This window comes from Alosa sapidissima, chromosome 4, assembly GCF_018492685.1.
Source record: "Alosa sapidissima isolate fAloSap1 chromosome 4, fAloSap1.pri, whole genome shotgun sequence".
Lineage (NCBI taxonomy): Eukaryota > Metazoa > Chordata > Actinopteri > Clupeiformes > Clupeidae > Alosa > Alosa sapidissima.
Genome location: NC_055960.1, coordinates 7661310 through 7733398, shown reverse-complemented (window position 1 = coordinate 7733398; position 72089 = coordinate 7661310). Strand labels below are relative to the sequence as shown.

Genomic DNA, 72089 nt, shown 5'->3' with positions numbered 1-72089 from the left:
ACACTTTTCTTTATTAATACCGTTACGAGTGAGCTCGCTCTACTGTGGCAACTAGGCCTATGTGGAATCGTTTGGGTGTTTTTTTCGCCTTCTAGCGATTCAGGGTGCCTTAAATACATTTTTGTTTATTGAAATGCTTTCGCGGTCTCGCGGGCTTCTTGAGTTAATGACGGATCTTGTGTTTTCCGCAACATCTTCCTAAGTGAGTTAGAATTCAAGCGAATTCCGCTTTTGTATTGGAAGTGCTAATTTCACGTTTATGAGATTGTTTGTTCGCGTTTTCAAACGCTCTCTTCTGTTTCTTATTTCTAAACTAAGGTGGCGAGGTGAGCGCGTGTTCGCTCCTTATTTGCGCATATTTGTTTAGCCTACTGCGTTTGATAGCCTCCCTGATTTGTTGCGTTTGATTAGCCTCCCTGATGAACTGGAGGATGGCCACGATAAGTGTCCAAGCTGTCTGGGCATGGAACACTTAAGGCAGGGTTTGACAGACCAGGCTTGCATGAATTGCAGTTGCCTGAGCGTAGCTGCAAGGACTGCTAGGCTAGCCCAACTAGAATGGGGGTTAAACTCCCAACCACCCCCTGCAAGGAGCCGCATGGGATCCCCAAAAGCAGAAACGCAGAGCAGACACACGGGAGGCCTCTGCTAAGAGGAGGCTTAAACTCCCTACGCCAGATCCTTTAAACCAGAAGGTAGAAGACATGGCTTCGGAGTTCACTCAGATTAAAGCGATGCTCCTTAATCTACAAGGGGAGCACAGCCTGCTGGCGATCACGCAGCAGCCGCTTCAAGGTCTTCATCAGAGCAGCCCCCTGTGCTGTCCCCAGCTGGGGGTGCCCGAGAGGAGGATGGGCTCTCCGAGGCTCTGATAGAGAGCACATCGACGGTTGATGAGTGGGCGGATGATCTGGGAGATGTAGAGTCTTATGGCTCGTACACCCAGGATGCTTCTGGACACAGCTCACAGAAGGGCTCAGTTGCTAGCCACACATCAGCGATCAAACCCGCTGTGAAGATAGCGCTGGCACGCCTGGGCTTAGATGCAGCACCAGCGCAGGTAGGCCCCTTCTACTGCATCTTTTAGCGTGCCTCCTTCAGCTCCTTTCATTGAGGAGTTACAGAGATGCTGGGCTGACCCCAGACGTTTCTCCCATCTCCCCAGCGACTGCAGAACCCTGGCTAGTATGCAGGATGCAGCCAGTCATGGGCTGGACCGCATGCCGTTTATAGGGCCGGCACTTGCCGCCCTTATCCTTTCACCTGATGAGGCATTAAGGCCAGATGCACGTTGTCCCCGGCCACAGTGTCGCCTGACTGACGAGCTTATTGGGAAGAGCTATGACTCACCGGCGCGGGTTGCGCGCATAGGCAACTCAATGTCGCACCTTATACTGTCCCTGTCACAGACCCTCCAGTCCTCTGGAGCAGACCAGTCGGCAGAAGTGCTGAGTGAGGCCTCACTGAAAGCATTTGGGTACATGACAAGGGAACTGGGGAGACTAATGTCGTCCCTGACCCTGACACGGCGACAGATATGGCTGGCTCAGTCACCATTGTCTGAGCCCTGCAGGAAAGCCCTTTGTTGTCTCACGGTGGTTCCTGGACAACTCTTTGGGCCTGCCGCACAGCAAACGCTCGAACGCAGCCTACAGGTAACGCAAACCAGGCAGCAGTTTGCTAGCCTGCGCCGTGTATCCGTTCGGGGACAGAGGCCCGCTACGGCGGGTGATACTCTTCAGCCAATAAGGCGGACCTTTGCACAGGGGTCAACAAGGCCAGAGCGGTTTCGCCGGCCTGCTGAGAACCAACCCTCACAGGGAACGGCGCACGCCTGAATATTGCCCCTTTCGGAATAGGAGGGGGCGAGGAGGTAGACAGTGACGTCTACAGGCCGGCGGTCGGACGTTTCACCAGAGAACAGCTCAATTACTGGGAAGTGAATACAGCAGACCCCTGGGGTAGTGTCAACCCTGTCAAAAGGGTACACCATCCAGTTCAAGCACCGACCGCCGAGGTTTCAAGGGGTCAAAATGACTGAAGGACCAGGGCAAGGCTCTGGCCCTACGCCAGGAGGTTCGGGCCCTCCTGGAAAAGGGGGCCCTCCAGCAACTAGGGTCACCATCACAAGACTGTGGGTTCTATACACATATTTTTTAATTCCAAAGAAGGGGGGTGGACTTCGCCCCATACTGGATCTAAGGCTGTTGAACAGCCATCTAAAGGTATTCAAATTCCATATGCTTCACACAGCAGAGGTATTACAAAGCGTCAAGCAAGACGTCTGGTTTACAACCATAGACCTGAAAGATGCATATTTTCATATTCCAATTGCACTTCACCACAGGCAATTCCTCCGCTTCGCTTTCGAGGGGAGGTCTTACCAGTTCCGGGTCCTGCCATCGGAATCTCTCTGGCCCCCCGGACCTTAACAAGATTTGCTGCGGCAGCCCTGGCTCCGCTTCAAGGCAGAGGTATGCGCATCCTTCTTTACCTAAATGATTGCCCTTGTCTGGGAACAGAGAAGCCAGAGGCATTAAGGGACTCAGCCCTGCTAGTCGCTCATGTCACCAGGCTAGGGCTAACTGTGAATTTCGGGAAGAGCTCCCTAATCCCCAGCCAGCAGACGGTGTTCATTGGAATCGAAACTGGACTCGCAGACAATGAGGGCAACCCCATCTCAGAGGAGGGTAGGCGAGATTCTCCTCTGCATAGTGTGATTCAGGAGAGGCTGAGCTCTGACGCTCAGGTCCTTCCAGGCGCTGTTGGGCATGCTTACAGCAGCTTCTTCCGTAGTCCCCCTGGGCCTTCTTTTCTTTGAGGCCTCTCCAAATATGGATGAACAGGCTAGGGTTTCATCCAAAGCACCACAGGCACAGACTGGTGACCGTTACCACCAGTTGCCTAAAAGGGTTACAGCCATGGAAGAAGCATTCGTTCCTGACTGCCGGGGTTCGTTTAGGGATCATACCTTCTCGCAGAGAAGTGGTAGAGACCGACGCATCCCTGGCCGGATGGGGGGCTGTTTGGCAGTGCAGAACTGCCCAAGGCACATGGGACCCTTGACAGAGGGAACAAAACATAAATTTGTTGGAGCTACAGGCAGTCGCTCTTGCTCTCGAGCATTTCCTGCCAGTCTTAGCAGGGAGACATGTCCTTATAAGGACAGACAACATGTCAGTGGTTTACCATATCAACCACCAGGGGAGCACAAGGTCTCTAGCATCCCTGAGGCTGATTCAGCAGCTACTCTCATGGGCCTACCCTCGGCTATTGAGCCTGAGGGCAATGCACATCCCAGGCACACGGAATGTCACAGTGGACTTCTTGTCCAGGCAACACCCCGATCCAGGGGAATGGAGGCTGAACCTAGAAGTGGTGCACGCCATCTGGCACCAATATGGCAGAGCGGAGGTGGATCTTTTCGCCTCTCAAGCCACAACACACTGCCCCCTCTGGTTCTCACTCAGGGAGTCAACAAGCCCCTTGGGCCAGGATGCGCTGCCGCATGGGTGGCCCCAGCAGCTCCTATATGCATTCCCCCCACTCCCGCTCATACTACCCACTCTAGAGAGGATTCTCTGGGAGGGCCACCAAGTGCTGCTTGTAGCCCCCAGGTGGCCAGGGAGAGTCTGGTTCCCGGTGCTATGCAGCCTACTGGACGGACAGCCTTGGCGTCTCCCTGTGCGCATAGACCTCCTCTCTCAGCTGGGTGGCCGGATCTGGCATCCGAACCCAGCACGATTGCAACTTTGGGTGTGGCCTCTGAAGGGCCTGAACCACTGCTAGGGGCATGTGACCCTGCAGTGGTACAGACTATCCACAACTCACGGGCACCTTCCACTAATGCGCTTTACGCTAATAGGTGGAAGCTTTTTATACAATGGTGCCAAGAACATGGACAGGAGCTATCCTCAGTTTTCTACAATCGCGGTTTGATGACGGACTGGCGGCATCCACTATCAAGGTGTATGTAGCTGCAATATCAGCTAGGCATAACAAGGTAGAGGGAGTTACAGTGGGATCCCATAGTCTGGTGACCCGTTTTCTCAAGGGTGCTCAGCGACTGAGGCCCCCTCAAAGAAGGATGATACCTTCCTGGGACTTGCCGCTGGTGCTGAATGCACTGTCGGCACCCTTTTGAACCTCTGGGGAGGTCGGGATTAAAATGGTTGTCTTTGAAGACTGCTTTTCTCCTAGCCATGTCATTGGCGAAGAGAGTGGGAGAGCTACACGCGCTGTCTGTCAGCCGGGAGTGCCTACAATGGACTTCCGATGGCACAGGGGTGACCCTGTGGCCGAACCCGGCATTTTTACCTAAAACCTTCTCTGCAACGTATGCTAACCAGCCGCTCAGTCTGGGAGCATTCGAGCCCCCAGCCCAGGGAGAGGAACCGGGGCAAGGTGACATTCTTCTATGCCCAGTCCGAGTATTGAAAGCCTATATCGAACAGACCGCTGCCCTCCAGCAGTCACATTCATTATTCATCTGCCACACTGGACATGCGCGGGGCCTGGCTTTGTCCAAGCAACGGCTATCCAAGTGGATCGTGGAGGCCATCAGCTATGCCTACTCTGATAGTGGCTTACCGGTTCCACCTCGCGTTCGTGGTCACTCAACTCTGAGTGTAGCTGGGTCATGGTCAGTACTACGCGGAGTCCCACTTTCCGACATATGCATGGCGGCCTCATGGGCATCGACTTGCACATTTGCAAGGTTTTATAGGGTCAATAGCCACAGCCACCCTCTCAAGCCATTAAAAGGGTATGTAGATCTTCTTCGTGACCCTGTTGGAATTTGTCATCCAGGTGCTGAAAGCACCGCCTCTGGCGGTCAGTAGAAATGAAATAGAATAATTGTTACGTATGTAACCGCGGTTCTATGAATTTCGGATGACCGCCAGTCACTCGGAAGGCGAACGAGAAGATTGCCAAGAGGTCACTTCCGGGGTGAGCGCACCTTAAGTACCGGGACGGGGGTCATGCGTCACCCCATGTCACGAGTGACTTTGTTGATAAACACTCGACCTGCACGTGCATGTGATGGAAATCCAAAATTCATAGAACCGCGGTTACATACGTAACCATCGTTTTCAGTGTTGATGAGTTTTTCATTGTTTTATAGGGGGGTGTAAGCGATGATGTAACAATAACAGCTTACATCGCTGCATCAATGCTTGAGCTGAATATGAGCACTGTTACGGTAGGTAAATCTGTCTCAAACCATCTCCTCTATCAAAGGTTTCATTGAGATGCTTTATCTTTTCCATAGCTGTCTGAACATGACTAGAAAGTCATACCCCTTTTGTACCGCTCATGAGAAATATAACCTTTGACCAGAATGTTTAAAAAATAATCTATTTTTATTACTTCAGCAAGAAACCATGAGGTTCCTGAAGTCCTCCGCCAGTGACCGCTCCAACACCTACACCACCGCTCTGCTGGCCTACACCTTCAGCCTCGCTGGGGAAGCAGACCTCCGAGCTGAGCTGCTGAAACACTTGGACAGCGTAGCGACCTCTGCTGGTAGGACACGTTGTGCAGTGTGCCAGAACCGACATAGATGAGCAAACACGTGCATCTGCTGCCTTTATCTCCTACGGCTCATGTCTTTATCTCATACGGCTCATGTTTATCTCATACGGCTCATGTCTTCAACGAGAAGATATGATCACATATCGCCAGTACTAAAATCACTACACTGGCTCCCAGTAAAACAAAGAATTGATTTTAAAATACTTCTTATTGTTTTTAAATCATTGAATGGCTTAGCCCCATCATATATCTCTGATATGATCACTGCATATACTCCAGCCAGATGCCTACGGTCCTCAAGCAAAGGTCTCCCCGAGAATCCCGAGAATAAATACTAGTTCCGCTCATGGTGCTTTTAGTCACTATGCCCCTACTCTCTGGAACTCCCTACCTTCTGAACTGAAATCTTCCCAATCAGTGAACTCTTTTAAAAACAGACTGAAAACATATTTATTTGCCTCAGCTTTTGGTTAAAATTGAAGGTCTTTCCAAGTTGGTGTGGCGACTTTCATTTTTATTACTTTTATCAGAAATTCTTATTTCTAGTACCATTTTTTTATTTTACTATTAATGTGTTTTAATGTCTATTTGATAATGTTTTCTAAAAGCACATTGGAGTCTGTGTATGCATATGAAATGTGCTATATAAATAAACTTGAATTGAATGTCTATCTCCTACGGCTCATGTCTTCTCAGGGAGTCTCCTGCACTGGTCTCAGTCCTCATCAGAGCAAGCTGATTCCCTGGCAGTGGAGACGAGTGCTTATGTGCTGTTAGCTGTTCTCACCAAACCCGCCCTGACGGCTGCAGACCTGGGCTATGCTTCCAGGATCGTCAACTGGCTGGTGAAGCAGCAGAATCCGTATGGAGGCTTCTCTTCCACACAGGTGCTCCACACACCTTTCCTTTCTAAGCTGTTTGTGTGTGTGTGTGTGTGTGTGTGTGTGTGTGCTGACGGCTGGGTGTGTGTGTGTGTGTGTGTGCTGACGGCTGGGTGTGTGTGTGTGTGTGTGCTGACTGCTGTGTGTGTGTGTGTGTGTGCTGACGGCTGTGTGTGTGTGTGTGTGTGTGCTGACTGCTGTGTGTGTGTGCTGACTGCTGGGTGTGTGTGTGTGTGTGTGTGTGCTGACGGCTGGGTGTGTGTTCTCTCAGGACACGGTGGTGGCACTGCAGGCTCTGGCTCTGTATGCCACCAAGGTCTTCAGCCCACATGGCTCCGGCACAGTGACCGTGCGGTCAGCAGGGGGCGACACACACCAGTTTGATGTGAACCAGCACAACACACTGCTGTACCAGGAGAGGGCGCTGCGCCACGTTCCTGGGAAGTACAGCGTGGACGTGAAGGGCTCTGCATGCGCTTCTGTGGGGGTCAGTGGAAAAGAACTTGTTTCTAAACTATTGATGATGGATACTCTGTCCGTGACATTTCTTCACATCTCTCGCCCTCTTCAACAGGTCGCTCTCTTCTACAACATCCCCACTCCCAGTAAACATTCAACCCTGAGCATTAAGACTCAAGCCAAGCCTCTGACTGAGGGACAGTGCAACAAGGCCGATGGGCAACAGGCCTTCAGCCTCCACATCACAGTCCAGTATGTGTGTGTGTGTGTGTGTGTGTGTGTGTGTGGGCAGCAGGCCTTCACAGTACAGTATGGAGCTCCATGCAGCGCCTGCTTCTGCTCTCTTTGACTGAACTAGTCTGACCGCATCCGTTCTAATAGTTATTCCTCCTTTCTTGTGCAGATACACATCCGTTCTAATAGTTATTCCTCCTTTCTTGTGCAGATATAACGGACCACTGCAGAGCACGAACATGGTGATAATAGATGTGAAAATCTTATCTGGCTTCACTGCTGACGCTGAAAAAGTAAGTTGTCCCTCCTACATCTGTTGCTCTGTGTGCACCATCCATAATGTTGCTGATGGAGGCTGTGTTGTGTGTGTGTGCACCATCCATAATGTTGCTGATGGAAGCTGTGTTGGTGGGCGTGTGTGTGTGTGTGCACCATCCATAATGTTGCTGATGGAAGCTGTGTGTGTGTGTGTGTGTGCGCGCACCATCCATAATGTTGCTGATGGAGGCTGTGTTGGTGTGTGTGTGTGCGCACCATCCATAATGTTGCTGATGGAAGCTGTGTTGGTGTGCGTGTGTGTGTGTGTGTGCACCATCCATAATGTTGCTGATGGAGGCTGTGTTGGTGTGTGTGCACCATCCATAATGTTGCTGATGGAAGCTGTGTGTGTGTGTGTGTGTGTGCACCATCCATAATGTTGCTGATGGAAGCTGTGTTGGTGTGTGTGCACCATCCATAATGTTGCTGATGGAGGCTGTGTGCACCATCCATAATGTTGCTGATGGACGCTGTGTTGGTGTGTGTGTGCACCATCCATAATGTTCTGTGTTTTAACAGCTTCAGGGCAGCATGTTTGTGGACCGAGTTGACAGGAAAGATGACCACATCCTTGTGTATCTGTCAGAGGTAAGGCCATCTGTAAGAATCCTGGTTTTCACTGAAACATGCTGCACCTACTTGCGCTCTGTCCATCTGATGTGATGTGTTTCTTTTGATTTCCAAACAGGTTCGAAAGGATATACCTGTTGACTACGAACTGACCATCCAACAGGATTTGCCAGTCACCAACCTGAAGCCAGCAGGGGTCAAGGTGTATGACTACTACCAGACCAGTAAGACTCCATAGACCAAGACCAGCATTACATATATGTATAATTACATTGCCATGGATACAGCAGTGCTAGTAAGCCCCTGACCAATGAAATCTCTCTCTCTCAATCAGGTGACCAAGCTGAGGCTGAGTACTCCTCCCCTTGTGCAGGTCAGTTAGTCTGCTGAGTCCTCTAAAGAACAACAACAGGTCCCAATATTCTATTTAACGTGTGTGTGTGTGTGTGTGTGTGTGTCCTCCCCTTGTGCAGGTCAGGGGACAGCAGAAGGAAGAGGTCATTAAGTGGAAATTATTTTGACATTTCAACTCTTTAACTTGCTGATGTGTTTGATTGTATATCTGTAATAAATACTGCAATCCTAGCATTTGTCTCATGTTCATACTGTTCAGAGGATTGTCAGTTGAAGACAATATGTTTATGAAAGAATATGAATGAAAACAGTATTACCGTACATCCCTGCTGAAAAAAACGGCAAGAAACCAGCTTCTGCTGGTCTTTGCTGGTTTTCTTCCAGCTATTGCTGGACTTTGCTGGTTGGGCCACCAGCTGGATATGCTGGCGTGACCATCTGAGGAAGTTGGTCATGCTGGTGTGACCAGCCTGTCTTGTGAGATACAGCTGGTGCAAGATGGTCATGCTTGTGACCAGTCTGTCAAGCTGGCCATGCTGGTTTGCTAGAATGACCAACATAAACTGGAATGGCCAGTTAAACCAGCACTATAGACCAGCAACACCAGCTAAAATGACCAGCTTGAGGTGGTACGACAAACAAAACCGGCTGAATTACCATCATAAGCTGGGAAAACCAGCCGAATTTATGTTTTCGCAAGAGTTTTGTTGGTCTAGCAGGTCAACCATCATAGGGTGGTCAAACAAGCTGGTTAACTGGTCTTGAATTTCCCCTTGAGGATCAATAAAGTATCTATCTAGCTATCTCTATCTACTGTATCTATCTAACAAGCTGGTCAACCAGCAAACCACCTTTAGCTGGTCAGGCTGGTTTTTTTCAACAGGGATGTAGAGCTCAGCATTGTCATTTTATGAAGGAATATGGTTGAAAACAATATTATGAAACAAGGAACATTGTTATATATGGCTTCACGGCATCCTGATCCATAATATCCACAAGCGGTGATCATCAGGGACTTGAGATGGTATCAAAACATATCAGTAGCAGCTCCTGCTACGGACAGGTGGTTTTTATTATGATTTTAAATTTGCCTTGCAACTTGAGCTTAATAGAAGTGGTTGAGAAGAGAAGTGGGCAAGTGGGCCACGCTGCTGAGAAGTGGGTTTGACGTCACTTGGCAATGTTTGCAGTGATTGGTATTTTCTTCTAGCTGTGGTACCTAGGTTTAAGAAGAAACACATTAACAGCAAATCTACTCCTTCCCATTGTACTTGGTACAACTCCTTTTAACCTGGATCTTTATGTTTAACCTTCTATACTAATGAGCCCATGAGTGCGTTCACATCTTTATTTGTAAGAGAATATCCTGGGGCCCTCACCCATGACTCGTCAGGGTTGACTCGGTTGGAAATCCAATAACTGCTTTGCTGCTGTACCCACAGCTGGACACAGCATTCTCATGTAGCAACATTAGTTACATTACTGAGGCCCTCCGCTGGACACAGCATTCTCATGTAGCAACATTAGTTACATTACTGAGGCCCTCTGCTGGACACAACATTCTTATTCAGTTCCATCTCTAGAAGTCCCCTGAACATTCTAAAGGGTATGAGAGGTGGGGCCTGTTGGTCACATGGCACTCAAACTAATCAGAGGGCTGAATGTGATTGATTGGTTTGGGGCCTTTATCCAGAGGGCTGAATGTGATTGGATAAAGGCCTCGGGTGCCACATTTGGACTGAAGAGTGTATAGAGCAGCAGAATGAGCAAGAACACGGAACCATTAAAGGGATTATCATCAAGAAATACAGCATACGCTCTATAGGGGGCGCTGAGTAGAAATACAGTATAAGCTCTATAGGGGGCGCTGAGTAGAAATACAGATACGCTCGATACGCTCAAATTATCGTCGTCGCAATTCAAATTCCACTGGAGCTCCAAGTGGATTTGTACGCAGCCTTACAACACTTTACAGCTCTTCGAGTCACGGTAAAATGTAATTTTTGGTACATAGCTAATTTAGATAAACTTATGGTGTAGGTGCTAGTGTTTTTTTAGGAATCCGCTGTCTTGGTTTGTATAGAAATGAATATTAAGTGACCTACACGTAAGAGGTTGGAGTCGACATACATGACGGTTGGTAATATGTGACGTTCCTGTATATTTTTTCTAAAAAAACGAGCTATGGAAAATCCATAGACAGCAAAAATCCCATTCATTTTGCCAAACTGTAGGAACGCAACCAGTAGGGGGCGATGAGATGACTTTTCCTCCCCATGTGCCCCTGTGTTTTGTGTCTGGCACCAGAGGCAAATTAACTCCTGCAAGCTCATTTCTCAGTCCAGCAGGGCCCGTATTCACAAAGAATTTTAAGGCTAAAACAGAGCCCATCTACGGAGAGCCTGGCCACTCCCTATTAAGTCCCATTGTACCGAATTTTGGTTTCTTGAATTTCCCCTTGGGGATCAATAAAGTATCTATCTATATATCTATCTATCTAGTTCCACCAGAGTTCCACTGGGGGCGATCGCCATGAGTGAAAAATGAATGGGAGTCTATGGAGCTAGACAGCAAATTTGTCTCCTTCACCTGATTGTCTTTGAGAAATCTCAGATTTGATTGTAGTTTTTACAACAACATGGGTTATAGGTCGAAAGTACTTGTCCTTTCTATTTCTTACAGGTTGGGTCGTTGTTGCCCATAACACGCTAGCATTGTGCTAATGAATGACATCATTAACACGTTTGAAAGGCTTTTTAGAACAATTAAGTGACTTTAAACAATATAATAGTCAACAGTGTGTAGGCCTATTTTATTTGCCTCCCCTGAAATATAACAAAAAAAATATTTCATATCCCGAGAAAAGTGGATTTTGAGGGGTACAGCTCCATAGACCTCCATTCATTCTGCACTTGTGGACGAGCGCCCTCACGTGGAACCAGAGAAGGAACTGCAACCAGTTCAGAAACCGGAAGTTTCGCCTTATTCACCCGGCCGGTGGTGACTACACTTGCCATAGACCTCTCCAGAATAAGTCCCGCCTCCGTAACTTCCGTATCCATCCAACTTCCGGTCGTCAAATGTCTATGGGAAATAACATGGCATTTCGAAAGATCGTACCCGTCAGACTCTGTAGGTGACAAAGTAGAAAAAGCTGGTGGGCCGATTGGCCTACACCAGGGGTGGCCAACCTGCGGCTCCTTGCCTCCTCTCGTGCGGCTCGCGGCTGCTCAACTGATGTCACTTCTCCTTGGATTTATAGTTTTTTTTTTTTTTGAAATAGCCTATATTTCTAGTAAATGAAAACAGATAGATAGATAGATACTTTATTGATCCCCAGGGGAAATTCAAGGTCTCAGCAGCATACATACAACACAAACACATTCTTTAACAGCAGAAGAGTAATTAAAGTATATAATATAAAAACACAACTAAGCAGTAAGGACAGTAGAAGATAAAGGATATGCTAAATATACTAAAATACAAATTATACTAACACTTAATACAATATATAAAAATATACTAAAATACAAATAACAAAATTACAAATTATACTAACACTTAATCTAAATAAATTCTAAAAACAGTATCCACATAGTGGTGATTAATAAATCAGAGGCGCTTGCAATGACTGAGGCAGGGACTGAGCCTGTGATTCTCTGTGCATAGTAAGGTATGGTAAGGTGCTCTAAGGTGCTCTGTGTGAATGAGTGTCATGGTGGTAGTGCAATGGTGATAGTGGTCATGGTGATAGTGCAAATGAGTAAGTCAACAGTGCAACAATGCAGAAATAAAGTAAAGTCTATATATCTATATATTTAACTATTTAAGAAAATGTATAAGTGTGGCCACAGTTCGGCTGTGGCATGGAGGGGGGGGGGGGGGGGGTATGCATATGTGCTAATGTGCTAATATAGCACGCAAACAGTGAGGCATAAAGACAGTGGTACCAAACATGGAGGGGATGAAGAGGCAGACAGACTATGCAGAGAAGTCTATCTCTCCTCTTCCCTTAAGTGAGGCATTGAACAGTTCAATGGCCCTGGGGACAAATGACTTTCTCAGTCTGTCAGTTGTGCAAGGCAGTGAGCGAAGTCTCCAGCTGATCAGGCTCTTCTGTTTAACAATAGTGCTGTGGAGTGGGTGACACTCATTGTCCAAGATGTTGATCAGTTTGTTCAGGGTCCTTTTGTCAGATAGTGAAGTGATCCACTCCAGTTCAGCTCCCACTACAGAGCCAGCTTTCCTTACCAGCCTGTCAATTCGCCCCACATCCTTCTTCCTTGTGCTTCCACCCCAGCATACTACTGCATAGAAGAGGACGCTGGCAACAACAGACTGGTAGAACATCCTGAGGAGCTTACTGCACACATTGAAGGACCGCAGCCTCCTCAGGAAGTACAGCCTGCTCTGCCCTTTCTTGTAGAGTACATCAGTGTTGGCTGACCAGTCCAGTTTATTGTCCAGGTGGAGACCCAGATACTTGTAGGTGCTAACCACCTCCACATTGACCCCATCAATGTGAACTGGTAGCAGAGTGGGCTTAGACCTGCGGAAATCCACCACCATCTCCTTGGTCTTTGAAGTGTTAAGTTGAAGATGATTGAGTTGGCACCATTGCACAAAGTCCTCCACCAGGCTCCTGTACTCCTCCTCCTGCCCGTTCCTGATACACCCCACAATTGCAGTATCATCAGAAAACACTTTTCATAAGTTGATAGTACTGGCAATAGTTAGGCTGCAATATTTAAATTAAAATAATTTTACTGTCATGTTATGGATAGAAGTCTAGCCCATAAAGAAGCAGAAACATTTGTTTCTTTAGCCAGGTGTAATGCTACTGTTGCAATCAGGAAAACCCTGATGCTAAGAGTAGCCTAAATAGAAAGAGGAACACGGACATTCAAAGGGAGGATTAATCTTTTTTGTAGGCTAGCATAACCCTTCTGGTTTAACATAAACACGTTATTTTGGTTAACACGTTAGTTTGGTACTTGGTATACCAGACTTAACTGATGCATAAAGCTTCAAACCTGAACATTTCCCAAAGGCACTGACCTTCGCAAGTACAAGGTAAAGGTAGGATACATAGACGTCAGTCAGAGAAGCAGACACGGTCACATTTGACAGTCACATTGGCATCTTATCAGTTGTTACATCGGAGCATTTCTCATGCTAATAAGTCATTCAGTGATGGGGAATTTGTGATGTGTCAGATATCTTTGCGGCTCTTTTGAGTTGTGTTGAATTTTTTTTTTGGCTCTTCATGCTGGACTGGTTGGCCACCCCTGGCCTACACACTTCTGCCATCTAGTTTCCACTGGATTTTTTGATTGTCGGTGCCGTTTAAGTAGTAAACGATTATTAATGCTAACCGGGAGCTAGTTCCGATGTACGCGGGCGGAGGAGGGCGTTAGATCTTGCTCTTAACCAACCAGTCACAACCTAACTGATGGTCATTTTCACATGTGATTCATGCGTGGTTTCAGTGGTCTATAAATGTAAATCGTTTGCAAGGTTCAGCCTCTTTTCAACATGACTTAACTTTGGTTTGACTGTGCGAGTTTGTTGGCTGTTATTGAGATATTTGAAAAAGAAAGAAACTGCCAACGAAGACACTAAAAACATGACGAGATGAGATTTTTTTTTCACGAATAACAGATAATGATAAGCAGACTAGGAATCGTATTGAGTCGATAGCTTTATTTTGCATGACCTTGATCAGAACAGTAATGTTTTCAGAATGTATTAACAACCTATCAAACATGATGATTTCACGCAGGGTTAGTGCCACCTCCGTAGACAGGCTCTGGCAAGGGCGTCAGTTTGTTTTTAGAAGTGGTGGGGACAATAACCATAAGCTTGAGTGTGGTTTGAAAAGTGCGGGGTACCCTTATGTAAGCTATTGATCCATTCAACGCTGCATTACAATATGCACAACAGTAGTGTTGCATCGGTTAAGGTTTTTTAACATCCGCACCCACCCGACCTGTCAGGAGAGTTAATCTGCACCCACTCGACCCTCAAAAATATGCACTGATTAACTACCCGAACCTGACCCGACCCGACAAAAAAAAAAAAAAATGTGCCTATAGCCTAGGCTATCCTTTGCAGTTCATATTGAGGTAGAGACAATGCTTTCTTATTAACTAAACACTAAAACAAGAAGAATTTGCACTGTATGATATGCTTCAACAAAAGGCCTTTTCACACAGAGATCACGCTAAATTTGCGGGAAGAGGAGACGTCTTTTTGCCGCAACATGTGTCTGAAAACGAGGTGAAAATTTGCAGGCCTGCTGATCTGTTCACATTATGCCGCATTTTGGGGAGCCAGAAGGCAGGATCAGCTAGTAATGTGACGTGCAACAGGGGCGTGTGGAGTGATAGGCGAAGGCCTTATTATGCGTGGGCCTTCAAGGTCACATTCACTGAGAAACCGTTTAATACTTGTTACTTTCGAAATACTATAGCTCACTCCAAGTTGCATATGCATGCTGCACGTGAAAATGATCTTCTACCCCCATTGCCCGCATTAGCCAATGAAAGAAAATACACGGAAAAACAAGCGAATCAGAAAGAGCCCTTCCCAATGACGCCGAAGGGAAACTGACTACTCATGGCCTCGCCCACCTTGGCTTGTGACCGCCTACAGGAAGACTGGAAGATTTTGCGGCTAGGGGATTGTCTCTCTGCAGCTAGTAGGAGCTAACAGCAAGTTGCCAACATGGCGGAAAAAAAATCGTGCCTGTTTTATTTCTGGCAATAACACATCAATGTTGCATGCCTTGCCTTAGAAACATGAGTTGAGGAAGAAATGGTTCGGATTTATCGTTGGAACACCACCACCGAAGTAGTGCAACATTAGTTCTGTGTTCCAATCATTTCGACCACACTCACTGCCTTAGAAAGTGGTTTTGCATTGATGTTCTGAAAACCTGGTTCTGTACCGTCATGACGATCGACCACCAGCTCACAGGCTGTAAGTACAAACAAACTTTTCCACCTAACGTCTGTTACAAAATAGCATGTTCATATTCTTCACGTTAGCATGCATGAAAAGGGTACGAGCTAGGCTTAGGCTAGCCTATATTACAGGAAGCTACACCAGGCACGTAACTGAAGTGTTCTGTTCGCGACGTGTAAAATCAGAGAATGCCTAATAGGAAGGGCTCTGGTAAAATCCATTAGAGGAATGGTCTATTTTCCCGAACGTAGCCTACAGGCCACTAACACGCCAGGTGTAGCTACTTCCATTGATTAGGCCTATTGGAAGCTAATTGTTGCAGTACATAACGCGAACGGAATGCTTCAGTTACGTGCCTGGTGTAGCTACACTCATAAGAAATTGACCACACTACCCAGAGATTTAGCTTGTTGAACCTATAATCTTCAAACCTAAGCGTTAAACCACAAATAATAATATTAGCAACAATATTTTATGCTCAACTAAGTACGGGTATTGTTCTAGTCTAAACAGGGAAAATCAAAAATACCCCTGCACTATTAGGCTAAGTTGCTATCACTAGAGCTCAGGTATTTACACTTCAGTCTAATTTGTCTTCTTGCCATTATTACATTGACATACAATGATGTTTTGTTTGATTACTTGCTGTTTACTTAGTGTTTTGTATGTCTTCCAGAGCACATCCTCATGTCAGGCTACACAGCTTTCTAGCCTACATTAGGTCATCACGTTAGAAGCAAAGGTTTGTGATCTAACTTTTATTGTTGTGCTAGTTAGTTTCTAGAAGTCTTTTTCTAGTAGGCTAATACAGGTTCTTATGTGCTCGTCAATGTTTTGGAAAGTCAATTCATGGGTTTCTTCAGGTCACTTTCCACAGGTGTATAAAATCAAGCACCTCGATTATGAATGCAGACTGCATGGTGCTTGATTAATACACCTGTGTAAATGGACCTGATGAAACCCATGAATTGCATAACAGATAGAATTGATATTACTGAATGTCTTCTTGTGGGTGTGCTACTTAGTACATCATACACCTTACCACAGTCACTAAAATATTTTTGTTTCCATTGTGCCAGTACAGTTTTGTGAGATAGTGAATGTCCTGTGTACTATAAGTATATTGTAACTTGACAGTAATACACATTTATTTACTTTAGGAACCCAAACAGAATACTTCATGAAAAGTATGAGTATTGATACAAGCACTTCGGATACACCATGGGCATGGGGGCCTGCTACCTCTACTGCCATCAAGCCTGTTCATCCAAGGCCAGCTAGAAGACCTCGGGTTGATCAAGAGGAGGAGGAGGATGAAAGCGACATCTCCACAATAACACCTGATGGCTCCACCTATGGCCCAGCGCAATCAAAGAGCAATGCAATAAAATCATCACAGCCAACGAATGTGTTTTGTGTGTTGTCCCTTCGGATCCCCAGGACAATACAAGCCGAAACAACAACTCAGGCCTTTTTCCCTAAATAATCCCAGCACTATCTTACAAAGGATCTGTAGGCCAGATGTCTGCATTGTCTGGCAAAAAAAGGACATTGTTAATTCTGTACATAGTTTGGATGTTCTTGTTTTGTGTTTGAATTATTTTAATAGACTGCAATATTACTATTTGTCAGTGTTTCATGGACCACCTAGCAAAAAAAAAAAAAACAGTAGACCTACTTCAACAGTATATTACACAATAGGCCTTCTTACTGAACCACCTTGCTTATTGTCTTTGCACCTTGCTTATGGTGTCGGAGGATTCATATGATTTAAACTGGCATAGGTTACATCAGTGTTGCAGAACTGTTTGGATTTACATACAAGTTGGTTCAATATTGCAAACAACTCATCTATTATATTTTACCACATCTACTTGTGGAACACTTGAGAGAGCTTGCGGACCACACTTTGAGTACCACTGCTGTATGTAAATATAATAAAAAGTTGTTTATAGAAAATTGACCTGTTTTGTATATTTGTTTTAGGAGTTTCATCAGTTTTTGTCCCTTTTAAGCTAAAGGTTTATCTTACCTTTCATATCTTCTGTCTCACAGAGGGCCATAGTCGTCATAGTCGAATGTTTAGTGCATTTTGAAGGGAGTACATTATTATGCTAAGGCAAACTGGTTCTAATCCTGGGTACAGGGTCATACAGACAACAGGGGTACTGGTGTTGCCCATTTTTCTAACCACATGAGCAATCTCCTTACGAAAAAGTAGTATAGGAATCTTATAGTATTTGGGACAAAATATTATAGTAATCTTATAGGAATAATTGGGACATACTGTAGAAGTACTACTAATAACTCTATAATATCCTGTAACCGCTATAGTTTTTCTATATAGTAGTCTTATAGTATGTCCAAATACTATAGTGTTCCTATAAGATTACTGTAATATTTAGTCCCAAAATACTATAAGATTCCTATAGTAGGCTACTTTTTCTGTCATACGTGACGGAAAACAACTAGAGTAGGCTAACCTGCCAATGTCAGGCTATCAAAGCCATAGTTCTCATTACCGGAGAAGTCTTGCAGCACACATTCTCTGCTTCTGTAGGCATTCTGGTACAATTCCAGCAAAATATAGCTAGGTAGGCGTGTTTGCATTTAGATCTATATATATATTGGGCTATGACCAAGTGGTCTTTCAATGATAGTATCATGGAATTCAAACCATAACTATCTAGCTATTCCGATAGCATTAGCAGGCTAGGTCAGTGGCTGAACTGCATTTAGGGTGCTTACCTGTGTTATGAAGTAAAATATCTACTAGGAAGATTGCAAAGACTTTTGACTGTGTAAAGAAATAGGTCTTTATTTTAAAACGTTTCCAACTGTTTATTACTTGAAAGCAAGATGACGATTGTCACAAACGTTTACCTCTTTTAGGAGAAATTTTAAGCTGACAGGCAATTGTTACCATTCTATTAAACCAACGTTCACCGACAAACGATCAGGAAGCGGTTCTTCTTCCTACTCGAATACTAGGATCAAACACATGAAGTTGTATCTCCGAAGACATTTTGTGCAACAGTTTTGACTCGAGTTTTAGCCAGGTTTTAGCACTGTAAAGTTGAATATGGAGCACAGGCAGAATCGGATGAGGACGCACTGGAGGAAGCGTCACAGTACTGTTAGCCAATCAGAGGTGAATTCATTAGCATGTCATTAATATTCATGACTAGAGGCGAAATCCAGTCGTTCCTCCCCGCCCACCTTCCCCACCAAACTAGAACAGCATGAAACAGACGCAGGAGCATTTTTTTCACCAGAACCGGCTCACAGGGCATTCATCAACACTACAGACCACTGCATCATTAATGAAGAAACCATGAGATGAGACCTTTCAGCAAGTGTGTGATTTCCAAAACCAGAACCGACTGCACTTTGGTTAGCTTGCATTTGCTTTGCTGTTGCTTAGAATGTTAGATTCTTGCGATAGATGTCTTCAGACAATAAAAAGTAATTTGGAAGGGAAATTGAAGAGAAGAGTTGCCCCCTGCATTGGCCGTGATTCCCCTTTGAAAATCAGAGGTTCACAGGCTACTGTGGCCTTGGTCAGTGGCGCCGCCAGCCGTAATCCTGTAGCCTATGCACCAGAGGTGGGACCAAGTCACTGTTTGGCAAGTCACAAGTAAGTCCCAAGTCTTAGCACTCAAGTCCAAGTCAAGTCCCAAGTGAATAGAGAGAAGGGCAAGTCGAGTCCAAGTCCAAGTCTCATCAAAGCCAAGTCGAGTCCAAGTCCAAGTCCCAATCTTTTTCAAGTCCTGAACAAGTCATCAGGTACTCTTCACTTAATAATGGCATTATTAGACTATCGATCATAATTTTAACACTTCCATCTAATCCACAGAATTTTTTTTTATAAATACAGATTAAACTACACATACACACTACACATACACACTACACACTACACACTAAAGGTGCACACTACACATACACACTACACAATACACACTACACACTACAGGTGCACACTACACACTACACACACACACTACACATACACACTACAGGTGCACACTACACATACACACTACACACTAAAGGTGCACACTACACATACACACTACACACTACAGGTGCACACTACACACTACACAATACACACTACAGGTGCACACTACACACTACACACACACACACTACACATACACACTACACACTACAGGTGCACACTACACATACACACTACAGTTGCACACTACACACTACAGGTGCACACTACACAATACAGGTGCACACTACACACTACAGGTACACACACACACTGTGCACTACAGGTGCACACTACACATACACACTACACACTACAGGTACACACTACAGGTGCACACTACACATACACACTACAGGTACACACTACAGGTGCACACTACACGTGCACACTACACATACACACTACAGGTGCACACTACACACTACAGGTACACACTACACATACACACTACACACTACACACTACAGGTACACACTACACACTACAGGTACACACCCTACACACTATAGATACACACTACAGGTGCACACTACACACTACAGGTGCACACTACACATACACACTACACATACACACTACAGGTGCACACTACACATACACACTACACATACACACTACAGGTGCACACTACACATACACACTACACACTAAAGGTGCACACTACACATACACACTACACACTACAGGTGCACACTACACACACACACTACACACTACAGGTGCACACTACACACTACACAATACACACTACACACTACAGGTGCACACTACACACTACACACACACACTACACATACACACTACACACTACAGGTGCACACTACACACACACACTACAGTTGCACACTACACAATACAGGTGCACACTACACACTACAGGTACACACACACACTGCGCACTACAGGTGCACACTACACACCACACATACACACTACACACTACAGGTACACACTGCAGGTGCACACTACACATACACACTACAGGTGCACACTACACACTACAGGTACACACTACACACTACACATACACACTACACACTACAGGTACACACTGAGATTAACGGGCTGTCGTTCAACGATACGGGCACCATGCTGGCTGCGGGTGACGACTCGGGCGACGTGAGGATCGTGGAGGTGCAGAACGGGAAAGTTGTCCGCACGCTGCGCAGACACACAAACATCTGCTCATCTGTCGCCTTCCGACCGCAAAGACCGCAAAGCCTGGTGTCTGCTGGACTCGACATGCAGGTAAGGGTGTGTGTGTGTGTGCTTGGGTAATGCCTGTGTTCCATGTACTATGTACGATGTATAGTGAGTCTATGTAAAATGGTCTATAATTGTTGTAGCTTGTATGACATCTTTTTTATGTATGTGTCGCCGATGCTCTCTGGTTGCCCAAAGACTTACTTACACTTACTTACTTGCTTACAACCATCACATCATACAACCATCACATCAGCAGACAAATACATCTCAATGCCCACAACTCCAGAGGAACTGTATTCAACTCGACTCCAAACACGAATGATTAGCATTGGTCAGAAGAATTGGCCTGCGCAGATCAGAGCACGGGTCACTCTGCTCCAGAGTCCTGCACGGGTCCATGCCCACACCTGCCAAGTTCAGCACCAGATCCGACCCGTCACCCGTGTTAATATCAAAACCGTTTTGGTTCTCATCCGCTACCCGCCAGCACAGATGCTCAATAGCACACACAGTAAACATGCTCAATAGCACACACAGTAAACATGCTCAATAGCACACACAGTACACAGATGCTCAATAGCACACACAGTATAAACAGATGCTCAATAGCACACAGTATAAACAGATGCTCAATAGCACACACAGTAAACATGCTCAATAGCACACACAGTACACAGATGCTCAATAGCACACACAGTATAAACAGATGCTCAATAGCACACACAGTAAACAGATGCTCAATAGCACACACAGTAAACAGATGCTCAATAGCACACACAGTAAACAGATGCTCAGTATAGCACACACAGTAAACAGATGCTCAATAGCACACACCGTAAACAGATGCTCAGTAGCACATACAGTAAACATGCTCAATAGCACACAGTAAACAGATGCTCAATAGCACACAGTAAACATGCTCAATAGCACACACAGTAAACATTCTCAATAGCACACACAGTAAACATGCTCAGTAGCACACACAGTAAACGTGCTCAATAGCACACACAGTAAACGTGCTCAGTAGCACACACAGTAAACAGATGCTCTGGGAGAGGGTCAGCTATGATTGGTAGCCTCTTCATCTGTAAGCGCAGGTGTTACCTTTGCCCCTAATGTGCACGTCATGGTGTTAAACTTTACTGCTATTAGATACTCCTAATGTGCACGTCATGGTGTTAAACTTTACTGCTATTAGATACTCCTAATGTGCACGTCATGGTGTTAAACTTTACTGCTATTAGATACTCCTAATGTGCACGTCATGGTGTTAAACTTCACTGCTATTAGATACTCCTAATGTGCACGTCATGGTGTTAAACTTCACTGCTATTAGATACTCCTAATGTGCACGTCATGGTGTTAAACTTTACTGCTATTAGATACTCCTTTACCCCTCGTGCAGGTCATGGTGTTAAACTTTAAGGGCTCAACATGCTTCTACGTCAACTCCATGGCGTAGCTATGCTGCCATTCCTACAGCGTCGTGACCATTTTATGGCAACTAAACGTGTGTGTTGCAGGTGCTGCTGTGGAACCTGCAGAAGACTCGGCCGCTGTGGGCAGTGGACCTGCAGGACTCCCATGAGCAGGCGGAACAGGCGGGTCGTCCCGGTCAGCTGTTCAACCCCCCGCTGGCCCACTGCCCATCCAGTTCAACCCCCCGCAGGCCCATCCGCCTCCTCCTGTGGGGATCTGCTGGCCTGCGCTGCCGAGGACGGCCGTCTGCACCTGCTGCGCGTGGGCACAGGGTCTCATCTGGACCACCAGGGGGCGCTACAGGGCCACAGCCAGGGCGCCTCGCAGGCCCACTTCGTCCACTTCCTGCCGCACCCCTACTGGCTGCTCTCCGCCGGCAACGACGGCCTGGTGGCCCTGTGGGACGTCAGCGCTCACGCGCGCCCCCCGGAGGCCAAGGCCAGCAACAGCAGCCGACCGCCAGCCAGCCGCAGGAAAGCCAGAATCAGGCCGAAGGGCCGACGCCCACCAGCCACAGCCACGCCCCTGGGGGAGGAGCATGCAGGAGGCCCACAGAGTGCAGCCGCGGGGGAGGGTGTGTGTGAGGGGGCCGAGGCGGGTGTGTGTGGGGCAGGCCCAGGGACACAGGAGAGTACCGGACCCGCTCTCAGCTTCACACACACGGACAAAGTGAACTGGGTCTGCCCCGCCCTGCTCCAGGGCACACCCAGCGTGGTGGTGGCCGACCAGAGCGCCGATCTATACGTGTACCCCCTGACCCTCTAGTGCTGCCCCCTACTGGCCGACCAGAGCGCCGATCTATACGTGTACCCCCTGACCCTCTAGTGCTGCCCCCTACTGGCCGACCAGAGGGCCGATCTATACGTGTACCCCCTGACCCTCTAGTGCTGCCCCCTACTGGCCGATCAGAGCGCTGATTTATACGTGTACCCCCTGACCGCGCTCTAGAGTGTGTGTTTATTAGTGAAAGGTAATAAACTGTGGGCTGCAACATTCACAAAGTATTTCTAACAGAAAGAGAGGTGATGAGTCTGTGTGTGTGTGTGTTTGTCTGTGTGTGTGTGTGTTTGTATGTATGTGTGTGTGTGATGGTGATGATGATGATGATGGTGATGACCTGATATGTGTGTGTGTGTGTGATGGTGATGATGATGGTGGTGATGACCTGACGTGTGTGTGTGTGTGTGTGTGTGTGTGTGATGGCGGCAGCGGTGATGATGGTGGTGATGTCCTGATGTGTGTGTGTGTGTGTGATGATGATGATGATGATGATGATGATGTGTGCCCCTGATGGAGCTCACTGCACCTGAAGTGTGTGCAGCACGAGACTCACCTGCAGCACGAGACTCACCTGCAGCAGAACTACTGGGTCCTGGTCAGTGAATCCTGATTGGCTGGGATCTTAGATCAGTGAGCCCTGATTGGCTGGGATCTTAGATCAGTGAGCCCTGATTGGTTGGGATCTTAGTTTGGGGCAACATATCAACCCGTTCAATCTTATCTGACATCACTGGCTTTGAATAAAAACAAAAACTGTGCCTCTGGCAGAAAGCCTTGTGTGTGTTATATTCTTTATGAAAGACTTGTGTGTGTGTTTGTTATATACTTTAGGAAAGTCTTGTGTGTGTGTGTGTGTGTGTTATATTTTTAAGAAAGCCTTGTGTGTGTGTGTGTGTGTTATATTTTTAGGAAAGCCTTGTGTGTGTGTGTGTGTTATATTTTTAGGAAAGCCTTGTGTTTGTGTGTGTTATATTTTTTATGATAGCCGTGTGTGTGTAGTTTTTATGTGTCTTGTGTATTTCAGTAGGTTCTTTGTTCCAGTGATGCTAATTTTGAACAGGTGTAGTATCTCACTGATAAATGATTATAAACAGGTGTAGTATCACTGATAAATGATTATAAACAGGTGTAGTTGTGTGTCACTGATAAATGATTACAAAACAGGTGTAGTGTTAGAGTGTATGTTTACTGTGTATCCATTCCATGACGAGAATATGTTCTAACTAACACACTGTAGGAGTGAGTTGAAAACGTACTCAAGTAGAAGGTTGGTCAAACAGATCTTTGCCACCATTTACTGGATTCACTCCCCCTACGCTACCCTATGCTCCGGAACAGCTGCTGTGTTCCACCACGGTACAGGTGCTGCTGTTAATTTGCATATATAAACATAAAATCTCAAAAACTTGTAATACATTTTTTCTTTGGTATGATGTCATTAATCAACTGGAGAAGTTTCATAGTGATATAAATTATTCCCCCCCCTATTAGAGTGTTGAGCACAACTTTGGCCTTTAATCTAAAAAAATAATTAAAAAAAAATATGTTCCACTCCATCCTCGGCGGAAGACTTTTAGTATATGATTCAGGAGGGTATTAGGACCAATAAAAACTATAAGGCATTTCTGTTGCAATTTTCTTTTTGGGCTAGATTGACTGGCCTAATAGGCCTATTCTAACTTTCGCACTGCACCATGGACTTCTCTTCGTCATTCACACACACAGAACTCAAACACGCTGAATTAAATGCCCATGGCTGCACATGTCATTTTACATTAAGTCGTCCACTCTCAAGTGAAGGGAATAGGCCTACATTTCTTGCACATCAGACTGCCAGTAAGGCTCGCAGCGAAGGACGTTGCTGAGCACGCCCACATACCGTTTATCTAATGTGGCGCAGGCGCAACACAGCACCGAACACTTGGTAGACGCGGTCCCGTTCCCCAACGCCGCACTCTCTACAGGTGAGACACTCTACACGTTTAACTTCAGGCTCTACCGCGGTGCGACGCCAGCCTCATAGATATTGGAGCCTATCAGGTAAAGCAAGCCTCTACTTCAGACTCACTGACGAACACGTGGTAGACGCGGTCCCGTTCCCCAACGCCGCACTCTCTACAGGTGAGACACTCTACACGTTTAACTTCAGGCTCTACCGCGGTGCGACGCCAGCCTCATAGATATTGGAGCCTATCAGGTAAAGCAAGCCTCTACTTCAGACTCACTCGGGAAAAAGTTTGATAAAACAATTCACATTGTGGATTTCATAATTGTGATATGTAGATGGAATAGACGCATTAACATTCATTTATCTGGACCACAAACGAGCGCTTTCCTTTATAATTTACATTAAATCCGTCCAAATGTTTGGGAAAGTTGTTGCGTTGTGTTCAGCCGCGCAAGAGGGGCGATGTGGAGGCGTTTACCTGCATGCTGGTTAACTCGGTGTCCTCAGACTGCGCAGTAAAGTTTGCCCTTCGTAGGCCTCCGAAAACCTCGCGGACATGTTGAGATGGGGTGGGGGCCAGGAGATTCAAATGGAGAAGTTTATGTTTGCGAGCTTTAACAATTTAAAACCCAACGGTTTATCCATTGTGGCTACTTTCATCTCTGCAGACTCTTTAAAAAGTAAGCTACTACCAGTCAGCCATTCAAGTCCTTTGTGTATCTTTATGTTACAATCCTGGTCCTTTTTGGGACAAAAGTATTGATCATAGGCCAAGTCATCCCACGCAGCTATTGATATCTGACGACACGCTGACAGGGATCCGATTGGCACGATTGCATTCATTCCTTAAATGTGAACAAACATTACACTACCAGCACACACACGTTTATTACATTAAGCACATTGGAGGCTCCACTTAGATAGATAGACAGATAGATAGATACTTTATTGATCCCCAAGGGAAAATTCAACTTATTTACCATGATCCCTAGCCTGGCGAGCCAGACCCACATTAAAATGTAGGGTCTGGGCACTCACCGTTCGCAGTGCTCAGTCCGAGGGGCGGAATAATCAGTTGTCTTTCAAATTCCCTCTGCAAGCAATAGGACGCAATAGGATATTTGTTTTCAAGTAGCAGGGAATTCAAGCCAAACTGTTGAAGCTCTGCCACCAATCATTATGTTAAGCCCACCAAACGACTCTATACACAATTTCAATGCCCTGATTAAGTTTCGATTTCTGGAGCTCACAAGCCAACGGAGAGTTGCTAGACTAGCCCTGGCAGCAAATGTAATTGTAGCCCTGCTGGGGCGCGTCTAGATTTCTAGGCTACATGATCCCCCCCTAACTCAGTGATTTTCAACCAGTGTGCCGTGAGAGATCAGGTGTACCGCGGGAAATTGTCCAATTTCACTTAATTGGTCCTAAACATTAACTATTTAGTTGTTGCAAAGTAGGCTAGGATATTGTTGAGTAGGCTATCTGTGCCTGCAATGTAGCCTTGAGAACTGGCGGCGAAAATGGATATTAGAAAGCTACAGTGGGCAGTGCTTCGACTTGGCCAGCTTCACTCGCGGTCCATGCGGTATCACGCGACTTTAATTTGTATTTTTCCAGTGAGACGCTGCAACAACCCAAACAACCGGTAGATGGCTCAAGTGAGCAGGGTGTCTCGTAAAAAGAAATGGAGCCTGGAAAACCCTACACAGACTTCACTACAGACTTTAGCAGACTGGTTTAGAAATAATGTAATAGCCAGAAATATGCCTGCCCTGCCCTAATAAAGAAATATTTGGTTAACTGCGAGTGAATCCCGTTTGCAGCCGTAGACGCAGGACAAATGAAACATTCTGGTTTTCTCCGAGTGCAACGATGATAGACAGACATCATTTGGAGTATTAACCTCCGTTGCTCAGCCAAATGCCTTCCTGTTACGTCCTGTTATCACGGAGTTACAGGCGATAAACGATTTTTGATGGTCACAAGTTTACTTCATTAGGGACTGTTCGTTATTTATTTAAGGGGCTACCGGAGGAGTTTTGGGAGCATTAGTCCAAAAAGACGTGACCCTCCCTCGCCAGCAATACATTTTTCTATGACCCTCCAAAGTGATTATGAAAGAATCACTGTGAACTTTTTCCGGGTTTATCGCCTACTGTATTTTAACGTTTTCACATATTTGGCCATAAGCCGTTTATCATAGGCTATCACGAAACCAAACTACAAAGGCGAACACTTTAACAGGGGGAATTAATTGGGCATGAATCATGCTGAACGCTATTTCGCTACCTTAGAATAATAAGGTTCTATCTGCGTTTTGAGTAGGTAGAACCGGGATGATTGAAACGGGGACGAATGAAACATTCCGGTTTTCTCCGAGTGCAACGATGATAGACAGTCATCATTTGGACAAAACATGGAGCATATTAACCTCCGTTGCTCAGCCAAATGCCTTCCTGTTACGTCCTGGTATCACGGAGTTACAAGCGATAAACGATTTTTGATGGTCACAAGTTTACTTCATTAGCGGTTTATTTTTTTGGATTATTAAAGAGTGTTTTTCATTTAAAGGGTTGACTTCGTGCTTATTCAGTAGAGCATGTAGTGCTCTCCCCAATCCCAGACGTTCACATTGCATGTTTGTTTGTAATGGATGCAACCGCGAGATAGGCTATGCATTTGACAATGAGTTGTTAACAGAACCAAGACCTATAGCCCAGCAGCAATCTAGTGACTGATCGTTATTTATTGAAGGGGCCACCGGAGGAATTTTGAGTGCTTCAGTTGGAAGTTGCATGACCCTCTCTTGCCTGCTAGAAATTGTTCAATGACCCTCCGACAGAATTGTTAAAGACATGACCTGCCAATTGTCTTCCGCCCGCGCCACAGCCACACACTTTATGATAACGTTCTTAAATCAATCTTTCCCGTGAGCTTGCATACCAGTCCTTCCTTTTCAAATGTGTTGCGCCTGTTTGCACAATTTCACAAATAATCATATGTGATTAATAGTATGACAAATAATCCCTGTGCACGGGGACCGAAACAATGCATGCCAACTTTTTCCGTGTTTATCACGTATTTTAACTTTCCCCGCTGTCTTGCCGTTTTAATGTTTTCGCGTAGAATATCCCATATTTTAATACTCTCATAACAGCCCTGCCATCGGGCCTGTCTCTGTGTTGCTCTGTTGCTACCCCTTGCCCTTCCAACGAAACAGATGTCTTCAAATAATCGTTTTCTTTGCTTGAAGGCGAACTTAGAGTGATGTTAACCTATTTAAGTTTAACGGCGCGATTGTCGCGAAAGCACGATTCATTGGCGCTTGCATGTTCGGCCTTATGTCTACGTGCGCACCTGAGGCTACTCGGCTGCAAGAGAAATAATTTCCCCTGTTTGTATGTTCACTGCAAGTTGGCCTACCATAACTTACCAACTCTGCACTGTAGACTGGCTATTTATATTTTTCTGTGAAATAAGCAAATGTATTTGTTCAACTTTATGAAGCAGAATTACGCATAGGGTACTTGGAACATAATACATTTGACAAAGGAAAGATGAATGTTGCTAGTGACAAAATATTAACTTTCAGTGTTTTACGATGTCTTTGTCATGGGGAAGTGTTTTTCCCCATGCATTTATTCTAGGTTACTGTCAGTGACTGCCGTGAGAGAAGCGGGTTCTGTGTTTCGTTCATGTCAGTGACTGACGCGAGAGAAGCGGGGTCTGTGTTGTGTTGCGTTGCGTTGCGTTAATTTATTTTCATTGGGCATACCGTGCCGTGCCGTCCACAGCTCTTCAGTTCTGACAAAGCCAAAATTACTCCTTTTGAAACAATGAGTGCAGGAAGCGCGTTTGTATGGTTATATTGCTTGACGGAGGGGGGGGGGGGGGGGTGGTGTCCCAAGCAGCTTTCAGCCATAAGGCTACTTTGAGAACATTTCAATTCACCCGACACTAATATTCAAAATGTTGAAAACTATTTCGGCATAGCCTATAAAGCAGTTTAATTAAATGGAATGTTAGTTGTAAACAAATGAGCTACTTGGTGAGGCTTGGCCTCACAGATGCGCTCGTGCCTTAGATGGCAGGAAAAATCTTCACGATAGGCCTATTAAATAACCACCCGATTCACGTTGGCTGGGGGGAAGGGGGGCCATCAGACAATTGTGCCCAGTTAATCCGGCCCATCCCCCAAAAAATCCCACCTTCCCACCTCTGACAGCTTAAAAGAAGTCAAGAGGACTCCTTACTCACAGACCTATTCACAAACCTGCTGTTTTGAAATCCTATGCAGCTACAGGAGCTTCCAATCGCGAGGAAGCAATTTTGCATTGTAGGCATAACTAACATGCAATAACGCCGCCAACAACAACCAAAACTAGGCTAATCATTGTCAACATGTACATTAAATGTAACATTATTGTGAATCAAATTAAAATGTTCTCTTTTGCAAACGTAGGCATAGTAACAGAATAATTTAATAATGTTACAAAGATACTACATCAATCCGTATGTTTCATTGGGCCACTAGGCTATTTGTTTTGCCTTGATTCATTTAGGCTAGGCCTTTTTATTCAGGGGCCGTATTCACAAAGAATTTTAAGGCTAAAAGTAGCTCCTAACTGGCGAATTTAGGAGCAACTCCTAAAAATAATGGGCGTGGCACTCCTAACTTCAGGACTCCTAATTTTTTCACAAAAAGTAATTCACGAAGCATTTTAGACCTAAAAGTAGCACCTAAGTCTGGGACAGCTTAAGTCGAGAGGACTCCTAACTCACTAAGACCTATTCATAAACAGCTTTTTTGTGGCATTTTACGTTGCGATGTTTTGAAATAGCCTATGCACAACAGGAGCTTCCAATCGCGAGGGAACAATTTTGCATTCATAAAAGGGATGCAATAACGCCACCAACAACAACCAAAACTACTCATTGTTAACATGTAAATGAAATGTAACGTTTCATTGTGAATCAAATTAAAATGTTCTCCTCTTTGCAAACGTAGCCTAGGCATATGGTGACAGATTAATTTAATAATGTTGCAAAGGTAGGCTACTGCATCAATCCATAGGCCTATGTTTCATTAGGCTACTAAGCTATCTGTTTTGCCTTACTCTTTATTCATTTAGGCTAGGCCTTTTTATTCAGTTATTAATCATCTTCCGTCCTTCGCACTACTTGTGTAGCGCACGCATTCTCCGACCTGTCACCTGTCAGTCATCATCGGAAGAGAGGTGTTGGGAATTCCCGCGTTACAATCGTCAGCCAATCAAGGTGGTCACTTCAGTCAAGCTCGTGCATGAGTAATGACGTCATCCATAGCCACGAAGACTCACTCCTAGTTTAGGAGTTGTCTGAAAGGCTTTGTGAATAACTTTTAAGAGAAAACTCCAATCTAAAATCTGTAAGTGCGATTTAGGAGTAGCCTACTCCTAGTAGTAAGATAAAAGCCTTTGTGAATAGCCTACGGCCCCAGTTATTCATCATCTTCCGTCCTTGTGTAGCGCACGCATTCTGAGACCTGTCACTCATCATCGTAAGGGAGGTGTTTGGAATCATGCCCGCCAGCCCGCGTTACAATCATCAGCCAATCAGCCAATCAAGGTGGTCACGCTTGCCCATTTACCCAAATTAATGTTCGAATATTACTGATGATCATTGTTATTTAAGAACATGCAGTGTGCGTAGGGTACCAAAAACATCTTGCTCGTAAAAAAGCATCATAACGCACATTCTGGCGGGTCTGTTATTTACTGTAGGCTGCGCAAACCACATGCCTTTATTTTGGGCAAGCCTGCATTCATTCAACCTTTATTTATTCTCGGAGGGTCATTGAGGGAAGCCCTCATTTTCAATGAAGCCGAAATTACAGAAGCGAAGCAAAGCGCCCCACAAACAAGACAACATTCGAGGCCTTCTGTTGAAGAATTTTATATAAAGCCTGCGCTGACAGTAATCCTCCTGCCCCTGATAGGCCTACCACAGCTGTGGATAGTGTGGAATGTTCAAGTAATAACCCAATCCAATGTGTGTCTCAATTGTCCCCCGCTGACCACCTCACACATTTCTCTAGATTTTGCAAAGAACTTACATGACACAATGTCATAAAATATGCCAGTTTTAGGACACAGAATAATGTTTGTAATGATGCCAGGTATTGTCGAAGGTGCATGGTGAAGTGAAATTCTTACTTTGGAAAACAAACATTTGCCGATATCATCGCCGATCATCAGAATATTGCAACAGATTCTGTGTTCTGGACTGTAGGTAACTTGTTAAGCCAGTGGTTCTCAAACTTTTATTTCATTCCCCACTTTGATCAAGGGGCATGACTGATGATAGTGGAGATAACGTGTTATCCCGAGGCTTTTGCAAGTCAGCATCTTCGACGGTAGTCTATTAAAAATATAAGTTTTCAATGTCCTAAACGGAGAGCCATACTTTATTGTTTTTAACGATCTCTATGCTACTCACAAAAATGTAGCCATGGGGACATGATGAAGTAGGTTATCCAACTGTCGTGTGTTAAATTATTGTGATTACGAGCCAGTGGTTTTCAAACATTATGCGTGACTCGGACATCTAACTAAATGCAACAGGCTCATATCGTCCTCGCATTCGCAAAAAGAGGACCAGTGTTTTGTCAAATTGCAAATAGCTATTCGTTTTAACTATTTTTTTATGATGGTAGCCTATACAAAAAGCACTTCATACTATCTTAATCTTGGAATATGGGGAGGGAAGTGGCGCGTCTGCAGTCAGCCAAATATGAATGTAATTCTGTGGCATAAAGCAGATGTAATTGTTTATTGTACAGAAAAATAAAAATGACATGTCAAGCAGTCAATTGACTACATTGCAGTCAAGAAGTAGGGCAAATTAATTTACGAAACCAAAACGTGGGTCATAGTTGTCTAAGCCTCTATTGCGTAGCCTGTTAAAAACGTCGCCAGATAGTATTAAATCGGCAACAACATTGTTTTCTGCAGAAGCCTACCCAAGGCTACAGATTAATTCTGAACAGTTATTTCTCTACTGGCTCAATTATCACACCACTGTTTTGATTTGCGTAGTTGCGTTAACCCCAACACTGACAATAATGTAGACGGCACATTTCGATTTTCGTGTAGTCAAGCCTTAAGCACCCAAGTAGCCTAAATCGAGGTAATGTTTAATTATGCATGATTTATTTTGTTATTGAATTCGTAGGCTGGGATTACTCTCGGCAACAATTATGTAAGGGACGGCAGGCAGAGCGACGCACAGTGGCTGAAAGTGGTACTAAAGCTTCACGCAGCTTCACGCCGTGTAATGCGCGAATGAAGTGGTCATTTGAAAGCGATGCCCACTGTAGATACGCATTTGGCTCCAGAACATAATCATGATATGGCGGCGACAATCAAGGCCAAAGAAGTATGGAGCTAAATTTGTCTCAATCAGGCTTGGAATTTCACCATTCTGGGGGCAAGGCCACTTGGCCTTCAGTTGGGCATATTTGGTGGGGGGCACAAAGGCCCCATGTCAGGGCCCCAAGGCCAAAGTTAACTATACAGTAGTAGGCTATAAAAATGATCAAAGTTGTATTTAGCCTATTCACTGCAGTAGACCTGCATCACTGTATGAAACATTACAAAAACATGAAACATGACATATTACATAGAACTGTAAATCATCTGATCATCTAATATTTACAGATATATAGGCTATATATAACATTTATTTTATATTTGGCCTGTTATGAAATCATGTATTGAACAATTTAAGCACAGCTCAGCTTTAAGAAACTCAAATAGCCTAGATGCATGCTTAGCATTTTGTGATCATTAATGCTACTTTCACATACTCTTAGTCAGCTGTCCTCTGATTTACCAATATCTAGGCGATATTTGTAACATTTATTTTGTATTTGGCCCGTTATTAAATCATGTGGAACAGTGCAAAAGCCAAAATTTGGAGACATCCATGGATGTCGAACTTTACTGCAAATTCAAAACTGGATTACTCTGGAACGGCTAACTGTACAGGGGACTGCTTTACACCTTTGTGTTCGGTAAGGTCTCCTGTTTATTCTGATATATGGTTTGTCATGTGTTAAAAGAAGGGTTCGTAAAGTATTCCACCGAGATGAATGGGTAGGGAGATCATGGGACGCAAAACCTTCAGTAGAATGTATGATTAAATTGAATGATATTGTTTACTTTTCTCGCGAACCGTTCAACACAGCAATTATCGGCTAACATTGTTTAAAAGGTGAGAAAAAGCTCTTTCATGTGATACTTGTGATGTCTGTGTGATGAATAGGCTACGTCGCGAGTAGTTCAACTGAAAAAGGGTGAATTTGGACGCACTTTCTTTCTTGCGCTGTCACTTTCTCCACTGCGTAAAAGACTAAATTAATTTGCGCTGTGAATGCCAAGATTATTTTGACAGGCCACAGGCTAAATAAAAATCGCTATTAGTAGGACGCAAAGCAGAATATTGAAAGAAGGGGGCACCAAGGCCACCGTGGCCTGTAAACCTCTGATTTTCAAAGGGGCCTCACGGCCAATGCAAGGGGCTACGACGGCCATGGCCGTCGTGGCCGCCGTGAAATTCCTACCCTGGTCTCAATAATATTTGTATATGTGCAGAGGGGGATCCACAAATATTTCTTGACTTGCATTTGTGTTTTGACATCCACAAATAAAAAAAAAATAAAAAAAATCATTTATAACTTGTAAATTGGTTTTCACAATTGTAGATGTGTATTTGTAAACGAAATGGCATTGGTAAAACTGAAAATTGCCTTTGTGAAATCTAATTTTGCATTTGTGGATCACCAGCACACACAGTTTTCGTTTTCGCATTTGTGGATCAGCATTTGTGGATCACGTATTTTTGAGACAAACTTTGCGGCAGAGAAGCCACCCAGATCCACAAGTAGCCTGCTGACACTGTCTAATCCAGTAGATGGCAGTGTTGTTCTATGGGACTCGTAACCAAAGATTCTTTGCTCATAACACACAGAGCTAGCGAACCTAGTTCTTAAATCTAACAAGTTATGCCTTTTACAACAAGCTTTTTGATGGATAAGTGGTGTTTAATTTCCATAATCTTTGTTTAGTAAACGCATAAAACTGTCAGTTTGCAAGCGAAATCAAGAATTACGATCTTTGAGTTTGAGAAATATTTGTGGATCCCCCTCTGCGCATACATGTATGCAAATATTATTGAGACAAATTTAGCTCCATAAAGAAGCAACGGGTGTCTCTGATTGACGGCAAGTGTCTACACGACTCTGGGTTTTTTGAAACCGGTGAATTTATTTGATCGGTTAATGGCCTCCTTACACCAAACAACTTTGACAAGATTTGGGAAAGATTCTTAAGAGTGGAGTCTTTTGAATAAAGCTTGAATGGGAGGCATTAGTTAAAAGACTACAATCTTTCAAGAATCTTTCCCAAATCTTGTCAAAGTTGTTTGGTGTAAGGGGGCCATTAGGTGTTTGCCTCAAGCAATATGGCCGCCGATGACTGCTAGATAAGTAGGCCTACTTGAAAAGGAAAGGTGCAGAATCTGAACTGATCTGTAAACAAATGAGATTACACTGTGTGGAATTCTGTTACATTTTCAGTTGATGGTGTGCTGCTGTACACGGCCCTCGTATACCAGGAGCCTCCGCTCATCACCAAGATCAAAAAGGAACTGGAGCAGCTTTTAAAGGTGATGCTGCTCTCTGATGTTGCCCTGATGAACTCAGGAAAGGTCCTAGGTCATACTATCTACATGGTAATGTGGGGAAATGTTTGTTTGTGTGGAGACTGAAGTCCACCACACCGAGGACATCATGCCTCCCTCTCCCTCTTGTCAGCACAGCAGCAGGAGCATCAGGCTGAGTTAAGAGAATCAGCGCAGAATGGCCCTCACCAGGATCCTGATTGCTGGAGGGCTGCTACTCTGCCTCTACACACTCTGCTCCTCCACAGCAACGGCAGAGCCGTAAGTGTGTGTATATATATATCACACACACACACACACACACAGCAACACCAGAGCCGTGAGTATACACCCCCCCCCCCCCCCCCCCCACACACACACACACACAGCCACGCCAGAGCCGTCAGTATACATACACACACACACACACAGCAACGCCAGAGCCGTGAGTATACATACCCCTTGTCCACACAGATCACCTCTTGTACCTCCTGCTGAGGCTAGCAAGGGGCATCTATCAGGTGGAGAGGGTAGTGGGGGCATCTATCAGATGGAGGGGGTAGTGGGGGCATCTATCAGATGGAGGGTAGTGGGAACCAAATGAGAGATAAAGGATGCTTTGTGGTTCCCTTTTGGAGGTGGGATGTGTAGTCTTTGGCACGCGGACAGGGTTCCGTGTAGTGCTGGGCGGTATCACCAAAAATGTATATGACGGTTTCATGGTATATGACGGAATTTTTTTTTTTCATGCCTAATCAGGTGTTCAGCATTTTCTACTGAACAGAACAGAATTCATGTGGATGTCTTGTTAGCCAACCATGACAGTCAGGATCTTTACTAGCCAGCTAGTATTGTTCAGTTCATGTCTAGAACATTTTTATTTTTAAGGTGAGATGAATGATCCGATCGCCTACTAGCCAAATAGTTACAGCTGTGGAACAATCTCTGTGGAAACTATAGAAATTTTGTGCCGGGAAATCCCTTAACGTTTTTCCTTAACTAAGGAAACCATTTATGGTATTCCGTGCAACACCCTTAAATAAATCCCTTACTTAAGGAGAAATTAAGCCTTAAGGAGAAATTGAGCCTTAAGGGTCACAAACAGGGGTCCTGTCTGAAACAGTGTCGTGCGGTGCAGCGTTCCGAACGTTGTGTAATCAAATGCACCGGTATGGCGGTATATTAAACATTCATATCATAACGAAAATATACACCGGTATTCTGTGAACCGGTATACCGCCCAGCACACCTGCAGTATACATGGAACTAGTGCTATCTCCTCATTTGCAAGCATGAGTGGCATTAAAACATCCCCTTAGTCCTGGGCTTGCCAACCTTTTTTGGCAGGTGAGCCTATTTTGATGTCACAAAATGTTGGCGACCCATATCACAATATGAGCGCGCATCTCATCTCTGGTGTAACATCCAGTCGAGAGCGGTACTTTGATTTTTAAGCACATCAATCAAATATGTCATCCGCGCTGTCTTAAGTTTATTTTTACGTTGCTAGTACATACTAGTTTCAAGAGGTTTTTATAAATATATATTCTTATGTAACATGCTAGTACATTTTAAGATGCCTTATACTCAGCCGACCCCCATTTGAATTTCAGGCGACATGGGGTCCTGACCCCAAGGTTGGGAAACGATGCCTTAGTCATTTAATGGTCATTTAATCTGTACGAATGCTCAGAGGGGGTGTGGGGAAACACATTGCATCTCTGTAGGTCGTTCCTGGTGACCTTCCCTGCCCAGATGAGGTCAGCATCCGAAGCCAAACTGTGTGCCAGCCTCCAGAGTCCTAACGAGACTCTGCACATGTCCATATATCTGACCACCGGAGACGAGAAGAAGATGCTGCACCAGGAGACGTCAGACACAGACTTCCACCGCTGCGTCCACTTCCAGGTCAGTAGCCGGGCCAGGTACATCCACACCTGCAGGGCAGGGGCCAGGTACATACACACCTGCAGGTCCAACTACAAGCACAGGTAGACTGGGCCACAGCGTGCACTCCTCAAGCTCCAGATACGTAGCTGTGTGTGTGTGTAAAATGAGCAGGTGATTGTGCTGCCCCCTTCTGCTTAGATGTAGAGTGGCCACTCTACCTGCTGTAGGTTAGCCTGTAGTCACTACCTGCTGTAGGTTAGCCTGTGGTCACTCTACCTGCTCTAGGTTAGCCAGTGATCTTGTGTTTACTCTGTTGTTGAACAGGCCCCATCGGTAAATAAAGACTCTGTGCAGAGTATCAAAGTAGAGGTCCAAGGTCGTACATCTCACTGGACTTCAGAGAGTCGGGTGAAGTTCAGGCCAAAACCTGATCCTGTGACCTTCATCCAGACAGATAAACCCATATACAGTCCAGGCCAAACAGGTACGTCCTCCTATAGACGCTTGCATGTACAGCTCAGGCCAAACGGGTACGTCCAGTCATAATAGACGCTTGCATGTACAGCCCAGGCCAAACGGGTACGTCCAGTCATAATAGACGCTTGCATGTACAGCCCAGGCTAAACAGGTACGTCCTCCTATAGACGCTTGCATGTGGTCGCAGAGTCAGTTGTTGTAAACACCCAGATGGTCCAGTTCAAGGTCTGATTCTAACTCTGATTCTCACTTGCAGTGCATTTCAGAGTGGTTACCATGGATACGGAATTCATTCCCCTTCAGCAGAAGGTGAGTCCTGCTGAGTTTTCTGACTGTTTGTGTAGTGAGATAGACGTCCCCTCAGGAGCTGTACTGTAGTGAGGTAGACGTCCCCTCAGGGACTTGTGTAGCGAGGTAGGCGTCCTCTCACTTGAGCACCCATCCAAAACAAAAAACACGAGCTCCATGACGCGCAGCCTTTATTTACTTTACTTCCTATAGCAGGATTTAGTATACATCTATTAAGTAGCGTATTCTAGTCGCCTCCGCTAATACGATTAATGATCTGCCATTCACAGTGGGGCATGTTCTTCCCTGCACACATGTAAAATATGTTAAGCCTACATTTATTCTGCCTCTCATTGGTGCTTAATGGTGTCTGTTAGTCACTTAGGGCGGCGCAAACCAGAACTCTGGGTATTTCTCATATGCATGTTTCTGATATTCTAATTGACACATACTGCCCATGTTCTGCTCTTGACTTTAAAATAAGAAATGGCAGATTTTGAAGCTGCTCTGCCTGAAGCTCATAACTGCCTAACTGGCATGTGAACAGAAACAGAGTCAACAGAAATGTACGTGTGTGGGCTGAATCTCTTAGCTGAGTGCTTTTTGCTCATATTGGGGAGTTTGGCCCTCTCTCTCTGAGGCGTAATTCAACATAAAAACTGAATGTCTGTGGCTCCCTCTACTGGTAGGTCATGGTAACTGTAACTGCCGACAGCTCGGAGCAGTTCCACGCACTGCTATGTAATCACCATCCATTCCAAATATTCTCCTCTGTAGTGCTTTATAGTGTTGGTTTTTAAACACGATCATCATTTAAATAAAGATAAAAGCACTAATCATTTCTCTTCTGTGTCCACAGTACAGCCTGGTGACACTTCAGGTGTGTACATAACGGTGTTTTATATATGTATAATCCTGTGAGGGAAATTTGGTCTCTGCATTTAACCCAATCGGTGAATTAGTGAAACACAAACGGCACACAGTGAACACACAGTGAAGTGAAGCACACACTAATCCCGACGCAGTGAGCTGCCTGCTACAATGGCGGCGCTCGGGGAGCAGTGAAGGGTTAGGTGCCTTGCTCAAGGGCGCTTCAGCCGCGGCCCACTGGTCGGGGCTCGAACCGGCAACCCTCCGGTTACAAGTCCAGAGTGCTGACCAGTGGGGCCATGGCTGCCCCTCAATGTGATGATAATGATAATTATATTATGTTTATCTAATTTACTAATGATAATTATATTTATCTATCTTACGTGCCTTTATGTTTACTCCCCCACACCATACTGTGTTTCTCCCTCGGAATTATTCTGTAGATTAATACATTAGTCATCTCATATTCCACTTGAAAATATCCTTTATTAAATTCCTTTGAACTTGACCATACATATTGTGTGAGTCTAAGGAAAAAGTGCTTGTAGACTGAAATTGAACTGGTGCAACAGCAGCACAAGTTTTAGAGTTCTGTTTTCTCAAAATGTGCGGTTTCATCAGAGTATTAAACTCTGTCGCTTGTTGGCCGTTCTCAGGATCACCGTGGCAACACCATTGGCCAGTGGCTGAACGTGTCGTCGGAGCGTAAGATGCTGCAGCTGTCTCACGCCCTCAACCCAGAGGCTACCCAGGGCTACTACATGCTGTCTGTGACCGGAGAGCAGGGTACAGGGTCTCATCAGTTTCAAGTGAAACAATATGGTATGTTGTTGTTGTCTAGCGTGACACGTGTGTGTGTGTGTTAGTGGCTTCTTGTCCCAAAGTGGGCGTGTCCCTTCGTGCTAGTCCTCCTCCAGAGTCCCACTTTCATTCCAAACTGATGAACATTCCACACTCATATTCCACATTCCACACTCATATTCATGAACATTGCACACTCATATTCCACATTCCACACTCATATTCATGTGCAGATGAACATTCCACCCTCATATTAATGAACATTCCACACTCATATTAATGAACATTCCACACTCATATTAATGAACATTCCACACTCATATTCATGAACATTGCACACTCATATTCCACATTCCACACTCATATTCATGTGCAGATGAACATTCCACACTCATATTCATGAACATTCCACACTCATATTCATGTGCAGATGAACATTCCACACTCATATTAATGAACATTCCACACTCATATTCCACATTCCACACTCATATTCCACATTCCACACTCATATTCATGTGCAGATGAACATTCCACACTCATATTAATGTGCAGATGAACATTCCACAAAAGGTTGTATATTTAGCACAAGAATATATCTGTTATAAAGTCATCCATGTATTTAGAAGACGGGTTGGAAAATTGTCTTGGCGGACAGCCACCAAATCCAGTAAGTGACGAGTCCCTGACATTTTCCCTCACTACACATTTGGCCTACAACCTTTTTAGTCTGTTCTTGTAAGATTAGCAATCCTTCAAGATGACGCGCTATAGAGCTTTGTTTGTGTTTATATATAATATGTATAGCTATATAGGTTTGTCAGTATGTTTTTTAGGATGTTTTAAGAATAGTGGAAAGCCAACTGGCACGTTTAGGATAATAAAGTTTTTTTGTTACCATGGCGTCTCTTCCTCCTTTCAGTTTTACCCAAGTTTGACGTGACTCTCAACAGCCCAGAGTCAGTGAGTGTGGGAGCAGCAGAGATCCGACTGCAAGCATGTGCCAAGTAAGTGACATGGGGACGGGTCATTCTCAGGAAGTTCATGTGCTTTGCTGTCAATGTGTGAAAAACATGGATGCCACAACAAAGGTTAAAACATATGCTCACCAATCTGAAATACAACTGTGTTTGCTTAAAAATATGGTGTAAGATGCTGGTGAAAGAAGGATATGCAGATTTGGCAAATTCCCAAGTTCACATTAAAACTGCTGGACATGAAAGTCCACATAGACTACAGATGAACTACAACGTGACTACAAAAGTGACGACGAGCCCCCAACTGGGCAACTCCGGTGAAGTACAACAATAACATCTTCAAATAAAGTGATCCGGTGAAGTACAGCGGCCATTAAATGGATAAATCTTCAAACAGAGTGACTTGGGCTGCATCTAGATACATAGATAGATACTTTATTGATCCCCAGGGGAAATTCAAGAATCTCATTCATCTCAAAGCTCTCCTCGCTCCTCCTGCTAGTGCCCCGGAAATCGTTCAAAGCTTATGGTCATCGAGGACGTCTCATTTATCTAATTGTTCCAAGCTCGATGTCATCGAGGATGTCTCATTTATCTAAATGCAACCAGAGGAGGAGAGAATGAGGAGAGGAGGAGAGAGGCGACAGCGCCGATACGCGAGGAAATACGAGAGCATCCTATGGGGAAGTGTTCGGACGAAATTGTGCGATCATGGTCAAAGTCAAGTCGACTTTATTTATATAGCGCATTTCATACAGCGGTCATTCAATGTGCTTTACATAAACAAAAACAGGAATAGCTGATAAAAGCATAGAAGGGCAAGATCATAATAAAAAGAAAACGCACAAGGTAAAATCATTTAAAAATAAAGAACAATTAATAAGAAAAAAAGTAAAGTAATAAACGACAAGGTAGAATAAATATGTAGAAACAGTTTGGTCTGAAGTAAAACTGGCTACAGTTGGGGCCTTTTTTGATATCAAAAACCTAACAGTAGGTTTTACTAACAGGTTTTTCACCTGGGACCATGGAGGCATGTCTGATGGGTATTTAGGTCCTGCTCCATTTACTGATTTAGAAACAAGTAGTAGTGCTTTAAAGTCAAGTCCCTGCACTGGCTTCCAGTAAGTCACAGAATTAAGAATTGGAGTAATGTGGCCAGTTCTTTTTAGTTTTTGTTAGAATCCTAGCTGCATTTTTGTATCACCTGAAGCTGTTTGATAGTCTTTTTAGGAAGGCCTGTGAACAGTCCATTGCAGTAATCAACCCTGCTGGAGATAAATGCATGAATGAGTTTTTCTAAATCATGTTTTGACATCAGCCCTCTAAGTTTGGCAATATTTTTGAGGTGGTAAAAAGCTGATTTAGCTATCGCTTTCATGTGGCTGTTGAAATTTAGATCACTGTCAATTAATACACCCAAGATTTGTAACCGTACCCTTTGCTTTCAACCCTTTTGTGTCAAGGAGAGTGGCAACCCTAAGTCTTTCCTCCTTTTTACCAAATATAATTACTTCAATTTTTTCTTTGTTCAGCTGAAGAAAAATTTGAGACATCCAGGTGTCGATTTGTTCTATACACCGAGACATAGCTTCGTCACCAAACGACTATGGTCCTCTTGAATCTAAGCAAATGTGTGTCATCTGCCATCACCCATCTTGCAGTACAGCTGCAGTTGATGGAGGTTGTTTTCACCTGTTAAGCGTTGTGATTGTGTGGTCTTTTAGCCTTTAAGCGTTGTGCTGTGTGACCTTGTATCCCGTGTTGACCTTGTAGGCCGTGATCTTGTAACCCGTGTTGTCCCTGTTCTCAGGTACACGTTTGGGGCGCCTGTGCCAGGGAAGGCTACTCTGTCTTTGTGTCGAGAGACGGATATCCGAGGATTTGGAGGCGATGACGTTGATCCCACACAATCAGTATGTTGGGAAGAACTGGTGGAGGTAAAGATCTACTTCCACATCATAGTTATTCACTCTTCTGTAAATGTTGCCTCAATATGACTGATTTTGATATTAACGAAATGAACATTAAAATATAAATTAACATTTGTTATGTTTGCCACACATTTATTTCATTTCTGGCATTTAAAATGAAGTTATAACAGTAGGGATTAAAGGGCCAAGTAGACAGTGGTGGAGGAAGTTTACATTCTGACCTACAATTCTAGAGACTGTAATTCTGGTTATCTACTAGGGTGATCTGCTGAGTAATATCATTCAGCAAAACAGGAGAGCCTGAAGTTTAACGGGGTAGACAAGGGAAACGTCGGGTGGATCGTAATGCCAATTATGCTGATTGAACAGAAAAGTTGCTGAGAAAGGTGTCTTTATGATTAAGTTCAGTTTCACTTGCGCAGACGCATAGACATTGAATGAGCGCTCACGTTACTACCCCCCAATTGTAGGCTATGCATCTTTATTTAATCACACACAATTAAGGAATATTTCCTAATCTGGAAAATGTTACGTTTTTTCCGGCCACCGGTTCATTAATAGTCTACCATTCATTTGTGCCGCAAATGATCAGACGTGTGACAGAAGCATGGGCATAGCCTGTAACTTCGCTGATCCGCGGATAGCCCTAACGCTGCAGATAACAGACAGAGAAAGGCACAGAACACAGTTGCATGTACAGTGTAGCCATGGGTCTGGTGAATATAGCCTACCGAATGCAGATGGCTACAAGCTCACGCTTTGCCTGGTCTAGACTAGAAGCTTATGTTTCTAAGAATGCACGTAGCGCTCCAGAATCTTTGGTAGCAACCCCCCGGTAAAACAAACGTGTTTGTCAGAGAGAAAAAAAAAAACTGATCATAAAATGTATCGTAAAAAGGAACGATGGTGTTGTAGAAATGTAGCTGAGTAAAAGTACAGATAATTGCTGTAAAATGTAACGAAGTAAAAGTCAAAAGTATGCACTATAAATTTTACTTAAGTAAAGTACAAATACGTGGAAAATTTACTTAAGTACAGTAACGAAGTATTTGTACTTCGTTACATTCCACCACTGCAAGTAGACCATACTTGTCAACCCTCCTGTTTTTTCCGGGTTTCGGACCTATTTTAACTTTTTTCCCACTGCCTTCCCATCTTAATATTTTTTTCCCCGTAAAATATCCAATATTTTAATACTCTCATAACATTAGCCCTACCACCGCACCTGTCTGTCTATGTAGCCTACTGTTGTCCTGTTGCTACCCCCTTGCCCTTCCAGCGAAGCAGATGTTTTCAAAGCATTGTTTTGCTTGCTTGAAGGCGACTTGGTGATATTAGTCTATTTAAGATAACAGCGTGGTTGTTGTGAGCATGATTTTGATGCCAATCTGTAGGCCATGTAACGGTAGACCTAGCTCTACACCTTGTTTAGTTAGTGCAGCAGTTTTGTTGTCTGATCTTCCTGTTGCTATCAGCAAGAATTCTATGTTGTTGATCTCGTATTTTGGGTGAGACGTGGGGATCTCCCTTATTTTCAACGCTCAATGTTGACAGCTATGAAGTAGACTGACAAACACTTCCTGAGGCTGTGATGATGCAGGTTTGTGGAGTGTTTAATTGTAACTGTGCTTGTTTTATGCCCACAGATGGACAAGTCTGGCTGTGGCTGTTATGTATTCTATATGGCAACATTTACACAGCAAGACTTGAACCAAAAACTGAGGGATATTCTAATATTCAAGGCCACAGTAGTTGAAGAAGGAACAGGTAAGCTAAAGCGACCCTTTTGAAAACTGTTTGTCCACCAAAGGTGCCTTGTCTATATTTCATTTTGTCTTCAGGTATCAGTCGTTCAGAGGTCAAAAACATAGATTTGGACTTCTCTCTTGGGAAACTCTCCTTTGTTGATACACCAAACGTAATTGAGGACGGGGCAGTTATGGAGGGCAAGGTAGGTGAAAAGGTCGTCTCTGCAAACACATCTGCCATGCATGCACTAGAAGTGCATGCACTAGTAGAACCTGCACTAGTAGAACAACAAAAACTAAAAGAACTGACCACATTACTCCAATTCTTAAGTCCTTGCACTGGCTTCCAGTAAGTCACAGAATTGACTTTAAAGCTCTCTTGCTTGTTTATAAATCAGTAAATGGAGCAGGACCTAAATACCCGTCAGACATGCTTCAGCAGTACACACCTTCGCGTCCTCTCAGGTCCCAGGTGAAAAACCTGCTAGTAAAACCTACTGTTAGAACTAAACATGGTGAAGCAGCTTTTAGCTGCTATGCGGCTCAGCTGTGGAATCAACTTTCGGATGACATCAAAAAGGCCCCAACTGTAGCCAGTTTTAAATCTAGACTTAAGACCAAACTGTTCTCAGATGCTTTCTGCTAACTGTGCCAAGTTACAAATTCTGAATCTGCCTTGATAATTATTCTACTTTATCTTTTATTACTTTTTTTTTACTACTTTTGCCTTTGTTTTTTGCTTACTAATTATCCTTTATTTTTAAATTATTTTACCTTGTGTTTTATGTTTTCTTTTTATTATGATCTTTACCTTTTAACTATTCTTTGACTATATTGCCCTTCTATGCTTTTATTTGTTATTATTGTTTGGTTTTGTTTATGTAAAGCACATTGAATGACCTCTGTGTATGAAATGCGCTATATAAATAAACTTGACTTGACTTGACTAACCTTGCATGCAAAATAATTGCCCTTCTGGGACAAATAAAGTGTTACTACTACTTTCTCTGCAGATCAAAGCGACCCATTACAATGACACTGGCATCGCTGGGAGGATGGTCCATCTGTTCAAAGGTCCGAGATGGAATGCAGAACTTCTGCTGAACCTGACCACAGACTCCGTTGGAGTGGCCCAGTTCTCTCTCAACACAGCTCCTTTCCCAGGGGACTTTGAGCTCTTTGTAAGCTGGTCACTAGAGTCTTCTGGAAAAATCAGTGAATGCACTGCAGAAAAGCTACGTCTAGTGTCTATGTGAACGTGTTGTGTATAGATTGTGCACAAGCTAATGCTAGTATATTTGAGTCTCTGCGTGTGAGTGCGTGATGCGTATATTCTACACAAGCTACTGCTAGTGTAGTTGAATCTTTGTGTGAGTGTGTCATGTGTATATTGTACACAAGCTAGTGCTAGTGTAGTTGTGACGGTGCTTTGTGGAAGATCCAGGCATTCCTCCTTTCTCATCTCTAATGCCTCTTCCTTTCCAGGCCAGCCTAACTACAGACACCAACACATACAGACCATATAACACCCCATACTATGACTCGGCATCAAAGTCTGTGTCCAGATTAAGAACAGCATCTCCAGACTCGGCGTCCTCCAGCTCTCTGGCCATAATAGATGACAAAATAGATGATGCTCTTCAGTGTGGCAAAGACGTACCCATCACCATTAAGTACACCTTCACTGGGGAGACTTTCAACGCAGACTCTGTGGATGTCATTTATATGGTATGTGGAATACAGGTTCCATTACAGACATCTAAAGTCATTTGAATACTTTGTCATTAGGTTTCCTTGTTTGTTGCAGGTTTTATCAAGAGGACAGATTGTTCATCATGGTTTTGCTGAAGCTTCAGTGAAGGGTTCTCCACCAGTAACTCTGGGTGAGGTTTCCTTCCAGTTGTCCGTCAGTGCTGAGATGGCCCCCTCAGTGCAGGTCCTGGCCTACTGTGTCTTACCCAGTGAGACGGTTCTGGCTGACAGCAAAACCTTCTCAACGGAGAAGTGCTTCATAAACAAGGTACCACACTACAGCATGATATTGTCATGGTAGCACACTACAGCATGTTGTCATGGTAGTGCACTACAGCATGATGGTTGTCATGGAACACACTACAGCATGTTGTCATGGTAGCACACTACAGTGCAATGGTGTAATGGGAGCACACTACAGCATGTTGTTGTCATGGTAGCACAGTAGAGCATGTCATGGTAGCACGCTAGATCAAGGTAGTGGAAAGTTGTCTTTGTCCTCCTCTGCTGCTCTGTGATTGGTTGATAATATGCTGTTGTGTACACAGGTGTCGGTGCAGTTCTTCCCCCCTAAAGCGGTTCCTGGAGAGAAGAGCTCCCTGCAGCTGTCCGCCCAGCCTGGCTCTCTCTGCGGCCTCAGCGCTGTGGATCAGAGCATCTTCATCCTGGAACCTGGGAAACGCCTGAACGCTGACAAGGTTACCAGCACCATGACAACATAGATCTGACCCAGAGGGGACTGGGCCTCTGACGCTCATATGTATTACTGCCCATTACTGCCTGAAGAGAGGAGGAGGAGGAGGAGGAGGAGGGGGGGGGGGGGGGATGATGCCTGGAGAGAGGGAGGGGGGGGGGGGGTGATGATGATTCCTGAAGAGGGGGGGGGTGATGGGGAGGAGGGGGGTGATGATGCGTTCCTCTTCCCCTCTAGGTTTTTGATCTGTTCCCGCCGATGGACTCATTTGTGGATTATGAAGTTGAAGATCCAGTAGAGTGTCTGAAAGTGAGACCGCGGCGATCTTTGTACTATCCTCCGGGACTCTCTGCAACTGATGCCTTTGCAGCTTTCCAGGTCTGAAAAATAAGCACTTGAACACAGAATAAGTCCATATCCTAATGTCCATAATATCTGTGAAGGAGGAGTCTATCTGCATCTGTGTCTGTTTTAGAGGTTGGGGCTGAAGGCTGTAACTAACCTGGTTTTGCGGACACCAGACTGCTTACTGTACCGGGGGGAGACGTACCACAAGGGATTCGGTAAGAGCACTTAAACATGAAACACACTGTAGACCTTGAATTGAGACACTGTAACCTAATTTAACAATGAGGCTCAATTTACTTGGTGTTTGTAGACCTGACCATTGACCAAGGCCTCTGATTGCTCTAATTAACACTACAGTCCTGTGTCAATGCCATCGCCATAGCAATAACAATGGCTCCCAAGCCTCTCCGAAGGCCTCCAAGCCATTTGTAAAGCAGAAGATGTTATACCTACCAGTCTAAAGCAGAGAGCAGTTTGCTGTGGATGGCAGTAGTAGCACCTTATTTCCAGATCGCGTAGCGTCACAGAGAGAGAGATATGGCACATTCACTGCCTTCAGATCAGCGTAGCGTCAGAGAGAGAGATATGGCACATTCACTGCCTTCAGATCAGCGTAGCGTCACAGAGAGAGAGATATGGCACATTCACTGCCTTCAGATCAGCGTAGCGTCAGAGAGAGATATGGCACATTCACTGCCTTCAATATCAATGGGATCAGATCTCTTACGAAATTCTTACCTTTATGTCAGCAGTAATTGTTTAGGCGCAAACACAAATTCACCATTTAACAAGGGACATTCGAGGGACATTTAAAGTTTCCAATGTCGAGGGACATTTTCTAAATCTGTGAACCCCATTTTAATACCTTAATGCTGTCTGTGTGTGTCTGTCTGTCGTTAAACAACATGTAAAGGATTTGGTCAGCGTCAGTAGGTCAGTAGGTATGGGCACTCTACCTTTCATGTCCACAGATGCAGGCAGACTATCACCTCAAGCCTCTGCTGCTGACATGGGGGGTTAATCGTGATGTGCACCGGTGCCCTGACGTGGGGGGGGAGGGGGGAGAGACTGGGGGGGGGGAGCAGAGAGGGCAGGTACTGCATACTGCATACTGCACATGTTGTACGAGTTTGTTTCTGCTTGATAGGGTATCCGTATCCCAAGGTGGCCTTTGGAGTTGCTGGAAATGCTGCACCAGATGCTCCAGTGCCGGAAAGTGTTGGTGTGACTGTTCGTACAATCTTCCCTGAGACGTGGATCTGGGACCTGGCAGAGGTCGGGTAAGTGGCCATGTAGAATCAGGGATCCTGTTTCCAGCACTAGTCTCCAGCCCCATAACCAGCTCCCCATATCCAGCCCCATCACGTTGCTCTAACGTTGCTCTAACGTTGCTCTAACGTTGCTCTAACGTTGCTCTTCACAGGGGGTCTGGAGAAACACAAGTCCCTCTCACTGTCCCTGACACCATCACCACCTGGGAGATGGAGGCGTTCTGCCTGTCCCCCCAGGGCTTCGGTCTGGCCCCACCAGTTCAGCTCACAGTGTTCCAGCCCTTCTTCCTCGAGCTCTCCCTGCCCTACTCCATCATCCGTGGAGAGACCTTTGAGCTCAAAGCAACAGTTTTCAACTACCTGCCCAAGTGCATCATGGTATTGCAACAGTTTTCAACTACCTGCCCCAGTGCATCATGGTATTGCAACAGTTTTCAACTACCTGCCCAAGTGCATCATGATATTGCAACATTTTTCAACTACCTGCCCAAGTGCATCATGGTATAGCAACAGATCATGCTCTGAGCATAAGGACTTTGAACTTTCTGGTAGCCAAAGTGTGTTCTGATTGAATTACTTAATTAGCTGTGTGTGTGTGAGTGTGTGTGTGTGAAACTCGATTCCCTCTCTAGCTTTTTATTTCAACATACTGTATTCGCCCCACAGGGTTACATTGTAGAATCATCCGACGTTGGTATGAAACATGGTGCCCATGATTTGAGTCGTCTGAACTCTTTATTTTTGTGTGTGTGTGTGTGTGTGTGTGTGTGTGTGTGTGTGTGTGTGTGTGTGTGTGTGTATGTATATATACACACACACACACATATATACACACACACACACACACGGTATATGTGTGTATGTATGGCTCTGTAAAATACTGTGTACCGTTGCATCTCGTGTGTGTGTGTGTTAAACGAGTCCCTCTCTGGTAGGTCACAGTGACTCCAACCCCTTCATCAGACTTCACTCTGACCCCCTCCTCTGATGGCCAGTACTCCTCCTGTCTGTGTGCAGATGGGAGAAAAACCTTCAAATGGACGCTAGTGCCCTCTGTACTCGGTGAGTAACGCTGAGAGAGTTAAAGGAAAGTGGGTAACTTTATTAGACACTGGGACCCTCTGTACTCTGTGAGTAATGCTGAGAGCGTAGAGACACTGTAGTAGTGGACACTGCTGAAGCTGACCTGGGGAAACTTGCCTGCAGGAGAGATGAGCGTGACTGTGAGTGCGGCCGCTGAGCCGTCTCGGACTCTGTGTGGCAATGAAGTGGTGACCGTCCCAGAGAGAGGCCGCGTAGACGCAGTCACTCGCTCCCTCAAGGTCAAGGTAGGCATGCCAGTAGTCCTGCACAAGAACCTCTAGAGCTAAAATCACACTTCTAACATCTGTAACTTCTCTTTTGTAAGGCGGAAGGAACCGAGAAGGCAAGAAGTTTCAGCTGGCTCTTATGTCCAAAGGGTGAGCTCCAATCTTCTGTGTCTATAGTTCACGTGTTGTCCTTATGCATACTCTATGGAATGTATTAATAGATTCTTGTGTTAAAAGGAACCTGATGCTATTCTTGCATGCACTGTTATGTCCATGTATTTTGCCCAGACCTTTATTCATATTAGACCACTGGCCATTGGCCTGCTTGGCCCCCAACTCAGTTCCATGTTGTGTCCACAGGGGGCGCCCTGACGGAGGAGGTGGAGCTGACACTCCCAGGGGATGTAGTTAAGGGATCAGCCAGAGCCTCTGTGTCTGTGCTAGGTACCAACAGTCACATACAACACACGCTTCATATGCACAGCAGAGCCTTACATTGGCTGACTGACTGCTGAAACCCTAACCATGTTTGTCCAACACTCCATGCCTCCTGCAGGAGACATCTTAGGTCGTGCTCTGAAGAACATCGACAGCCTCCTGCAGATGCCTTATGGTTGTGGGGAGCAAAATATGGCCGTCCTCTCCCCAAATATCTACATTCTGCAGTACCTGCAGAACACTGGCCAGCTCACTGCAGACATTAAGGAGAAGGCCACCAACTTCCTCAAAAGCGGTGAGATGTTCTCTTCCTTTTGACAGTAGAGGGCAGTAGAGGGCACATGTCTATGTTCATTATTATGTATCCATCCTGGATAGTAAACCCCTGAACAAGATGGCACCTCTAACTTTTGAGTTCTGTGTGGTAGGCATGACTAATGACTATTTCCCATTTACCTTTGTAGCACCGGGTTGAACCCCTTTTGCCTTCAGAATTGCCTTAATTCTTTATAGCATACACTACCACTACCTCACGGGATCAAAAGAGTATACATACTTATATCTACCAGTCAAAAGTATGGACACACACACACACACACACACACACACACACACACACACTACATGGTACAACAATACCTACAACATCCAAAGTATGACAGAAGACAAAGCTCTCTAGAAATATATTATGACCATGTGTCACATTTCGTATTCTTCACTGTTTACCTCTATATCAAATTTGTTGATAATTGATTATTTTATTGATTTGATATTATTAAAGCCAACTTCATTCTTTTGAAGCAGTGCCTCCCTGTGGCCACACCCCTGGACACGCCCCTGATCTTTAGCAGTGCTCTCGATCACGTCTACATGCCTAAATGCATTGAGTTGCTGCCATGTGATGGGCTGAATAGATATCTGTTAATGAGCAGTTGAACACATGTGCCTAATACAGTGGCTGGTGATTTGGAACATAATAATGAGTAATATGGTTCTAATCAACAGGATACCAGAGGCAGCTGAACTATAAGCATCCTAATGGAGCATACAGCACGTTTGGAACAGGAGATGGAAACACATGGTGAGTCCATCCTGGTTCACAAAGTAAGACACCTGTAGACCACAAGACTCTTGATGTTGTTCTATCACATGCTTTTAATCTGGACATGGTTGATGTAATAGATACTGCATTCTCTGACCACAAATCGGTAACGTTTAATGCGCCGTTTCCCATGATTCAACACATGGCTACTAAAACATCACAGTGCCACTCAAGGAGGTCCTCCCCCTCTACGGCCTCAAATGCATCCTCTCCCCGATCTCTGCACTGAACAGGTGCTTTAAAGCTAATTGTGTTTCTGCATTAAAGCGTAACTCACCAAAATGCAACCTAGGGTCGTCTTGTGAATGTACCCGAGTCAAACTTTCATTTAAAAGCATAATTAGGACCGAAGCGCCACTTTTAAGATTGACAGTATTGTAATCGCCTTGTAATTATTGTATTGCCCTTTATACTGGAGTTGATGAATCATCTCTTGCAAGAGTTGGTACAAAACGCAACCGCTAGACTGCTTACCAGGACAAGGAAACGGGAACACATCACTCCAGTACTGCACTGGCTTCCTGTTAAATTTACAATCCAGTATAAAGTGGCATTGACTGTTTTTAAATCACTAAATGAGCGTGCTCCCGGTTATGTCACAAACATGCTGAACTTTTCCACTCAATAACGACCACTAGGATCTGCATCCCACGCAGAGCTGCCGAGCCAAAGCAAGGAGCGCAGCGGATGGAGTTTTGTTGGAGCGCTTTTTAATTTGGAGGCCGGAGCAGCCCCTCTGTTCCGCTCCGATTCCGCTCACACCAAGAGTCTGAGGCCCAAATTCACCCAGATTTCATTAGGGATGTGCCGATCCAGCTTTTTGCACTTCCGATCCGATACCAATATTGTAGCTTTTAGCATCGGCCGATATCGATACCGGCCGATCCAAGCATGTATTAAAGATTAAAGATATTTACTTATTTTGTTGTTATGCTCATGTTGAAAAGGGTTTTACTCTTAAGAACAACTAGCCAACTTAATTAGGTTAGTTTGAATAATCCACAGTGGTTGGTAATGAGAAGCTGACCTGTTTATTCTTAACAGGGTTAAATAAATACAAAATAATAAATAGTCAATTAACCACACAAACTGAATTGGCATCAGTGCTCTGCTCAAGAGTGTAAACCAAGGCTTAAAAAAGCCATCAGTGTAAACAATATTGTAAACAATATAAAATTACATATAAAAGCAACACACACAAAACCTGAGTAGAAAATAGTCAAATTACCACACACACTGCATTGGCTATAACAACCCAAATAACTGTCACGCCTTCTACAGTATTGCTATCTCCTCCACACTTTACTGCTCCATCTCCATACTCCAATTTCTACTGTTTGCCCTGGCTGCAGTCTGAGCATGATGGGGAGATTCTTCTTCACAAAGGTGATCATTTCAACATGCTCAGGTGTCAGCCTGCTCCTGTGCTCATCAATGATAAGTGAGACTGCGCTAAAAAGCCTCTCACTGTTGCGTTTTAAAAGCGAAACTGATGCCACAACTGGTCTGTGTTTGCTGAAGTAACCTAGGCTACATTTTTTATTACAGAAAATCAAGCAACATAGCAAGTAGGCCTATCTACACTATTTAGAGACAGGAGCTTAAGTTTACCGCGACAACAGCTGCCACTAATTCACATCGTCGTAGGCTGCGCTGATGCACAGACTAAACGGTAAAAAAAGTTATGATGGCCTACTGGAAGCTTCTGCCCTTTTGGATGTGTAGAGTTGTAGGCCTAGGTGCACTTAGTTGTTAGCGATTGACCAGGTTGCTTTTTGAAATGAAATGCGTTTGTTAGACTTTAATAGGAAAATTAAAGTGCGTGCTGTGCCTATACATTACACAACAATCTTAAATCGCGGAGATAGCTTTGCCTGTCTAACGAATGTTGTCAGCAGCAACATGCATAAGAGCCTTAATAGTAAGAGGGTCTCGCGGACACTCGCGGTCGCGGTTAACATTTAGGCTATATTAATTCAACTGACATGAAATGTTTGCTCGATAACTTTAAATTCTTAGTTGGACATGCACAGACAAGTGGGATGCTGGACAGGTCGCTAGGTGTGCTGAAAAACGCGGACCGGATTTGGGGGGAAAAGCTGAAAAACTGGAATGGATTACCTACATCGGTGCGCTGGAAAACACGGACCGGAGTTTTGAAAACAAACTGTATCGGGAGTCCGGATCGGGCCGATCCCATATTTTTTGCTAATATCGGCGGCCGATCCGATCCAAATATCGGATCGGGACATCCCTAGATTTCATGTCTTCGGAATGAAACCAAGACCGTTACATTTCAAAGATATTGGCCATAGTAAGTTCGTTAGGGATGGAGTTGCTAAATATTTTAGAAAGGAAACTGAATGTCATAGCCTAGGGCCTACTGTACAAGCGTACTATTCCTACAAAACAACTAGATACTAATAATGTAGAGCAAGAACATCCATGTGGTGGTTCCAGTGAGTAAACATTGATTTTGGAATTTAAGATGGTGTGGAATTTTGCGGAAACATGAGTGTTACGGAGAGCAAAAACGTGAGCAATTTGAATATGCTTCATATCAAGTAGCCTAAGGCTGAAGTATAACTTGGATGCTAAACCTGTGTTATTTAGGCAATTAATCCCACTGATCCTTTTAGTTTTAGGTTTATGTGTATTGACATTACCAAGCTTGTTCCTTGTTGCACTGTCGGTGTTGCATTATCTTTTACAATAAATGTTCTATGAGTGACATTGCCGTTGCTCTTAGATCTTTGGGATTTACGTTTTCTAAGGTGACAATTTGGCTTGTAGATTATTGCTTAGTATTATATTAGTAATAGTAATATTGCTTAGAATTGCTTTAAATTGCTTAGTATTATATTAGTAATAGTAATATTAGATTAGTGCTTTCAGTATCCATGCAACGCCTCTGGAACAGCTTACCACCGGAACTCTAATCGGCATCACCTGTGACTGTTTTTAAATCCCTACTAAAAACCCATCTCTTCAGCCCCAGCTGGGGCACCTGCACCGTACGGCGGCGGCCCGGGTCCGATTCCCGCCTCGTGGTCCTTTCCGGATCCCACCCCGACTCTCTCTCCCATTCACTTCCTGTCACTCTCCACCGTCCTATCATTAAACGCATAAAAAGACCAAAAATATATTTTAAAAAAATGTATTATATAATATCTAAATTTTTTTTAAAAAAAAAACATCTCTTCAGACTTGCTTTTAACAGCCACTGAGCCTGTGGAACTATGGATTTGATGCCACTTGTATTTTGTCTGTATATTTATATGTCTGTTTCTCTCGTTTTGGTTTTTGTCTGGAGGTGTCGGCTGTAGTTGATGCTTGAATCATCTTTTAAACTCTGTCTTTTTTAACTGTGAAGCACTTTGGAATGTAATGTGCTATAGAAATGAAAATGACTTGCATACAATGCTCCTAACCTTAGACCACAGCTCTTACCTCTGGACAGAAGCAAACTCAGCGTTGTGTCCATCTCTTCTCCCAGGCTCACTGCATTTGTGTTGAGGTCGTTTGGAAAAGCAAAGTCCTTTGTCTACATTGATCCAAAAGTTATAACGGATGCGAGCACTTGGCTTGGAGGAAACCTTCGACCAGATGGTGTTTTCAATATGCAGGGGAAACTCTTCAACAACAGAATGAAGGTCTGACCTGTATGATACTGGATGCTGAATTCTATTTCATTTCTACTGCTTTCAGCACCTGGATTTCAATCACATGCACGTGCAGGTCGAGTGTTTATATCAACAAAGTCACTCGTGACATGGGGTGACGCATGACCCCGTCCTGGTACTTAAGGTGTGCTCACCCCGGAAGTGACCTCTTGAAATCTTCTCGTGTGGAAGCAGGTTGTTTAGAGTGTTGGCATATTTTCGTGGACGAACGCTGGAATCTTTTCAAACCGTACAGTTGGAGCTGCGATTTTCTCGCCCTCTTATAAGACTGCGATTTGTCTACGTGACTTTCTATTATGATCGGTAAGTACACTTTTCTTTATTAATACCGTTACGAGTGAGCTCGCTCTACTGTGGCAACTAGGCCTATGTGGAATCGTTTGGGTGTTTTTTCGCCTTCTAGCGATTCAGGGTGCCTTAAATACATTTTTGTTTATTGAAATGCTTTCGCGGTCTCGCGGGCTTCTTGAGTTAATGACGGATCTTGTGTTTTCCGCAACATCTTCCTAAGTGAGTTAGAATTCAAGCGAATTCCGCTTTTGTATTGGAAGTGCTAATTTCACGTTTATGAGATTGTTTGTTCGCGTTTTCAAACGCTCTCTTCTGTTTCTTATTTCTAAACTAAGGTGGCGAGGTGAGCGCGTGTTCGCTCCTTATTTGCGCATATTTGTTTAGCCTACTGCGTTTGATAGCCTCCCTGATTTGTTGCGTTTGATTAGCCTCCCTGATGAACTGGAGGATGGCCACGATAAGTGTCCAAGCTGTCTGGGCATGGAACACTTAAGGCAGGGTTTGACAGACCAGGCTTGCATGAATTGCAGTTGCCTGAGCGTAGCTGCAAGGACTGCTAGGCTAGCCCAACTAGAATGGGGGTTAAACTCCCAACCACCCCCTGCAAGGAGCCGCATGGGATCCCCAAAAGCAGAAACGCAGAGCAGACACACGGGAGGCCTCTGCTAAGAGGAGGCTTAAACTCCCTACGCCAGATCCTTTAAACCAGAAGGTAGAAGACATGGCTTCGGAGTTCACTCAGATTAAAGCGATGCTCCTTAATCTACAAGGGGAGCACAGCCTGCTGGCGATCACGCAGCAGCCGCTTCAAGGTCTTCATCAGAGCAGCCCCCTGTGCTGTCCCCAGCTGGGGGTGCCCGAGAGGAGGATGGGCTCTCCGAGGCTCTGATAGAGAGCACATCGACGGTTGATGAGTGGGCGGATGATCTGGGAGATGTAGAGTCTTATGGCTCGTACACCCAGGATGCTTCTGGACACAGCTCACAGAAGGGCTCAGTTGCTAGCCACACATCAGCGATCAAACCCGCTGTGAAGATAGCGCTGGCACGCCTGGGCTTAGATGCAGCACCAGCGCAGGTAGGCCCCTTCTACTGCATCTTTTAGCGTGCCTCCTTCAGCTCCTTTCATTGAGGAGTTACAGAGATGCTGGGCTGACCCCAGACGTTTCTCCCATCTCCCCAGCGACTGCAGAACCCTGGCTAGTATGCAGGATGCAGCCAGTCATGGGCTGGACCGCATGCCGTTTATAGGGCCGGCACTTGCCGCCCTTATCCTTTCACCTGATGAGGCATTAAGGCCAGATGCACGTTGTCCCCGGCCACAGTGTCGCCTGACTGACGAGCTTATTGGGAAGAGCTATGACTCACCGGCGCGGGTTGCGCGCATAGGCAACTCAATGTCGCACCTTATACTGTCCCTGTCACAGACCCTCCAGTCCTCTGGAGCAGACCAGTCGGCAGAAGTGCTGAGTGAGGCCTCACTGAAAGCATTTGGGTACATGACAAGGGAACTGGGGAGACTAATGTCGTCCCTGACCCTGACACGGCGACAGATATGGCTGGCTCAGTCACCATTGTCTGAGCCCTGCAGGAAAGCCCTTTGTTGTCTCACGGTGGTTCCTGGACAACTCTTTGGGCCTGCCGCACAGCAAACGCTCGAACGCAGCCTACAGGTAACGCAAACCAGGCAGCAGTTTGCTAGCCTGCGCCGTGTATCCGTTCGGGGACAGAGGCCCGCTACGGCGGGTGATACTCTTCAGCCAATAAGGCGGACCTTTGCACAGGGGTCAACAAGGCCAGAGCGGTTTCGCCGGCCTGCTGAGAACCAACCCTCACAGGGAACGGCGCACGCCTGAATATTGCCCCTTTCGGAATAGGAGGGGGCGAGGAGGTAGACAGTGACGTCTACAGGCCGGCGGTCGGACGTTTCACCAGAGAACAGCTCAATTACTGGGAAGTGAATACAGCAGACCCCTGGGGTAGTGTCAACCCTGTCAAAAGGGTACACCATCCAGTTCAAGCACCGACCGCCGAGGTTTCAAGGGGTCAAAATGACTGAAGGACCAGGGCAAGGCTCTGGCCCTACGCCAGGAGGTTCGGGCCCTCCTGGAAAAGGGGGCCCTCCAGCAACTAGGGTCACCATCACAAGACTGTGGGTTCTATACACATATTTTTTAATTCCAAAGAAGGGGGGTGGACTTCGCCCCATACTGGATCTAAGGCTGTTGAACAGCCATCTAAAGGTATTCAAATTCCATATGCTTCACACAGCAGAGGTATTACAAAGCGTCAAGCAAGACGTCTGGTTTACAACCATAGACCTGAAAGATGCATATTTTCATATTCCAATTGCACTTCACCACAGGCAATTCCTCCGCTTCGCTTTCGAGGGGAGGTCTTACCAGTTCCGGGTCCTGCCATCGGAATCTCTCTGGCCCCCCGGACCTTAACAAGATTTGCTGCGGCAGCCCTGGCTCCGCTTCAAGGCAGAGGTATGCGCATCCTTCTTTACCTAAATGATTGCCCTTGTCTGGGAACAGAGAAGCCAGAGGCATTAAGGGACTCCGCCCTGCTAGTCGCTCATGTCACCAGGCTAGGGCTAACTGTGAATTTCGGGAAGAGCTCCCTAATCCCCAGCCAGCAGACGGTGTTCATTGGAATCGAAACTGGACTCGCAGACAATGAGGGCAACCCCATCTCAGAGGAGGGTAGGCGAGATTCTCCTCTGCATAGTGTGATTCAGGAGAGGCTGAGCTCTGACGCTCAGGTCCTTCCAGGCGCTGTTGGGCATGCTTACAGCAGCTTCTTCCGTAGTCCCCCTGGGCCTTCTTTTCTTTGAGGCCTCTCCAAATATGGATGAACAGGCTAGGGTTTCATCCAAAGCACCACAGGCACAGACTGGTGACCGTTACCACCAGTTGCCTAAAAGGGTTACAGCCATGGAAGAAGCATTCGTTCCTGACTGCCGGGGTTCGTTTAGGGATCATACCTTCTCGCAGAGAAGTGGTAGAGACCGACGCATCCCTGGCCGGATGGGGGGCTGTTTGGCAGTGCAGAACTGCCCAAGGCACATGGGACCCTTGACAGAGGGAACAAAACATAAATTTGTTGGAGCTACAGGCAGTCGCTCTTGCTCTCGAGCATTTCCTGCCAGTCTTAGCAGGGAGACATGTCCTTATAAGGACAGACAACATGTCAGTGGTTTACCATATCCACCACCAGGGGAGCACAAGGTCTCTAGCATCCCTGAGGCTGATTCAGCAGCTACTCTCATGGGCCTACCCTCGGCTATTGAGCCTGAGGGCAATGCACATCCCAGGCACACGGAATGTCACAGTGGACTTCTTGTCCAGGCAACACCCCGATCCAGGGGAATGGAGGCTGAACCTAGAAGTGGTGCACGCCATCTGGCACCAATATGGCAGAGCGGAGGTGGATCTTTTCGCCTCTCAAGCCACAACACACTGCCCCCTCTGGTTCTCACTCAGGGAGTCAACAAGCCCCTTGGGCCAGGATGCGCTGCCGCATGGGTGGCCCCAGCAGCTCCTATATGCATTCCCCCCACTCCCGCTCATACTACCCACTCTAGAGAGGATTCTCTGGGAGGGCCACCAAGTGCTGCTTGTAGCCCCCAGGTGGCCAGGGAGAGTCTGGTTCCCGGTGCTATGCAGCCTACTGGACGGACAGCCTTGGCGTCTCCCTGTGCGCATAGACCTCCTCTCTCAGCTGGGTGGCCGGATCTGGCATCCGAACCCAGCACGATTGCAACTTTGGGTGTGGCCTCTGAAGGGCCTGAACCACTGCTAGGGGCATGTGACCCTGCAGTGGTACAGACTATCCACAACTCACGGGCACCTTCCACTAATGCGCTTTACGCTAATAGGTGGAAGCTTTTTATACAATGGTGCCAAGAACATGGACAGGAGCTATCCTCAGTTTTCTACAATCGCGGTTTGATGACGGACTGGCGGCATCCACTATCAAGGTGTATGTAGCTGCAATATCAGCTAGGCATAACAAGGTAGAGGGAGTTACAGTGGGATCCCATAGTCTGGTGACCCGTTTTCTCAAGGGTGCTCAGCGACTGCGGCCCCCTCAAAGAAGGATGATACCTTCCTGGGACTTGCCGCTGGTGCTGAATGCACTGTGTCGGCACCCTTTTGAACCTCTGGGGAGGTCGGGATTAAAATGGTTGTCTTTGAAGACTGCTTTTCTCCTAGCCATGTCATTGGCGAAGAGAGTGGGAGAGCTACACGCGCTGTCTGTCAGCCGGGAGTGCCTACAATGGACTTCCGATGGCACAGGGGTGACCCTGTGGCCGAACCCGGCATTTTTACCTAAAACCTTCTCTGCAACGTATGCTAACCAGCCGCTCAGTCTGGGAGCATTCGAGCCCCCAGCCCAGGGAGAGGAACCGGGGCAAGGTGACATTCTTCTATGCCCAGTCCGAGTATTGAAAGCCTATATCGAACAGACCGCTGCCCTCCAGCAGTCACATTCATTATTCATCTGCCACACTGGACATGCGCGGGGCCTGGCTTTGTCCAAGCAACGGCTATCCAAGTGGATCGTGGAGGCCATCAGCTATGCCTACTCTGATAGTGGCTTACCGGTTCCACCTCGCGTTCGTGGTCACTCAACTCTGAGTGTAGCTGGGTCATGGTCAGTACTACGCGGAGTCCCACTTTCCGACATATGCATGGCGGCCTCATGGGCATCGACTTGCACATTTGCAAGGTTTTATAGGGTCAATAGCCACAGCCACCCTCTCAAGCCATTAAAAGGGTATGTAGATCTTCTTCGTGACCCTGTTGGAATTTGTCATCCAGGTGCTGAAAGCACCGCCTCTGGCGGTCAGTAGAAATGAAATAGAATAATTGTTACGTATGTAACCGCGGTTCTATGAATTTCGGATGACCGCCAGAGCTTGCCAGTCACTCGGAAGGCGAACGAGAAGATTGCCAAGAGGTCACTTCCGGGGTGAGCGCACCTTAAGTACCGGGACGGGGGTCATGCGTCACCCCATGTCACGAGTGACTTTGTTGATAAACACTCGACCTGCACGTGCATGTGATGGAAATCCAAAATTCATAGAACCGCGGTTACATACGTAACCATCGTTTTCAGTGTTGATGAGAGTTTTTCATTGTTTTATAGGGGGGTGTAAGCGATGATGTAACAATAACAGCTTACATCGCTGCATCAATGCTTGAGCTGAATATGAGCACTGTTACGGTAGGTAAATCTGTCTCAAACCATCTCCTCTATCAAAGGTTTCATTGAGATGCTTTATCTTTTCCATAGCTGTCTGAACATGACTAGAAAGTCATACCCCTTTTGTACCGCTCATGAGAAATATAACCTTTGACCAGAATGTTTAAAAAATAATCTATTTTTATTACTTCAGCAAGAAACCATGAGGTTCCTGAAGTCCTCCGCCAGTGACCGCTCCAACACCTACACCACCGCTCTGCTGGCCTACACCTTCAGCCTCGCTGGGGAAGCAGACCTCCGAGCTGAGCTGCTGAAACACTTGGACAGCGTAGCGACCTCTGCTGGTAGGACACGTTGTGCAGTGTGCCAGAACCGACATAGATGAGCAAACACGTGCATCTGCTGCCTTTATCTCCTACGGCTCATGTCTTTATCTCATACGGCTCATGTTTATCTCATACGGCTCATGTCTTCAACGAGAAGATATGATCACATATCGCCAGTACTAAAATCACTACACTGGCTCCCAGTAAAACAAAGAATTGATTTTAAAATACTTCTTATTGTTTTTAAATCATTGAATGGCTTAGCCCCATCATATATCTCTGATATGATCACTGCATATACTCCAGCCAGATGCCTACGGTCCTCAAGCAAAGGTCTCCCCGAGAATCCCGAGAATAAATACTAGTTCCGCTCATGGTGCTTTTAGTCACTATGCCCCTACTCTCTGGAACTCCCTACCTTCTGAACTGAAATCTTCCCAATCAGTGAACTCTTTTAAAAACAGACTGAAAACATATTTATTTGCCTCAGCTTTTGGTTAAAATTGAAGGTCTTTCCAAGTTGGTGTGGCGACTTTCATTTTTATTACTTTTATCAGAAATTCTTATTTCTAGTACCATTTTTTTATTTTACTATTAATGTGTTTTAATGTCTATTTGATAATGTTTTCTAAAAGCACATTGGAGTCTGTGTATGCATATGAAATGTGCTATATAAATAAACTTGAATTGAATGTCTATCTCCTACGGCTCATGTCTTCTCAGGGAGTCTCCTGCACTGGTCTCAGTCCTCATCAGAGCAAGCTGATTCCCTGGCAGTGGAGACGAGTGCTTATGTGCTGTTAGCTGTTCTCACCAAACCCGCCCTGACGGCTGCAGACCTGGGCTATGCTTCCAGGATCGTCAACTGGCTGGTGAAGCAGCAGAATCCGTATGGAGGCTTCTCTTCCACACAGGTGCTCCACACACCTTTCCTTTCTAAGCTGTTTGTGTGTGTGTGTGTGTGTGTGTGTGTGCTGACGGCTGGGTGTGTGTGTGTGTGTGTGTGCTGACGGCTGGGTGTGTGTGTGTGTGTGTGTGCTGACTGCTGTGTGTGTGTGTGTGTGTGTTTGTGTGTGCTGACTGCTGGGTGTGTGTGTGTGTGTGTGTGCTGACGGCTGTGTGTGTGTGTGTGTGTGTGTGCTGACTGCTGTGTGTGTGTGCTGACTGCTGGGTGTGTGTGTGTGTGTGTGTGCTGACGGCTGGGTGTGTGTTCTCTCAGGACACGGTGGTGGCACTGCAGGCTCTGGCTCTGTATGCCACCAAGGTCTTCAGCCCACATGGCTCCGGCACAGTGACCGTGCGGTCAGCAGGGGGCGACACACACCAGTTTGATGTGAACCAGCACAACACACTGCTGTACCAGGAGAGGGCGCTGCGCCACGTTCCTGGGAAGTACAGCGTGGACGTGAAGGGCTCTGCATGCGCTTCTGTGGGGGTCAGTGGAAAAGAACTTGTTTCTAAACTATTGATGATGGATACTCTGTCCGTGACATTTCTTCACATCTCTCGCCCTCTTCAACAGGTCGCTCTCTTCTACAACATCCCCACTCCCAGTAAACATTCAACCCTGAGCATTAAGACTCAAGCCAAGCCTCTGACTGAGGGACAGTGCAACAAGGCCGATGGGCAACAGGCCTTCAGCCTCCACATCACAGTCCAGTATGTGTGTGTGTGTGTGTGTGTGTGTGTGTGTGTGGGCAGCAGGCCTTCACAGTACAGTATGGAGCTCCATGCAGCGCCTGCTTCTGCTCTCTTTGACTGAACTAGTCTGACCGCATCCGTTCTAATAGTTATTCCTCCTTTCTTGTGCAGATACACATCCGTTCTAATAGTTATTCCTCCTTTCTTGTGCAGATATAACGGACCACTGCAGAGCACGAACATGGTGATAATAGATGTGAAAATCTTATCTGGCTTCACTGCTGACGCTGAAAAAGTAAGTTGTCCCTCCTACATCTGTTGCTCTGTGTGCACCATCCATAATGTTGCTGATGGAGGCTGTGTTGTGTGTGTGTGTGTGTGTGTGTGTGCACCATCCATAATGTTGCTGATGGAAGCTGTGTTGGTGGGCGTGTGTGTGTGTGTGCACCATCCATAATGTTGCTGATGGAAGCTGTGTTGGTGGGCGTGTGTGTGTGTGTGTGTGTGTGTGTGCACCATCCATAATGTTGCTGATGGAAGCTGTGTGTGTGTGTGTGTGTGCGCGCACCATCCATAATGTTGCTGATGGAGGCTGTGTTGGTGTGTGTGTGTGCGCACCATCCATAATGTTGCTGATGGAAGCTGTGTTGGTGTGCGTGTGTGTGTGTGTGTGCACCATCCATAATGTTGCTGATGGAGGCTGTGTTGGTGTGTGTGCACCATCCATAATGTTGCTGATGGAAGCTGTGTGTGTGTGTGTGTGTGCACCATCCATAATGTTGCTGATGGAAGCTGTGTTGGTGTGTGTGCACCATCCATAATGTTGCTGATGGAGGCTGTGTGCACCATCCATAATGTTGCTGATGGACGCTGTGTTGGTGTGTGTGTGCACCATCCATAATGTTCTGTGTTTTAACAGCTTCAGGGCAGCATGTTTGTGGACCGAGTTGACAGGAAAGATGACCACATCCTTGTGTATCTGTCAGAGGTAAGGCCATCTGTAAGAATCCTGGTTTTCACTGAAACATGCTGCACCTACTTGCGCTCTGTCCATCTGATGTGATGTGTTTCTTTTGATTTCCAAACAGGTTCGAAAGGATATACCTGTTGACTACGAACTGACCATCCAACAGGATTTGCCAGTCACCAACCTGAAGCCAGCAGGGGTCAAGGTGTATGACTACTACCAGACCAGTAAGACTCCATAGACCAAGACCAGCATTACATATATGTATAATTACATTGCCATGGATACAGCAGTGCTAGTAAGCCCCTGACCAATGAAATCTCTCTCTCTCAATCAGGTGACCAAGCTGAGGCTGAGTACTCCTCCCCTTGTGCAGGTCAGTTAGTCTGCTGAGTCCTCTAAAGAATAACAACAGGTCCCAATATTCTATTTAACGTGTGTGTGTGTGTGTGTGTGTGTGTGTCCTCCCCTTGTGCAGGTCAGGGGACAGCAGAAGGAAGAGGTCATTAAGTGGAAATTATTTTGACATTTCAACTCTTTAACTTGCTGATGTGTTTGATTGTATATCTGTAATAAATACTGCAATCCTAGCATTTGTCTCATGTTCATACTGTTCAGAGGATTGTCAGTTGAAGACAATATGTTTATGAAAGAATATGAATGAAAACAGTATTACCGTACATCCCTGCTGAAAAAAACGGCAAGAAACCAGCTTCTGCTGGTCTTTGCTGGTTTTCTTCCAGCTATTGCTGGACTTTGCTGGTTGGGCCACCAGCTGGATATGCTGGCGTGACCATCTGAGGAAGTTGGTCATGCTGGTGTGACCAGCCTGTCTTGTGGGATACAGCTGGTGCAAGATGGTCATGCTTGTGACCAGTCTGTCAAGCTGGCCATGCTGGTTTGCTAGAATGACCAACATAAACTGGAATGGCCAGTTAAACCAGCACTATAGACCAGCAACACCAGCTAAAATGACCAGCTTGAGGTGGTACGACAAACAAAACCGGCTGAATTACCATCATAAGCTGGGAAAACCAGCCGAATTTATGTTTTCGCAAGAGTTTTGTTGGTCTAGCAGGTCAACCATCATAGGGTGGTCAAACAAGCTGGTTAACTGGTCTTGAATTTCCCCTTGAGGATCAATAAAGTATCTATCTAGCTATCTCTATCTACTGTATCTATCTAACAAGCTGGTCAACCAGCAAACCACCTTTAGCTGGTCAGGCTGGTTTTTTTCAACAGGGATGTAGAGCTCAGCATTGTCATTTTATGAAGGAATATGGTTGAAAACAATATTATGAAACAAGGAACATTGTTATATATGGCTTCACGGCATCCTGATCCATAATATCCACAAGCGGTGATCATCAGGGACTTGAGATGGTATCAAAACATATCAGTAGCAGCTCCTGCTACGGACAGGTGGTTTTTATTATGATTTTAAATTTGCCTTGCAACTTGAGCTTAATAGAAGTGGTTGAGAAGAGAAGTGGGCAAGTGGGCCACGCTGCTGAGAAGTGGGTTTGACGTCACTTGGCAATGTTTGCAGTGATTGGTATTTTCTTCTAGCTGTGGTACCTAGGTTTAAGAAGAAACACATTAACAGCAAATCTACTCCTTCCCATTGTACTTGGTACAACTCCTTTTAACCTGGATCTTTATGTTTAACCTTCTATACTAATGAGCCCATGAGTGCGTTCACATCTTTATTTGTAAGAGAATATCCTGGGGCCCTCACCCATGACTCGTCAGGGTTGACTCGGTTGGAAATCCAATAACTGCTTTGCTGCTGTACCCACAGCTGGACACAGCATTCTCATGTAGCAACATTAGTTACATTACTGAGGCCCTCCGCTGGACACAGCATTCTCATGTAGCAACATTAGTTACATTACTGAGGCCCTCTGCTGGACACAACATTCTTATTCAGTTCCATCTCTAGAAGTCCCCTGAACATTCTAAAGGGTATGAGAGGTGGGGCCTGTTGGTCACATGGCACTCAAACTAATCAGAGGGCTGAATGTGATTGATTGGTTTGGGGCCTTTATCCAGAGGGCTGAATGTGATTGGATAAAGGCCTCGGGTGCCACATTTGGACTGAAGAGTGTATAGAGCAGCAGAATGAGCAAGAACACGGAACCATTAAAGGGATTATCATCAAGAAATACAGTATACGCTCTATAGGGGGCGCTGAGTAGAAATACAGTATAAGCTCTATAGGGGGCGCTGAGTAGAAATACAGATACGCTCGATACGCTCAAATTATCGTCGTCGCAATTCAAATTCCACTGGAGCTCCAAGTGGATTTGTACGCAGCCTTACAACACTTTACAGCTCTTCGAGTCACGGTAAAATGTAATTTTTGGTACATAGCTAATTTAGATAAACTTATGGTGTAGGTGCTAGTGTTTTTTTAGGAATCCGCTGTCTTGGTTTGTATAGAAATGAATATTAAGTGACCTACACGTAAGAGGTTGGAGTCGACATACATGCATACATACGGTTGGTAATATGTGACGTTCCTGTATATTTTTTCTAAAAAAACGAGCTATGGAAAATCCATAGACAGCAAAAATCCCATTCATTTTGCCAAACTGTAGGAACGCAACCAGTAGGGGGCGATGAGATGACTTTTCCTCCCCATGTGCCCCTGTGTTTTGTGTCTGGCACCAGAGGCAAATTAACTCCTGCAAGCTCATTTCTCAGTCCAGCAGGGCCCGTATTCACAAAGAATTTTAAGGCTAAAACAGAGCCCATCTACGGAGAGCCTGGCCACTCCCTATTAAGTCCCATTGTACCGAATTTTGGTTTCTTGAATTTCCCCTTGGGGATCAATAAAGTATCTATCTATATATCTATCTATCTAGTTCCACCAGAGTTCCACTGGGGGCGATCGCCATGAGTGAAAAATGAATGGGAGTCTATGGAGCTAGACAGCAAATTTGTCTCCTTCACCTGATTGTCTTTGAGAAATCTCAGATTTGATTGTAGTTTTTACAACAACATGGGTTATAGGTCGAAAGTACTTGTCCTTTCTATTTCTTACAGGTTGGGTCGTTGTTGCCCATAACACGCTAGCATTGTGCTAATGAATGACATCATTAACACGTTTGAAAGGCTTTTTAGAACAATTAAGTGACTTTAAACAATATAATAGTCCACAGTGTGTAGGCCTATTTTATTTGCCTCCCCTGAAATATAACAAAAAAAATATTTCATATCCCGAGAAAAGTGGATTTTGAGGGGTACAGCTCCATAGACCTCCATTCATTCTGCACTTGTGGACGAGCGCCCTCACGTGGAACCAGAGAAGGAACTGCAACCAGTTCAGAAACCGGAAGTTTCGCCTTATTCACCCGGCCGGTGGTGACTACACTTGCCATAGACGAAATGCTGTTTTACATCTAACCAGTGGTGCAAACTAGATGTACCGCATAGCGGTACAAAATATGACCGCCGCTCAGTCCTGTACATCCGTTCCGCGAAAATAAATCACACTTCAATTTGTCTCCATATTTTACTCCATCCCCCACTCTTGAAACTTTTGTGTATGCTTGTTTGGCATGCCTGAGTGTGTGTGTGCGGCTGCACAGAAAGTAGCCTACTGGTGCTGAAAAGGTGAATAGATTGTAGAATAGCCAAAGAAGATGTAGCATTGTTATAAAACCTTTAAAATCTCTAAACAATCACAAGTAGGGCAGTTCATCACAGTTCATCCATTGCAACTGGATTGATGAAAGGTCACTTACACCTGTAGGCTACATTGTATTTGGGAAAAGCAAAAGGTATCAGCATAATGTTATTTATTTATTTATTATGACCGCCGCGCAGCGAAGCGGCAGTCATATAGGTTTAGTCAGATTTTAATTTTTTTTTTTTTTTTTTTTTTTTTCTTTTTCGCATGCCCAAATTTCCGTCAATGATTCCCGGGACACTGAAAGACCGGGGTACACGAAACTTGGTGGACATGTAACCCCACATGGATAGCATGGAACCATCGTTTTTCATTTTGATCTGTAGCCCCCCCGCTGAATTGGACCCCCCGAAAGGAGGGTAGGGCAGACACAGTTTTCTGTGAATATCTCGAAAACCGTGGGGTTTAGGAGGACCATTCTTTTTTTGTATGTTGATCTCAAGGGGCCATGTCAACCCATTCCATAACCACTCATTTCATGTATAGCGCCACCTAGTTAAACACAAAAAAGTAAAAATGAGGTGTTGTAATTGAAGGTATCTGTGACCTAACATAGTCAAAACTGCACGAAATTGGAAGTGTAGGATCATTATGACACCCTCTGTATGCACGCCAAGTTTTGTGGAATTCCGTTCATGGGGGGCCACACAATAAATTAATTTATGTTACTATACACCAACTGGCCTGTAGGTGGCCGGAGACAGTTTTCTGTGAATATCTCGAGAACCGTAGGGCCTAGGAGGTCCACCTTTTTTTTGTATGTTGGTCTTAAGGGGGCATGTCAACCCATCCCATTACCACTTATTTCATGTATAGCGCCACCTAGTTAAAAATTAAAAAGCAAAAAATTAGGTGTTTTCATCTCAATATCTCTGGCTGACAAGGTCAAAACTGCACGAAATTAAAAGTGTAGGATCATTATGACACCCTCTGAAGGCATGCCAAGTTTTGTGTACTTTCGTTCATGGGGGGCCTTACAATAAAATAATTTATGTGTACATTTAGTGACGTACACCAACAAGGATTCCCGGGACACTGAAAGACCGGGGTACACAAAACTTGGTGGGCATGTACCCCCACATGGATAGCATGGAACCGTCATTTTTCATTTTCATCTGCAGCCCCCCCGCTGGACTGGACCCCCCGAAAGGAGGGTAGGGCAAACACAGTTCTCTGTGAATCTTTTATGGTATGTTGGTCTCAAGGGCCCACATCAACCTGGCTCATAATCACTCATTTGTGTGTGTGAACAATAACGGACAAAAGCTCTTCAACTTTGGCCCGTTAAAATGTGTATGAACAGTCTAGCGACGCATTTCATCAAGGCCCATTTGGACATGTCAGTTATTTGCACCACTGTTTAGATGTAAAACAGCATTTCGTTTCAGACTACTGTTACTTAATTTGTGCATTAACAATAACGTTTCAGACTACTGTTACTTAATTTGTGCATTGACAATAAAGTATTACATGAACTAAAGATGACTAAAATCTTATGTAGAAGAAGAAACATTCACAAAAAATCCATCCATCCAAAAATGACCTTTGTTTTTGATAGCTGTTGAAAACGGCATGGAACTGACAGAGATGTTTTTGTTTATAAATACATAATAAATAAATAAATAAATAAATAACATTATGCTGATACCTTTTGCTTTTCCCAAATACAATGTAGCCTACAGGTGTAAGTGACCTTTCATCAATCCAGTTGCAATGGATGAACTGTGATGACCTGCCCTACTTGTGATTGTTTAGAGATTTTAAAGGTTTTATAACAATGCTACATCTTCTTTGGCTATTCTACAATCTATTCACCTTTTCAGCACCAGTAGGCTACTTTCTGTGCAGCCGCACACACACACTCAGGCATGCCAAACAAGCATACACAAAAGTTTCAAGAGTGGGGGATGGAGTAAAATATGGAGACAAATTGAAGTGTGATTTATTTTCGCGGAACGGATGTACAGGACTGAGCGGCGGTCATATTTTGTACCGCTATGCGGTACATCTAGTATTTGTTAATTGTTACTAACATATCGGCACAAGTTAATAGTTTTTTCATCATCAATTAAATATTTGTTGTTTGCATAAAATCTGTATGTTAATGTTTTAGCAAATCTATTAACTAATATTGTATATGTGTTAATAGTTAACTAAATGTATTTTTGGCATTAATTAATAGTTATTTCTTACATCATTTAAATGTTAAATGTTTTATTTACAAACTATATGTTAATAGAAAAGTTAATGACTTATTATTATTTAACTAATTGATATTAAACTGTGCTTCTGCCTATCCCAATATAAACCACTCCCCATAGGACCCTTACAATAGATAGATAGATACTTTATTGATCCCGAATGGGAAATTCAAGAAAAAAAACACGGAGCTACCTTGACATGCCGCCACTCTTGTCGGCGCCAGAAATGCTTGCAATAAAGTTGGTTAAGCTTAATTAATATATTAGTAGTATATAGCTATAAGCGTGGGGCCCCTTATAATAAAGTTGGTTGAGCTTAATTAATATATTAGTAATATATAACTATCAGTATGGGGGACCCTTATAATAAAGTTGGTTAAGCTTAATTAATATATTAGTAATATATAACTATCAGTATGGGGGACCCTTATAATAAAGTTGGTTAAGCTTTATTAATATATTAGTAATATATAACTATTAGTCAGACAGTGAAGGGACTGAGACCAAAACTGGCTTATCACATTTATTCCTTTAGGAAAAGTTAAAACAAAACATGCCTTCAGGCACTGGCATACATAAAACAGCATCTGCACAAGCAAAATAAAAAGAAGTAGTTGAATGGGCTATATTACATGCATGATTCCTATACCATCACTGTCAGCCCTACTAGCAAGGGAGACGTGCGACATAGAATGTTCAGGTGAACAGAACGAGTTTATTATTATTCTGAGACTCACTAAACACTCACAGACGTAGACCATACGGAGGTAATGCATAAACATAATGCTAAACAAAATGTACATTAATTTCCTGCTAGACTGAATTGCACTTTCCATGAGCACTAAGCTAAACTACACTGAATGCATGGAAAGTTGCTAGCGGAGTTTCCAGACTCGTGTGTATGAACTCGTAGTCATAATGAAAACATTAATAAACGTTCTCTAAGTTGCTAGAATTGCTACCAAATCCTAACAATACATGTAAAGTAATATAATACAGGTGGTATATCGAAGTTTTCAACGTAAACAACATTTTACAGTTACAAAATTAAAACAAAGTGGAGAGTGCTTTATACAGTCAACCTACCCAATGCAAAGCATACGGCTTCTGATCAGCTATGGCAACATTACGGAGAAAATCACATACAAACACTAAACTATATTTCTAACTCTGTTACACCCCTCCCCTGAATTTCACCAAATTCAAGCAGCAACCAAATAGTACTTCCAAAGGCAAAGAGTACACTACTTTCAAACACTAGACAGAGGGTCACCAATTACAGGACAGCCAACCACAAAGGTATCCAATAAGGATGAAGTGGAAGAAGAGGTGTGCAAACTCTCACACAACCAACCACTGGCAGTAGGGTGCCTTATACACCCCACAAGACCCTAAAGCCATACACCATTAATTCCATAAATTCTCCACAAAGCTAATCAGATAAACTAGACTGCATTTCCGGCGGGAACTGCGAAAGTGTGCTTGCCCTGGTCCGGTCACCAATGTGAGCAGACAGTGGCATACGCTATGCTGAACCTGGCTTGATCCAGGCATTCTAACAGTGCCTTTCAGTGTTGGAGCAGTGGCAATATCTCAAAAGCTCGAGGGCTATTCAACTATTGGCTTGCAGGTTGAATGTGGTTCGTTGGATTTTACCTTTGGCCTGCCTTCGAATTTAGCTTCTATGACTGAGATCAAATCAATAAAATAAAATGACAGCAGTGATTGGCTGCAAAAATAAATAATGTCACGCGTCTTGCGCCTCTCAAACTGGGCTATCAGGTAACCTACAGAGGAATTGAAATTATGAAATATGACTAAGGCATTAAAAAGCTGCTTGTTTGTCAGGATACTTTTTCACTGATTTATTTAAAAAAATATGAGCTATGAGTGTGAATGTTATATATTCCATCCGACAAATTATGTTTTACTGGTTTATTTGTCAAATAATCTATATGGATTTGCTCTATAAAGACCTTATGTCTGTTTGGGATTGTTTTGTTAGCCTGGGATTGTTTTGAGAGCCTATTGATGTAGCCTATCTCAGATGTATCTCAGAATAAAGGAATACTTCATATTACTCTAAACCACCGTCTGTAAATCAGGCAGCCCACTTCCATACAGTGGGTCCCATTAAGAAGTGGCCACTTCATTCGTGCTTACCGTGATTCACACAGCAGCATTATTAAATTAATCTGTCACCATATGCCTACTTGCAAAGAAAATATTTTAATTTGATTCACATGAAACGTTACATTTAATGTACATGTTGACAATGAGTAGGCTAGTTTTGGTTGTTGGTGGTGTTATTGCATCCCTTAGTTATGCCTACAATGCAAGTTCCCTCGCGATTGTTAGCTCCTGTAGACAACCGATATTTTGGGCACCTGTTTGGCCACAAACTCGTCACTCTGAAACTGGACTACTGTAGGCTGCACCCAGGGTTGCTAGGGGCAACATCAAATAAACGAAATGAGTGTCTTTCAGTATTAAATGTGTACGTGTGATTACGAATGGATGTGTGTGGTTTGCAATTAGAATAAACAAGAAATAACATTTCCAATAATTTCCCATTATAAATTACATAATATTTGCACCTTACTTACTTGTGAAGCTCACATAATTTTAATGATGTCACCATATGTATGTGAAATGTAATACAACGTTGCCACCTAGCGTTCAGATGTATTTAACATTAACGTGACATGTCCGGCTTGTACTGTCGTCAAATCCATGCTTTGAGGAAAACAATGTTTTTATCATAGTTTCCTCTTCAGTGAGCGATTACCTGGTCGTTTTTGTAACAGAGATGGCTGTTTATTGTCCCTAGGTTTACAGAAACACCTATTCATATTAATATGTATGGAAATCAAGTTAACGCTGCCGACCACTATTTGTCTATTACATGGCCCAGAATGCCTTGCATGTCTTTACAACAAAACAACCCAGTAAAACCTAATTTCCCGTAAACATATGAATTTGCATACTTGTAACATTTTTAATAATACTCTCCCATCATAACATTTAACAATAAGGAAAATTTTAATTTGAATACCGTCAATGTGAAAACAACTCTATTATGTAAGCTATATATAGCTACTGTTCTCCCTTCTATTTCAGTTTGTAAGTCCATACTATCCCATAGCAGAGCAAGGATTTTGTGATTGGGCAAGGCTGCCCATAGACATTGCGCATACTTGGAAGGCATTGTGGTAGCGGTACAACTGCAAATGTGAAAGGTAATAGTTACCAAATATGGGTGGGTGGTTTGCGAAATGATGGAAACTTTTGGAATGTTTTCTTTTTTTTTTTTATCTTATGCAAAATTTGGTATCGATATGTGACAGTGTTCCTGTGATATGGACGACTTCCTGTTTCGGAGCTTCGCCGCCGATTTAGTTTGGCTGTGACGGGCAAACGCTTTCGAAAATCAAAAATCCTTCTGGTAACTTTTGTGAGACTTGGTCCAAGGATAATGTACGTCAAGTTTCGTGGCGTTCGGACCAAATTTGTGACCTGTGAAAATTTAGTTTTGCTTTCTGTTCAATCCAATATGGCGGACGAGCGACACGCCCACCTGACGTCATCTTCGTGACCAACTTACACCGGTACTCACCGGACGTTTTAAAGTTGGAACGGTGTTTCTGTCTCAAAGGGCCTAGGCGCTAGAGCTGACAAAAAATTAGGGAGACGGGAAAAATAAAACTTAAGAAGAACAATAAGTGTGCTGCTTTGCAA

The 72089-nt window shown here is 44.8% G+C and overlaps 2 protein-coding genes across 14 annotated transcripts in view; both read left to right on the top strand.

Annotated features, from left to right (window-relative positions):
• Positions 1–8582, top strand: part of LOC121707221 (alpha-2-macroglobulin-like protein 1) — a 39733-nt gene extending 31151 nt beyond the window's left edge. For all 8 annotated transcript variants that reach the window (XM_042089602.1, XM_042089598.1, XM_042089597.1 and 5 more), the window contains exons 28-37: positions 5126–5203; positions 5376–5526; positions 6232–6422; positions 6688–6903; positions 6991–7127; positions 7321–7402; positions 7947–8015; positions 8116–8221; positions 8332–8370; positions 8471–8582. In XM_042089602.1, coding sequence (XP_041945536.1) covers positions 5126–5203; positions 5376–5526; positions 6232–6422; positions 6688–6903; positions 6991–7127; positions 7321–7402; positions 7947–8015; positions 8116–8221; positions 8332–8370; positions 8471–8502 — 1101 coding nt within the window. In that variant the 3' untranslated portion in view covers positions 8503–8582. The remainder of the gene's footprint in view (positions 1–5125; positions 5204–5375; positions 5527–6231; positions 6423–6687; positions 6904–6990; positions 7128–7320; positions 7403–7946; positions 8016–8115; positions 8222–8331; positions 8371–8470) is intronic.
• A 16019-nt stretch (positions 8583–24601) lies between these two features.
• LOC121707220 (alpha-2-macroglobulin-like protein 1) lies at positions 24602–63046 on the top strand. 6 transcript variants are annotated; one of them, XM_042089595.1, is made up of 37 exons: positions 24602–24752; positions 34353–34441; positions 34595–34717; positions 36163–36343; positions 36650–36809; positions 37059–37111; positions 37950–37970; positions 38617–38782; positions 39684–39768; positions 41552–41678; positions 43319–43439; positions 43514–43623; positions 44434–44601; positions 44906–45148; positions 45228–45440; positions 45721–45870; positions 46104–46244; positions 46342–46429; positions 47362–47494; positions 47638–47863; positions 48421–48547; positions 48692–48813; positions 48894–48945; positions 49156–49239; positions 49352–49528; positions 50239–50314; positions 53832–53988; positions 59466–59543; positions 59716–59866; positions 60572–60762; positions 61068–61283; positions 61371–61507; positions 61703–61784; positions 62409–62477; positions 62578–62683; positions 62794–62832; positions 62935–63046. In XM_042089595.1, exons 3-37 carry the CDS (start codon positions 34635–34637, stop codon positions 62964–62966), a joined length of 4365 nt encoding a protein of 1454 aa, XP_041945529.1. In that variant the 5' UTR covers positions 24602–24752; positions 34353–34441; positions 34595–34634; the 3' UTR covers positions 62967–63046. The 6 variants fall into 6 exon arrangements, with proteins under 6 accessions (XP_041945529.1, XP_041945526.1, XP_041945528.1 ...); XM_042089592.1 differs by having other exon boundaries at positions 34590–34717; XM_042089594.1 differs by lacking the exon at positions 24602–24752 and adding an exon at positions 24759–24909.
• Positions 63047–72089: the final 9043 nt, after the last annotated feature.

Coding starts and splice junctions, on each gene's coding strand:
- LOC121707220 (XM_042089595.1), top strand. CDS start 34,635: ATGGCCCTCACCAGGATCCTGATTGCTGGAGGGCTGCTACTCTGCCTC. Junction 41,679..43,318: donor GTTGGGAAGAACTGGTGGAG/GTAAAGATCTAC, acceptor TTATGCCCACAG/ATGGACAAGTCTGGCTGTGG. Junction 49,240..49,351: donor AGCCTCTGTGTCTGTGCTAG/GTACCAACAGTC, acceptor TGCCTCCTGCAG/GAGACATCTTAGGTCGTGCT.